The 72089-nt window shown below is 34.5% G+C and overlaps 5 protein-coding genes and 1 non-coding gene across 10 annotated transcripts; 3 read left to right on the top strand and 3 right to left on the bottom strand.

Moving 5' to 3' along the window:
* Nucleotides 1-5059: 5059 nt before the first annotated feature.
* LOC133702676 (phytosulfokine receptor 2) lies at nucleotides 5060-9355 on the top strand. Of its 2 annotated transcripts, none has more exons than XM_062126997.1 (2): nucleotides 5060-5189; nucleotides 5842-9355. In XM_062126997.1, the coding sequence occupies exon 2, from the start codon at nucleotides 5921-5923 to the stop codon at nucleotides 9077-9079; it is 3159 nt and encodes a 1052-aa protein (XP_061982981.1). In that variant the 5' UTR covers nucleotides 5060-5189; nucleotides 5842-5920; the 3' UTR covers nucleotides 9080-9355. The 2 variants fall into 2 exon arrangements, with proteins under 2 accessions (XP_061982981.1, XP_061982982.1); XM_062126998.1 differs by having other exon boundaries at nucleotides 5839-9355.
* Nucleotides 9356-16776: 7421 nt separating this feature from the next.
* Nucleotides 16777-16849, bottom strand: TRNAF-GAA (transfer RNA phenylalanine (anticodon GAA)). The gene has a single exon. It is a non-coding gene; the product is annotated as a tRNA-Phe (tRNA).
* A 31595-nt stretch (nucleotides 16850-48444) lies between these two features.
* Nucleotides 48445-50710, top strand: LOC133702596 (squamosa promoter-binding protein 1-like). Its single transcript, XM_062126902.1, has 2 exons — nucleotides 48445-49123; nucleotides 50203-50710. The coding sequence occupies exons 1-2, from the start codon at nucleotides 48780-48782 to the stop codon at nucleotides 50438-50440; spliced, it is 582 nt and encodes a 193-aa protein (XP_061982886.1). The 5' UTR covers nucleotides 48445-48779; the 3' UTR covers nucleotides 50441-50710.
* A 422-nt stretch (nucleotides 50711-51132) lies between these two features.
* LOC133702595 (probable protein phosphatase 2C 39) lies at nucleotides 51133-53923 on the bottom strand. 2 transcript variants are annotated; one of them, XM_062126900.1, is made up of 5 exons: nucleotides 53688-53922; nucleotides 52896-53141; nucleotides 52335-52611; nucleotides 51644-51798; nucleotides 51133-51512 (listed from the first exon to the last, which is right to left on the bottom strand). In XM_062126900.1, exons 1-5 carry the CDS (start codon nucleotides 53718-53720, stop codon nucleotides 51375-51377), a joined length of 849 nt encoding a protein of 282 aa, XP_061982884.1. In that variant the 5' UTR covers nucleotides 53721-53922; the 3' UTR covers nucleotides 51133-51374. The 2 variants fall into 2 exon arrangements, with proteins under 2 accessions (XP_061982884.1, XP_061982885.1); XM_062126901.1 differs by having other exon boundaries at nucleotides 51285-51512; nucleotides 51626-51798; nucleotides 53688-53923.
* A 9107-nt stretch (nucleotides 53924-63030) lies between these two features.
* LOC133703960 (uncharacterized) lies at nucleotides 63031-64092 on the top strand. Its single transcript, XM_062128709.1, has one exon. It carries the CDS (start codon nucleotides 63213-63215, stop codon nucleotides 63960-63962), a length of 750 nt encoding a protein of 249 aa, XP_061984693.1. The 5' UTR covers nucleotides 63031-63212; the 3' UTR covers nucleotides 63963-64092.
* A 4322-nt stretch (nucleotides 64093-68414) lies between these two features.
* On the bottom strand, nucleotides 68415-71157 carry LOC133703301 (protein RICE SALT SENSITIVE 3). 3 transcript variants are annotated; one of them, XM_062127764.1, is made up of 7 exons: nucleotides 70871-71157; nucleotides 70696-70746; nucleotides 70147-70275; nucleotides 69886-69991; nucleotides 69669-69710; nucleotides 69498-69554; nucleotides 68415-69308 (listed from the first exon to the last, which is right to left on the bottom strand). In XM_062127764.1, the coding sequence occupies exons 1-7, from the start codon at nucleotides 71008-71010 to the stop codon at nucleotides 68574-68576; spliced, it is 1260 nt and encodes a 419-aa protein (XP_061983748.1). In that variant the 5' UTR covers nucleotides 71011-71157; the 3' UTR covers nucleotides 68415-68573. The 3 variants fall into 3 exon arrangements, with proteins under 3 accessions (XP_061983748.1, XP_061983749.1, XP_061983750.1); XM_062127765.1 differs by having other exon boundaries at nucleotides 70880-71156; XM_062127766.1 differs by having other exon boundaries at nucleotides 70829-70913.
* Nucleotides 71158-72089: the final 932 nt, after the last annotated feature.

The following is a 72089-nucleotide window of genomic DNA, read 5'->3' as shown; positions in this document are numbered from 1 at the left end:
AATAACTACTAGTAGGAGGTCAAAGAGACTATTAGAGCTAGCTAGTTTAAAGAAAGATTTTGGCTTGGGAACAAATGGATCAGTGTTGGCAAAGTTAATGGTACAACCAGTTTTGAAGGGCTGAATTCTAGAAGCCTAGAAAATGAATATTAAAATGGAAAAGATAAGGAAGAAAATGAAGACAAAGTTGAATTCCTCTTTTAGCATATTGGAAAATAGGATGTTGATGATGAGAAAAAGAATTTGTCTATTAGTTGATAAGGCTTTAAAAGATGAATTCCTTAATAGGGCACATGAATCAAGAATTATCATTCATCCTGGGAACACCAAGATGTATAAAAATTTGAAGGAATACTATTGATGGCCTAGGATGAAGAGAGAAATAGTGGAATATGTGACAAAATATGCCAACAAGCAAAGGCAGAACATCAGCGACCTGCAGGGCCATTACAACCTCTTCTGATTCCAGAGTGGAAATGGAAACTTATTACTATGGATTTTGTATTCGAGTTACCAAGAAGCAAAAATAATAATAATGCAATCTAGGTGATTATAGATAGATTAACCAAATCTGCTCTATTTCTACTGATAAAAATAATTGATTATATAGATAAATTGGTCACATTACATGTGAATGAGGTGGTTAGACTTCATGGAATTTCAATATCTATAGTTCTTGATAGAGAGTCATGGTTCACTTCAAGATTGTGATATAGTATACAACATGCTTTAAACATAAAATTTAAAGCATTGCTTTTCATCCGCAGACGGATGGTCAGTCTGAAAGGACAATTCAGCCATTGAAGGATTTATTGAGATCTTGTATACTAGAGTTTGAGGGACAATGGAAAGATCAGTTACCACTAATGGAATTTGCTTATAATAATATTTATTAAGCCACCATTGGCATGGCACATTATGAAGCTTTGTATGAGAGAAAGTGTTGCACTCTTATATGTTTGGATAAAGTTGATGAAAGGAAGTTATTGGGGCTAAAGTTAACATAAATAACTATTGATAAAGTGAATCTAATATGTGAAAGGATGAAAGAAGCACAAAACAAACAAAAAGGTTATGTTGATAATCATAGAAGACCATTGAAACTCGTGGTGAGAGACAAGGTTTTTTTAAAGGTTGCACCTTGGAAAAGAATTATCCGATTTGGAATGAAAGGCAAGTTAACACCTAGATGTATTAGGCCTTTTGAAGTTAGTTAAAGAATCAGGCGTGTTGCTTATCGTTTGATGTTTCCTCAACAAATAGCAAGGATCCATAATGTATTTCATGTCTCGCTACTTTGAAAAGCTAAAGTGGATCCTACATAATTTTTGCCACAAGTGCCAATAGAGATCAAGGAAGACTTAACGCTAGAGGTAAAGCCAATAAGTATTTTAGACAGAAACGAGAAGGAATTGCAAAATAAAAGGTCCTTTTAGTGAAAATATTATGGAGAAACTCCCATATTGAAGAAGAAACTTGAGAAAAGGAATCTGAAATGAAGAGAAAATATCCAAAATTGTTTGCTCACAGAGGTATGAATTTAAATTTCAAGGATGAAATTTATAAAGGGGGAGAATGTAAAATCCCGAGTGAAGAAACTTATAAAATTAAAGAAATAATATGTTAAATGACAAGAATGAATAATTACCATCTGGGAACGATTATTGATGAGAGAAATTAAACTAAAATTAGTGTGAAAGAGGTTTTTTTTAAAAAATAAAAGGTCTAGAATGCAAATAAAATCCAAATGAAAATAATTTATTAGGAAAGAAAAACCTACGAATAAAATAACATAGATGATGTAAATGAAGCAAAATATATATTTAAAATAAATAAATGGCCCCAAAAAATTTAGTGAGTGGGTTAATATGATTTATACAAGTTTGGAATAAGAAATTCAGATTGTTGACATGAAATCACTAAGCGATCAATTTTACAATATTAAACTTAACTCTCGAACTGAGCATCGATTGAGGCTAAAACTTTACATGGATTCTCTAGTTATGCTTTTCTACCCAGGGTTAAAACTAAAAAACGAACAAATTTCATGAAGGCCTTGTGCTAAAATTGACTATTGGGATGAAATATATACATGATATAAATCTCAGAACAAAAACCATAGCTTTGGTAAAATAAATATTATATTAGATGGGTGAAAAGAGTATTTGTACTAAGAGGATGTTGTTAGAATTGAAAACTGGACGTAAAAAGGATATTTAGGAATTTTAAAAAATTAGATACGAAAAATACCTGAAAAATAAAAAAGAATAAAATGCAAATAAAAACATGATGAATGAAGGAAAACTAGAAAGAAATGTAGTGGAACATAATTTCATGAAATTCAAATTTGCTCATCTTTGTTTTGATATAAACATACATTGACACCAAAAAATTTACTCGGAAAGTTGAAAGGTCAAAAAAGGAATATAATGGGAATTTTTGGAATTGTTTCCTATAAAAAGGCCTTATGGCCAACCATTACACAAGAAGAAAAGGGGAAGAAGAAGAAATTAGAGAAAGAAAGCTTAGAAAATCATAGAAAACACTAGAAATTTGAAAGGAAATTCTTACAAAGTGTGGAATTAAACACTTAAACACAAAAAATTTGGAAGAAAATCAAGTGAGGGAAAGGGGAAGAGATAGAGAGATAGGACGACAAGAAAGAAAAAAGAAGGAAGAATTGGTGACTTCTTAGTCTAGAAGGATTTCAAGCCTAAATTCTTATTGGGTAAGGTGTTCTAAACCTATTTAAGCAAGTTTTTGTGATAATTATTTGATTTATGTTTGAATTTTCAAGTTGTGGGAGTTAGGGTTCTGGAGCAAATTAGGGAAACCTTAAATTAGTTGGAAATTGTTGTAATAGATTAAGAAATGAGTAGAGAACATAAAAAATTTCATAGAAATTGAAGTGAAAATCTTGGTAAAGTGGATGATGTAGGGCCGACCAAAAAAGGAGGGGAATTGAAAAGTGATCTCATATGTGTAGTTAATGTAAAAACATGTTGAATTATGTGTTTTGACTTGAATGGACATGCATAGAACAAGTATAAGGATTTATTATGAAATTTTGAGAAACTTTACATATAATGGAAATTGTATATTTTTGTGTGTTGGAAATAAATATGGTTGAGGGATACCAATGTTAATGTTGTAGTGATGACGGTGATAAATAACATTAAATAGGAGCTCGCATATTTGGTTTTAATGGAAATTAGAATATGGAAATGATTATGGAGAAACTTGTGTTTATTTGTTTGGGAGCATGGATATGTAAAATTATTATGAAATTGATAGGTGAAATAAATGCTTACCATATATTTGATAAAATGCTAGTTAGTGATCAATGATGAAAAATTAACATTGTTGAATTCTTGACATTGATGGAAAAATAGACATACACAGAATATTAGATATTTATATGCCTTAAATTCATGGTGAAACATATTGATGATTAATAACATGAATGAAATTCTCTTGTCATGGGAGAATGTGAGAAGAAGACCAAATATAGGTAGAGTTACGACATCATATATAATAGGTATGTGTTTTCACCTCATTTGAATTTTAGACTTTATGTTTATAATTGTATTTTCAATTTATTCAATCATTGGATGTATATGTCTTATAAAACAAGAAAAAAGAAATTGAGAGGATAGAAATATTAATGGATTTATGTGTAGCTGTGAGGAATTATCAGATTATTGAAAATTAAATTAATTACTGGATTTATGAGTAACCATGAGAGGTTACTAGATTATTAGCAATCATAGGAATTGCTAGATTTAGTGGTAACCATGAAGGGTTACCAGATAAATAAAAATCAGATAAATTGTTAGATTTATTGATAATTGTGAATGGTTATTGGATTATTGGTAATCATATCGATTGACAAAATTATGGATAACTAAGAGGGGTGACAATGTCAATAACTTGGTATATTGAAATGCAGGGGGGGACTTTGATGGATTTGTTTTATAAAATAAGCATTAGCATTACATAATCTAGGATGGTTGGATCAGAATTAAAATATTACATTGTTAAGTGTAAAATAAATAAATAAAATTCCTTGTCATAATTGCAAGTGAAATATATATTGAATGGCAAAATTATTAGAGGATGTTACATTAGTTCTTTCCTTGAAAACTCACTCATTACAAAAATTAAAAGGAAATGTACAAAGTGGAAAAGTTGGTTTATTAAAAATTCTTTTCGAAGTAAAATTTTAAACGAGTATTTGAGAATATAGTAATAATTATTTTTTAAAATGTTTTTATTTGAAAATTTATTAAAAAAATATTTTTTATTTTAAAAAATTATTTTTGATATCAGCACATCAAAATAATCCAAAAATATAAAAAATTATTTTTAAATAAATATTTTTTTTTAAAAAAACATGATTTTAACTTCATTACCTAACACTCAATAAATTGAAAAATTTTCCAATATGATTGAGACATGGTGGTGTTCGGTTCCAAACGCATATTTCATTGAAGCAGCCAACAGCCAAGCCAACCTCATCAAATCAAAGTATAAAACTTGCCAACCAAAATTATTTCATTTATTTTTCTCAGCATGAGACAAATATTGGGTATGACAAAACTGGCAAGTAAAACAAAACAAAAGCAAAGTCATAAAATAAAAATCATTCATGTTCCAAAGGTCAGCTCTTCTGTCTTCGTTCCAAGTCACATACACACTACTATTTCTCACAAATAAATGTATGTGTGTGTATTTTTTTTTTCCAATAAATAATAGATTCGCTTCTGTTTTTTTTTTTTTTTTTTGTACTTTTAATATCTTTTTCTTTCTCTGGATTCTGCCACTTGTTGCTTTCTCTTATAGTTTGTCTCCGCAGTCCAATAACCGTTTTTTTCTTTAAATGCGATTTTTTTTAACTTAATATTTTTAAATATTTTAATAATATATTGGTATTAAAAATAATTTTTAAAAAATATTATTTTAATATATTTTTTAAGTAAAAATCATTTAAAAATTACGTTACCTAATTCCACTTTAGCTTTAAACAGAGACAACGTGTCAAATTTTGAAATCGGTCTGAAGGCACTTGTGGAAAAGTTGACCACTGTGGGCAACTGGGTTCCAAGAGTGCTTTACTGTACTTGCAAGTGCTGTTTAATGCCTTGCTCACTCAAACCTTTGGGGTGGTTTCTTATCTTAGGTTTGGACTGGTAAAGTTTCTTTCTTTCTTTCTTTCTTACGTCCTTACTAAAACTTCTTCAAAGCTTTGATTTTGGGATCTCATTTAATTGTTAATTGCTGCTTAATTTGCTAAATGTTGCTTTATGTTGGTTTATAGTGCATTGGGATGTGTGTTTGAAGTTGCTTCATTTGAATGACTTTCTTGCTCTCACAATCCCACTAAGGGGTATTGGTTGTTCAACAGTGCAGGGTTTTGGGGATTAGTTGAATTTTTTTTTTGTCAAGGGTTTTGGTTTCAAGTGGGGTCAGAGATCTCATTTTGTTTGACTGGCCTCGCTATCTATGTATATAAACATATTTTTTTTCTTGTTTAATGGCCTGTATTATTGCTTCACTTTCAAGTTGTAACTTGATCCTTACTTTCAAGGTTTATTGCATTGGGAGTTTTTTCAAATGGGGTGATCCTTTTCTTTTCTCTAATAGGCAACACTTAATCAACTAGGGTCTTGGTTTCTTAAAGTTCTAGGGATTTGATTTCAAGTGGGGATTGGTTCTTTCTCTTGATTTTACCTCTTGTTGCTTCATTTGCAATTTGGAAATTGCAATCTACTTTCTTTCTGGAGGCCTTTTGGGATTTGATATGTAAGTTCCTTTATTTGGGTTTCTTCTCTTTAAAAGCAGTTTATGCCAAGAAAATCATCAGCTTCAACGTGGGAGTCTTTGCCTTGATTTGAGCTGGGGCTAAGATTTGATTTTAGTAATGGTGGTGGTGGAGTCTGCTCCAATGATTTTCCTCAGATGTGCGTTCTTCGCTTGCTTTCTTTGTTCATCTTGGGGTCTCAAAACTATAGCTCAATCTTGTGATCCAAATGATTCTCTGGCCCTGAAGGAATTTGCTGGAAACCTCACAAATGGGTCCATCATAACATCATGGTCCAACAAGGCTGACTGCTGTCAATGGGATGGGGTTTTATGTGGGAGCAATATCAATGGCTCAATTCACAGGAGAGTGACCATGCTGATTCTTTCCAGAAAGGGTCTTCAAGGGTTAATTCCACGCTCTATCGGCCATTTAGACCAGCTGAAATCACTTGATCTCTCTTGCAATCATCTTCAAGGTGGATTGCCTTTGGAGCTCTCAAGCTTGAAGCAGATGGAGGTTCTTGATTTGAGCCACAACTTGCTATCAGGGCAAGTTTCAGGGGTGCTTTCTGGTTTAATATCCATTCAGTCACTGAATATTTCTAGCAATCTGTTCAGGGAAGACTTGTTTGAGCTTGGAGGATATCCAAATCTTGTTGTATTCAACATAAGCAACAATTCATTCACTGGTCCAGTCACTTCTCAAATTTGCAGCTCCTCTAAGGGGATTCAGATTCTTGATTTATCGATGAACCATCTTGTGGGCAATCTCGCAGGCTTGTACAATTGCAGCAAATCCCTCCAGCAACTGCATTTGGACTCCAACTCACTTTCAGGCTCTCTCCCAGACTTTATATACTCAACGTTAGCTTTGGAGCACTTCTCAATCTCCAACAACAATTTCTCTGGCCAGTTAAGCAAGGAAGTGAGTAAGCTCTCTAGCCTTAAAACCCTGGTTATTTATGGTAACCGGTTTTCAGGCCATATTCCAAATGCATTTGGCAACCTTACACATCTAGAACATTTTGTTGCACATTCAAATATGTTGTCTGGACCATTGCCTTCAACACTGTCATTCTGCTCAAAACTTCACATTCTTGACCTTAGAAACAATTCTTTAACTGGTCCAGTCGATCTTAATTTCACCGGAATGCCTAGTCTCTGTACGCTTGATCTTGCCGCTAATCACTTTTCTGGGCCGCTTCCAAATTCTTTATCTGATTGCCGTGAATTGGAAATTTTGAGCCTGGCTAAGAATGAATTAACGGGCAAAATCCCTGTGAGTTTTGCTAAGCTCTCATCCCTTTCGTTTCTCTCATTGTCGAACAATAGTTTTGTGGACTTATCTGGGGCACTAACCGTGCTACAGCATTGCCAAAATCTCTCTACTCTTATCCTCACAAAGAACTTCGTTGGTGAGGAAATTCCCAGGAATGTAAGTGGTTTTCAGAATTTAATGGTCTTAGCATTTGGAAATTGTGCTCTCAAAGGCCATATCCCCGTTTGGCTGTTGAGTTGCAGGAAGTTAGAAGTTCTTGATTTGTCGTGGAATCATTTGGATGGAAATATTCCTTCATGGATTGGCCAGATGGAGAATTTGTTTTATCTGGACCTCTCAAATAACTCCCTCACTGGAGAGATCCCGAAAAGTTTGACTGACCTAAAGAGCCTCATCTCGGCAAACAGCAGTTCTCCCCATCTTACTGCTTCTGCTGGCATTCCTCTATATGTAAAGCGAAACCAGAGTGCTAGTGGTTTGCCATACAAGCAGGCGTCAAGCTTCCCACCTTCAATATTGTTGAGCAACAATAGAATAAATGGGACAATTCCACCTGAAGTTGGAAGGTTGAAAGACCTCCATGTCTTAGATTTGAGCAGGAACAACATAACTGGCACTATACCCAACTCCTTTTCACAAATGGAAAACTTGGAAATTTTAGATTTTTCTTCCAACAATCTGCACGGGTCAATCCCCCCATCACTCGAGAAGCTGACATTCTTGTCAAAGTTTAGTGTGGCTAATAATCACTTGAGGGGACAAATTCCCACTGGAGGGCAGTTCTATAGCTTTCCTTGCTCAAGCTTTGAGGGTAATCCAGGACTATATGGGGTAATAATTTCTCCTTGTAATGCCATTAATAATACCTTGAAGCCGGGTATTCCATCTGGTTCACAGAGGAGGTTTGGTCGAAGCAACATTCTCAGTATAACAATCACTATAGGAGTTGGGCTTGCGCTGGTCCTTGCTATTGTTTTGCATAAGATGTCAAGGAGGAACGTGGGGGATCCCATTGGTGATTTGGAGGAGGAAGTCAGTCTGCCACACAGGTTATCTGAAGCTCTCAGGTCCTCCAAGTTGGTGCTTTTTCAGAATTCAGATTGCAAAGACCTCACAGTTGCAGATTTGTTGAAATCAACAAACAACTTCAACCAAGCAAACATCATTGGTTGTGGTGGATTCGGCCTAGTTTACAAAGCCAACTTTCCCAATGATACAAAAGCTGCAATCAAGAGGCTTTCGGGAGATTGTGGCCAGATGGAACGTGAATTTCAAGCTGAAGTGGAAGCTCTGTCGAGGGCTCAACACAAAAACCTTGTTTCTCTTCAAGGTTATTGCAGGCATGGTAATTACAGGTTATTGATTTACTCATACATGGAAAATGGAAGCTTGGATTATTGGCTGCATGAATCTGTTGATGGGACCTCAGTACTTAAATGGGAGGTGAGACTCAAGATAGCTCAAGGAGCAGCTTGTGGGTTAGCATATCTGCACAAAGTTTGCGAACCACATATAGTTCACCGAGATGTGAAATCAAGCAACATACTTCTAGATGGAAATTTTGAAGCTCATTTGGCTGATTTTGGTCTTTCAAGGCTACTTCGACCTTACGACACTCATGTAACGACAGATTTGGTTGGCACATTAGGTTATATACCTCCTGAATATAGCCAAACATTGATGGCAACATGCAGGGGTGATGTTTACAGTTTTGGTGTTGTTCTTCTTGAGCTTCTCACTGGCAGAAGGCCTGTGGAAGTTTGCAAAGGAAAAAACTGCAGGGATTTGGTTTCTTGGGTGTTTCAGATGAAGTCCGAGAAAAGGGAGGCAGAGATTATAGACTCTGCAATTTGGGACAAAGATCATCAGAAACAGCTGTTTGAAATGCTTGAAATTGCATGTAGGTGCTTAGACCCGGATCCAAGGCAGAGACCCCTTATCGAAGAAGTTGTTTCGTGGCTTGTATTGGATTCTAAGGTGCTCAACAATGAGCTATAATACTGTACTTTGTTACGGGGTCTTAGTTTCATAAAATCAGTCCTTAGTACTATGAAAGATGAGCTCTGTATACAAAATACATAAGCTCTTTTGGCAATTATTCAGATAGGAATATGCATACTATAAAATGCCTTGATTTTTGTAGTTATCTTCTTGTTCCACTTGAAGTGGGAGCATTATACTACCATGCGAAGATCAAAGCCTTGACATTGATCTATACATTTCGATGTAAATGAATTTATTGGTTTCTTTTAGAATTTGAATAATTGATTTTCATTTGTACTGGATATACAAGGTCTTGACCCTTGTGCTTGTAAAACTCAGTCAACCAACCCAATTATAGTAATTGAAGGATGAAATGGAAAGATGAGAAAATATTCTGCAGACAATGGAGACTGCCCATCAACTAGCTATTGTTTTGTCTTGTCTGTTCTCATATTGAGCAACCACTATCAACAAATGCAACTCCTTTTCTGAATTTCACATATTTGAACTGCTCATGGTTTATGCATTATTGTAATGTTTAACATCCTTCATTGGCATTCACCATGCCATTCAAAAGGAAGGCAAATCCTGGAAATCTGCAAGAGCAGGGGAAATACTTTTTTGCTGGTACGCAGTCAGAACATGCATTTATGCAAAAAGAAACAGAGATCTTGGTTAACCCCCTCGGGCTAGGTAGCCTCCAAGTTTCTCGAATAGAGAAGCTTCAAGAGGCAAGCTAAATGGTCACTCTTTGTAGCAATTTCTTTTTTGAAAGAAAGGATTGGCTTATCTGTCCCTTCCCATAAAAAAGCATGACTAGAATTTTGCTCGATTGATGTAGAGCCTAATTTTATTTTATTTTATTTAAAAATGCAATCATAAAGATGCTTTTTATGTGTTTTTTCTTGCTTGGGTGTCAAGTAGATATCGATAAGTTGACAGGAGAGGTTGAGAGACAATAACTTGACAAGGTTACCTACCTTTTGTTTTTTGACTTTGTTAGAATAGATTGCTGAAGAAACCCCCCCAAATTGGAAAGCATCATATATTGGTGATGTCAAATACACTAATCAATCTTCAAAATTTAGTTTATCCCTGAAATCTTTGCTTTCTTAGATTGGCAATAATTATATTTTGGACTCCAGAAAATGGCTTTTAATTGTGAACAAACAGTATGAGATTCCTTATGTCATACGGTAGGTCAAGACTGATACAATGAAAAGAGAGGGAGAAAGAACCATCTAGGTGGTGGTCTAGTGATAAGAGTTTGGGATCAAGAGGTTTGTTTTCTTTGTGGTATCAGGTTAAAACCCTGTGGTTGCTCATATGATGGCCACTGAAGGCTTACATGGTCGTTAACTTCAGGACCCGTGGGATTAGTCGAGCTACGCGCAAGCTGACCCGAATACCCACGTTAAACTAAAAAAAAAAAAAGAGGTAGAAAGAGATCAGACAGACTAAAAGTTATTAGGTATCGTGCTGAGTAGTGACAAGCTTGAAATCACAAGAATCATCAGGCGGTGTTGGTAGAACATTATTGATTCCTGCTATATTTCACATGTAAGATCCTTCCAAAGCAACAGTAACAAATGTTTGTAGATTGAGATTGATAATTGAGTGGTGTTCGGTAAACATCCTTTTCTGTCACCTTCTTCCTCGAGCTTTGAAGCTCCGCAAATCTCTCTCCATGCAAATTGCGGTAGCATGTTTCAATTTTCAAATTGAACCTTCCTAGCTAGCTAGCTAGCATCTTCATTTCTATTTGTCATCTTGCACAAAAGGGTTTTTCACATCTCATATCTTTCCTTCCTTCTTTTCCCTCTTCTTTTTCATGTTTCAATCTTAAAATTAATTTCTTTTTAAGATTTTAAGTTGAATTGAACTAAAAATTATTCAAATCAACTAATTTCAATTCAATTTGATTCGGTTTTTTCCGCATTTCATCTCAAAAAGGATATAAACTAACTAAGCTAAACAGTGCATGAATGACAAGCTCCGGTCTTCTCTTATCCACTATAATTTTCATTATTGCACTTAACTTGGCTCCTGTTATAGCTCGTGGTAAACATAGAGGAGTGGTTAATGTCCTTCATTCCAGTGAATGTTTTTACTTTAGAAAGATACCCCCTGAATCCATATATTTTGAGGTCCCGTGGGAAACAGAAAGAAAGATAACAAAAAAAAAAAAAAAGCAAAAGAAAAGGCGTGCATGCCTTTGATTGGGAGGACTGTGAAGCATAGAGCTTAACACTCGTGGAGCATGGATGAGGAGGCAAATCTGACAAGGACGAGAGACATAGAGAGTGGAGGGAAGGGGGAGGCTACTTTTGCCTTAGCCTCTTAGGGAATACGGATTTAGGTTTAGGGTTAGACAAAAACCCCTTAGGTTTAGGGTTAAAATCCATTTCAATTGGATAGAAAAATGAATTTCGGTTTCTGCTGCGCAACTTTTTGCGTGAAAAAGTCATGGTTGATAAGACAACTGATCATGGATCCATCATTCTCAAACACTCCGATTTGGGCACTGGTATTGTGCTCCAGCAAGAGCCCGTGATAGCAAGAGCACTGCTGTAATGGACCTCAAACCTTAAAGTCATATCCAGCGAATATTAAACCTTTCTATTACAGCATGCATGGTTCAACCTCGTTTTGTCTATGACTCAGACCACATCTTTGCTCTCCTTTCCACAACCTTCTCGAAGAGGAACCAACCATCTGGGTCTTTTCCTTTTTAGTCTTTCAATTATAATCAGCTAGCGTGAGTGGTTTTGCTACTTTCATCCCTGTATTTGAAGAATTTGATCCTTTCAAGGTTTTTTTGCTGGCATTTATTTGGTTGCTTTTGATAAAGTTTCTTCTCTGTTCGTTTCGTTGTCCTTGTTTTGCTGGAGTATTTATCTGTTATAATTATGCTTATATATTATGGTAAGTATCATAATTTATATCGATGAAAACAATCTAAATCATAAAACATTATGTTAATTTTGAGACTTTGCTTTGCTTTAAGCTACAAGTTATTCGATATTAACAGTAAGCTCCTTTTGCTTTAATATGTCTCCCTGCATTAATTTGTATAGAGGCTCTTCAATCTTCCTCATTTGTATCTATATTTTTATTGTAGTTCCTTTTTTTAATTTTATGCTGGTAATTATTGAGATGTAATTAGTGTTTTTAATGCACGTGTGGCATGCATTCTATGTCTAAATTATGTATCATTGCTTGACACATTGCTTTGCTTTAGTTTCATTAGACATTCTCCATCATTCCATCATCATTAGTTCTTTACTAAATAGGTGGCACATGTTATACAATAGGTGGACAAATTTTTTTTTCAAGGTAAAACAACACAAAGGTGATTTAAGCGTTTTATTTTTTTAAAAAAATAAGGTTCTGATAATTGATTTAATTGAGTTTAATAAACTTGGCTAATTTAGTAACACAAATAAAAAAAGATACAACGACAATAAATAATCTAAAAAAAATTACAATGAAAAAAAGGTTAGAAAAACCTGACCCGAGTCCAACTAGGTTAGCACACAAACTATGCGACTTGATCACGACACCAGAGTAACCCCGTTGAAGGAAAATTGAATAAAACTATGAAGCTTGATTATCAAACAACCCAATATTGAAAGGCACAGACCATTTTAAGAATCCATGAAAAATCCAAGAGAGAGCATATATAAAAATAACGGAGCCCCCAATCTTTAATTAAATAAATATTAAATGATGAAACTAAAAAACATGAGTTTAAAAAAACAAAAACAAAAACAAAAAATAAATCTGGACGAATCTCCTAAACTTGGGTTAATCTCCAAACTTGTAACTTGTGAAATCCTATACCTAAGCTCAATTCTTAACTAAATTAATGTTGAAGGATAAAACTCGAAAAAAAATAACAATTAAAAAATATTTTCAAAGTAAAAAAATAACAATAAAAAAAATGAAGATCAAATTTGATAGGAAAAAAAATCAAAGGATGAAATCATAAAAAAAAAAGTTCACTATTAAAAATTATCTCAAATAAAATAATAAGAATTGAGAGCAAGTCTAACAGATGAAAAAAATTAAAGAAGGATGAAAATAAAAATAAAAATTAATTTTATAAATTATTTTAAATTAAAAAATAATAATCAAAATAACACAAATCAAATCTTAAAGATAAATATATTGAAGGGTTGCTTTAAAAAATAGTGGCGGGATCTGATATCGAGGAGGAAAAGGAAAAAAAATAGGGAAGAAAAGTCACTAATGTCAAACCCTTTGTCCATTTGACACATACATTGCATAGGAATGGAGGCGCCACCAAGACTATTCAACTGCCACCGTTTGAGAACTAGATGACACCGCTTGTACTACTTGAATGGTGTTGGTGCCTCTTACATGATGGCATGTGCATTACACGCATCAATCATTTTTATTTTTTAAAATAATATTTAATATTTATCAAAATTCCAAATTACCCATTGCTCTACTTGATTATAAATAAAAAAACCAAGTTGAAAATACAAAAACCTCGTATCTCCAAATCAGATTTTTTAAATTTAAAATTCAGTGAAAACTCCAATAAAAAGTAAGTAGAACAAAGAACGGAGTTCAATCTCCAATTAGATAAATGATGAAGGATGAAATTGAAAAAAATATGAGATTGAAAATTAAAAAAAGAAAAATCAAACAAACCTAGACAAATCTCATAAACCTGGGTTAGTTTCCCAACTCGTAATGTAAACCCCCAGCCTAAAATCTATAAACCAATGATAAATAATGTAATCTTGAACATAAAAATATTAAATTAAAAGGAGAAATTATTATAATTATGGGTGAAAGTTCTTAGTAAATTAGCTTAAAAACTCAGACGAAATGACATAATGATGCGGTATGCGAAAAGTATTGATGCCCTGGAGTGATAGGAAATAACATAAAGGACAATTAGGAGTGATATTGTTGTAATTAAAATAAAAATATCCCTCACTTTTCATTGAAAGGTCGTTAACCACGAGAGAGAAGAAAACTTAAAACTATTCTTTCTTTTTTATTATTTTTTTATGTTTCTCTCAAAATTTTAGTTTGGGGGAGTGATTCCATGTATTCTATCGTGCCCTCCTCGCGGGGGCGCGGAGACACTTTCCTGGCGGTGTCCTTGATATGATCTTTGGTTAGATAAGGGAGTCATCATCTAGTATTATAGTTACTAAAAACCCTAACTGATCTTTTAGAGATTCTAGGCAAGGTACTAATTGTGTAAAGAGAATGTATTAGCACCCTTAATATGTCTTACTTCAGGTAAGTTGTATTATTATTATTTTTTATTTGCTATAGTCTAATGATGTTTCTATTTTTATCAATCCACTATAGCGGGTTTATTACGATGAACAAATTAATCATAGTTTTCTAGGTCAAGAACTTGGTCTAAAAAGGTGAAATATTTTTAATTATCATTGATGTTTTTTTTCATGGCTAGTTTTCTAGGTCAAGAACTTGGTCCAAAATGATGAAATGTCTTCAATTATCATTGATGTTTTTTTTCATAGTTAAATTGGATTTTTCTACTACATCATTCCAAATAATATTTCAGATAAAATTTCTTGTGTTTTATTTTTATTTTTATATTATAAGTGAATGAATTGTATTTTTCAATGATATTTTGGATATATTAACCTCATATATTTTTTTATCCTTATATTAAAATAAATAATAATAAAATATTATCCATAATAATATTTTGGATGTTAACCTCTTTGTAGGTTTTTTCATCCTATATTAAAAGTGAATAATATGTTCTTGCCAAAATTAATTTTTTAATGGTCTACATATAAGGATGAAGCTTTGTATAAATGAGAATGGGTCTCAAGGTACTTGAAACGGGAGAAGATTATGAAGGCTAGTTATGATTAATTTTTTTTTCTTTTTATATGGTGGCGAGGTTTAGGTATAATGAGGGTCAGGGTTTAAATCTCTTGATAAAATACTTATTATTATTATATAAATTCTCCATAATTTAAAAAGCACCTTAAATTGATTATTTGTTTCTTTTACCTATTGTTTGAAACCAAATCACATGTTGAACTGAATTTAATTGATAATATATTACAATTATTGTGTTTGAAATAAAATACTAAACCATAAAATTTAATTCAATTATACTACTTGGAATATCTATGGAAATCAATTGAATTACAATCTTGACTATTTTCCCCTTAATTTAGAAATCATTTTTGTTACATAAATTATATTTATTTTGTTACAAGGACCCTTATATTTATTTTAAAATGACTAATATTGTATTTCTTTCAAATTGCCTCATTTTACCTGCAATTCAATATACTTAATTAAAAGTATTAATAGGGCTTGAAGTTCATAAATATGTTAAGGATTATAATTTACACGCAACATACTAGATAATCAAAGGAAACTATGATAGCAATCCAATCCAAGAAATGATTTTAGATGGCAATACCTATTGTTACTCCACCTAAAAAACATGAATTGATAGATGTCATGTCAATTTTGTTCCTATATACTAGCTATAATTTTAAATACTACTTTTTAATCTTGACTTATTTTAAATTTATACTCATTCATGCATCAATCAACCATCATTAATATATATTACCAAAAAAACCCATCATCCACGTATAATTGGTTGAGTAAAACAAAACATAAAAGAAAGAAAATGAAAGGAAAGATTCGAGCAAAAACCAAAAAAAAAAAAAAGGAAGGAAAGAAAAGATTGATAACATACCTTACTAGACACAAAGATATTTTGATGAGGATTGATGCCAAGTAGAAAAAGAAAGGATATTATACTGCCAAGGATTTTGAAAGAAAAGAAAAGGACGTATCAGAAAGACATAACAAAAATAGAGGTTGTGTTAACATGTGAGTATTTTTGGAATATTATTTTTGTATTTTTTTTATAAATCAAACTCAATGTGAAATTTAAATCAATACCCTCAAAAAAAATTTCAAACATGAAAATTCAATTAACTCATTAAATTGAATTAAATTCATAGCGTTCCAAATATATTAGAACTAACTCACTAGATAGAGTTAGTCACTCCAAAATGTACAAGGCTACTCCTCCTCAAATAACCTCCCAACAAATAAACCGAACCTATGAGACGAGCTATGCTAACCAAAATTCTTAATTAAAGTAAATAAGTTTTATTTTTATCAAGCTTATCATGCTAACAAAAAAAATTAAAGAGATGAGCTCCCTAACAAATTGTTTTTTTTTTTTTTTACAATTAAGGTCTAGCTGGTCACTTAAGTTATTATAACATTAAATTTGAATTTTGTAATTATTTTCCTAATTTAATTTTTCCTTTCCTCATTAAAAAATATTTTATTTTGATAATTTTTTGTTTTCTATACCAGCTACTATTTTATGTTGAGGAGGGTGATTTATTGATTTCATTTATCATGTTAACAATTAAAGTAGATTATTTGATTTCATTTATCCCTACTATTTTATTTTTTTTCTTTTCAATTTTTTCTTTAATTGGACGCAAAATAGGAAGTAAAATGAGTTTTTTTATTATTTAATTTTCAAGAAAAAATTGAAAAGAAAAAAGAAATTAAAAAAATATTGCCCCACTAGTTTCTTACAGATAACTAAATATTAATGTCTATGTGTATAATTAGAGAATAAAAGAAAGGACGGATTTTTTTTTTCCATTTCCTAAGAGGAAAACGAAAAGAGGAATATAAAATGCGGTGAGCGTGGATCGAACACGCGACCTTCAGATCTTCAGTCTGACGCTCTCCCAACTGAGCTATCCCCGCTTTTGCCTTTGTTAGGCACTTTAATTAAATAACATTCAAGTAAATAAAGGTGTAGTTGGTCGAAAATTCTGTTCATTCATGCCCTAACTAAAAATAAAGGAGGCGAACTCCATACAGCTCGATTGCCTAACTTGGTTTGAAAATAAACCAACCGACTTTAAAATATTTTTTATTTAAAAATATATTAAAATAATATTTTTTAAATTTTTTAATGAATATAATTTGAATATTATTTTTAAACACACTCTTTAATATGAAGATTAATTTTTTTTCTTTTTTTTTTATTCTTTTTAAACTTACATTACAAAGAAGATTGAAGACTACATCGATTATACAGATCAAGGTTGAAATTTTTTGTTCAACGCAGAAGGTGCGCTAATCTGTCTTGAGCGACTTCGCTTCCGGACTAAACGACTGGGTGCTCTGGTTCTTCATAACTCGTCCCATTACTAATTAATTATTATTAATTACCATATATTAAAACCCTAGGTATTTCACTAAGCAACCAACATTAAAATGCCAAGGTCTTTTACAATTTAGTACTTAATATTTTCTTTTTCAATTTTACTTTTTAATGTTAGATTTAAAAGGTATTGAACTTTATAATTTATTTCGATTTACTTTCTATTAAGTCATCTCACTCTTATAATTCGAGTTTAGCAAATTAACCCGGATTGGCTCTTGTTATTTTTTTAATTAGTTTTTTCTCAATTTTATTATTCAATATTATAATGATTGAGAATTTAGTTTCATATTTTTATGTATTTGCTTTATATAGGGTTGTCAAAGTCTCATGACTCGGGTCGCAAGTTTTGCAGATTAACCGGGTTGGCTTAGGATTTTTTTGGGTCCTTTTTTAATTGAGTATTTCTTTTTCAATTTTATCCTTCAATATTGGGTTGATTAGGAATTTTACTTCATAATATTTTTTTATTTTATTTCTATGGAATTATCTCGATCTCATGATTTAAGTCTGGCAAGTTAACTCAGGTTGACTTGAGATATTGTTTTTGTTTTTTATTTGATTTTATTTCAATTTGGATTGATTGAGAATTGTGCTTCATTTTTTTAATTTGTTTTCTATGGTGTTATCACAATCTTATACCCCGAGGCATGGGTTAGCTCAGTTGCCTCGATGTTTTTTATATTTAATCTTTATCTTAATTTTATCTTTTAATATTAGGTTGATTGAGAATTAGGGTTCATAATTTATTTTGGTTTGTTTTCTATGAGGTTATTCTAGCCTCATGACTCGGGTCACAAGTTTGGTCAGTTAACTCGGGTGGTTTTTTCGTGTCTTTTTTTAATTGATTTTTTTTCAAATTTATCCTTCAATATTAGGTTGTTTGGGAATTAAGCTTCATAATTTGTTTCAATTTTCTTTCTATACGATTATCTTTGTCTCATGATTAAGGCTTAGCAGATTAACACAGGTTGACTTGACTCATTTTTATAATTGAACTTTATTTTCAATTTTATTCTTTAATATTGATTTTATTGATAATTAAGTTTAATATTATTTTTTTTATTTCCTTTCTGCATGGTTATCAAGGTCTCATAACTTGGGTTGGATATTTAGCAAGTTAATCTAAGTTGATTCGAGTAAATCCAAGTAAATCTAATATGTTGTCATCTCAATATTGTTTTTTTAAAAGATACTTTCTTGATTTTTTTAGTCAAACTATATTTTTACCGGTCATTTATATTATTTTTAGACCTGTAAAGTCTACTATGCTATATCAAATTAACCTTCATATAATTTATTTATTTATTTATTATTGCTATAAAACATGTTAATAATACTTGAAATATTTTTTATTTAATAAAAATTTGATCGGACACGCAACGTAATACAAACAATTATATATAAAAAAAAAATCTAAATGAGCACTCAATCACATAATTTCCATTAAAAATATGGCCTGAGCGGAAATAGGCTTATTATGAGGAGTCATTTTCATTTCATGCGACTCTACGATCTTGATGTAAGACACTTTTTGATATTTATTTTTATGTAGTTATATGAAAATTAAAATAGATATTCATAACAAAGGTGATGATTAAAATTCTAGAGAAAAAAATTTAGTCAAAATTATCTTCTCTTATTCATGTATTTTTTTTCTTCTTATAATAACATGTCTTTTTTATTAGTAGCATGACTTATTGAACAAAAACTAATGGCAATAAAAATTATTCTTCAAAATTCCAATGACTTGAATTGAAGAGTAACAAACTAATCCTTTTAATCAAAAACACCATTTCATTGTTTTTTTTTTTTTCTTTTACGTTTTGGATAAAAAAAAATTGTTTTTTTTATCATAAACATTGTTTTTTATAATAAAAAAGTAATGTGCTTGTGAAAGTAAATTCCCATAAAAAATAAAAATCATTAATCAATTATTTTTACAAATATTATATAAAAATATACGAATATTATATAAAAATATACTATAAAAATAGAATAAATATTGTGTTCTTATTGAATATTAATTATTCTATTGTTTAAAAAATTATGGATATCATAATAGTGTGTAATTATTTATAAAATAATTATAAATATTAACATAAAAAGTACTAATATTCCTAAAAGTCTAAATGCATTTGGGTCTCTAAGAAAAAGGGCCTTCATGCATTGCTCTAACTAATAAGTTCAAGTGAGCATGTATTTATAAGACTTGAAATTAAATAAAATAATTATTTTTATTTTATTTTAGAGAAAAAAAATATTACCTTTTTTGGCAAAGGTGGACAAAATCAGTCAAATAAATTAAATAAAAAGATAAATAATTATATAAAAAATTAAAAAGACTTGAAAATAAACTATTTCTAATAATTAATTAATGATAGTAACTACAGTAATCAACTTAATTCAAGTTTTGTGATAAGAAAAAGAACAATGAGTAAAAATAAGATGAAGTTATTTTTATAAATACAATACTTATATTAGAAACTAAATGATTATTTTTATTTTATGTTTTCTTTGATTAGGTTCTTATTATTTGTTTATGTCTACTTTTTCATAGATTTTTATATTGCAATAAAAGTTTTATATTAATGGCTCAACATCTTTTATACATGTTATTTTTGTCTAAAATTCATGTTAAAAAAAAAATATAGGGTGATGACCCAACAATTCCTGGACCCAGCTATGCGTTGAGTTCAAGTACATGTGGATCTAGCAAGTTGTCAGACTTAAAATCCCTTGCCTAAATACTTATAGGTCTAGCAGATTGTCAGGCACGACATCCCTTGTTTCAACATCTCATTGATCCCAAATAGATATAAAACTAATGATCTTTCTAGGCCTCTTATTGCGTCACAAAACTCCATTTGTTTTTTGCTCAGGAACCTTAACATAAATGTTAAGGTCAAAGGTACTTATCTCTCTACACTCTTAGGTATATAAAAATCTTCAAAATGACCTACCATTTATCATTCATTAATGATGTATAAATGATATTTATCCCTCTTTAATGCATGTGTTAAATATATTTTCCCTTGTTAATATCATCGGGGTAAAATGACACTTCAGTCCCTCTTTTCTATAAAATGATAAGATTCATGGACTAAAAAAACTCTATGAATCTTTCAATGAACACAAATTCACAATTTTCTTTCATTATTGTATATTTATTTTCAGAATCTCTCTCTAAAATATCATTGTATTTTCTCTAAAAAATATACTTATATGAGTATCGATGAGCCTCCAAATCCACAAAAGAAAACCTTTTACATGTTCTAGCTATCAATTATGAATTATCATAATGAATGAGAATAAATCAAATTGCTAAAATCAAGAAATTAATCAATTATCTAACAGACAATTCTTGCTTATAAATTACTTAAGTTTTTACAACATCACCATACATATAATTTATCAGTTTTCACACCCCTTTTTCAATAAAAAAGAATATCAAGTTAAAGATAAAGTAATTATAGGTAGATTGCCGGAAAAGGTGTATTAGTTATCTATTCTCTTGTAAAATAGTTTTTATATTTCATATTTAAGTTTTAGATCTTCAATACCTATATAAACAAAAATACTATATGTTTTTTCAACGTTCTTAATATAATATATAAATCTTTTTCATTTTTATATTAAAGATTCTTTTTTTATTCTGGTTGACTTTTCAAATTAGAAAGTTTTTTAGTAAAATAATATTTCTATCTTTGTAAAAAAAAAATGAATTATCATATGAATTCTTTATTAACCATTAATTTAACATTAATTAGAAAAAACATAATTGTTTATTAAAATTTGATAAATATTATTAAATAATCTGTTATCTTAGAATATCATTTATCTAAATTAGAAAAAACAACACTAATTATGTTTGGAGTCTGTATCATAACATGAAGTTAACACAAAAAAAAAAATCGAACTACACATACAAAAAAAAAATTTACTTAATTTGCAATAAATAAATAGAACATCAATAAAATAAAGCCATTAACCAGTCTCAAAAGCGAATGCTTTGAACATGAAAAGAAAACAAAAATTAACACATAATGAATAACCAACCTTTTCAGGTGGAACTGTGGAGGACAAAAACTTGTAATGGAAATGAAATCCAGCCACCACTATATAATTCAACCAATATAGTACCACCACCACCATCATTCACCTTACTTCTAAGGTTGTGATCATGTCCAAATTCAAAGTGATGTGGGGTTTTTTTTTTATTTTTGATATAATTATATTTATTATTTTATTTTCTTTATTATTAAAAATTTTTAAGTTTCGAGGTGTTTGAAAAAATCCAAGATACAACTTTTAGATTTTAAAAAGGTTGATAATAGCTATATACAACACACAATTTACACATTAGTGGCTTCAAATCCATGATTTAACAAGAGATGGATTTAAAAAGAGGACAAGTGATGAGCATCTAAAAACACCAACATGGATCATACTTTTGTTCAAAGGAGCGTGTCAAATTCTCTCAAAACGCGTCCAACTTTACATTGTACCACATTGCACCGCTGGTTCTTTATCAATATATTGTAACTATCAGACCATGTTTATGTTCAAAGAACTTAACATCACATAGAAAAAGATTAAGAGACAAGGAAATTATAACAACAATGTTTTTGGCAATATCAGTCACCATTAATATCTCTAAAGCTCCATCTAAGGATCACCCTCATCATGTTGATTCTGCCAACAGATTCTTCAGGGTTTGCTTCTCCACTACTTTCTGAACATGCTCAAGTATCTCTCAACTATAATTCCGCTCAATTAGTATCTTTTTTATTCATTGATATAACAGTTGTTTTAGAATAGAGAAAAAAAAACAGAGTATTGCTACAAAAAGAAAAATAGAAAATGAGAACAATATATTTTGAAGCTAAAGACTGAATTACATATTAACGTATGAAGCATTACAATTTAAAGCTTGATTAATAACAACCCATTAAAATCATGGTCCTAAGATTACGCCATGATCACAGTCATTGATAACAAAAGAAATAACTAAAAACAAAGAAATAGGAACAGGTTCGAAATATTCAAACCACTAAACAATGTTTATGACTCCAAAGTAGCAGTTCTAAACACATTTTCTAACACTCCTCCTTGCTTTAGTAACTGTAAACTCCAAGTTTTGTCCTCAGAAATTCAAACTTGCTAACCAGTAGTGGCTTGGTGAAAATTTTTGCAGCCTGATCTTCTGTTTTGCATTAAACAAGAACAATAACTCCATCTTTCTGTACTTCCTGTTGTAACCCATTTTTGGGTCCCCCATAAAATATATATATATAAATATATATATATAGCCGAAGGAGGTTAAGAAAAAATAACAGGAGGCAGAAGCGCTCAGAAAATTATCGGAAAATTGTTCAATGAGGTTAAAAATATGAAGATGGAATTTTTGACAGTATATTATTGAAGGAGGAGAGCCCTGTGGAGAAGGAAAATTTGGATTGGAGGAGAAAAGCCCAAATTTGGATGTTTTTTGGATTTAATTGGATTTTTAAATGATTTTATAGGGGATTTGATTGCAAGAAAAAGTGATTTTTAAGTCAATTTGGGCTTTAATTGGAAGAAATTTAAGTTCTGGGGCCAAAATATATTTTTTAGGAATTTATTAAGTCAAATCAGGGGCTTAATTGCATAAATATTGAAGTTTAAGGGCCAATTAGGGACTTAATTGAAGAAATCCGAAACCAGGGACCAAATTGAAGAAGGCGCGTAAGTATAGGGGCTGGAATTAATTGATTCAGGGGCCTAATTGAAGAAATTGGAAGTTATTTGGTCAATTGAGGGCTCAATTGCATAATTCAGAGGCCAAGGACCAAATTGAAAAACACGGCCAAATATAGGGACGGGGTTCGAAATTCGGCAGGGATGCAATTGAAGGGACAAAAGATGATTGAGGGCTGATTTGAACATTGGCGCGTTTTGGCGCCACAGTTAAATGAAACGGCGCGTTTTCTCTAAAACGACGCCGTTTCATATATTTGAAAAAAAAAAAAAAAAAAAAAAAAAAAAAAAAGAAAGACCGAACGGTGCCGTTTTGAACGGCACTGTTCCCCTTTCTTCTTCCCCCCCGAACCTACAGTGGGGAAGAAGGAAAGTAAGTTTTTTTTCGTTTTTTTTGAATTTTGCAGGGCCCTCTCTCTCGCCTGGAGCCCACCGACCGAACACAATGGCCGACCACCCACCGCGCACCACCCGCCGAACCTCGGCAGCCGCGCCCGATGGCCGACCAGCCGGCTGCTCCCCGTGACCCCATGTGAGCTGTAAAAAAAAGTGTCCTTGGCTCTATAAATAGGATCCAAGGACGCAGAGGAGGGGGGAAAAAAAACGAGAGGAGACCCGAAGGAGAAAAAGAGAAAAAAACCAAAAGAGGGAGAAGTGACCCGAAAGAAAAAGAGGAGAGAAAACGGGAGGGAAAGGAAACGGAACAACCTCACTCTCTGCCACTGGAAACAGCCGCAGCACCGCCGCCCGTGAGCCACCGGCCTCCGCCACAGCCTCGCCAAGACGCCGCCACCAGCCCCCGCGCCAGGTAACCCTCCTTCTCCCTCATCCTTGCGTTTTATTTTCTTTCTTTCTCTGCATGCAGAACGAATAGCGTTCTGCATGCAGGGGTGGGGGGAAAATAATTCCCCCCGCCCGTTTTGGTCTGGGCCAGGTGGATCCTGGCCCAGTTTAGTCTTCTGGGCCGGGCCTGGCCCAGACTAAATAATAGTTTTGGGCCGAGATCGGCCCAAACCGATTTTGGGCCGAAATCGGCCCAGCAACAATTGGGGCTGGGACCGGCCCAACCCAGTTGGTTGGGCCGGACCAGCCCAGCCCATTTAATATTATATATATTATATATTATTTTGTTTTAGATTATTTATATATAGATATATATATATAAAAAAAATTTACCAAAATTCTTCAAAAATTATTTCAGAAAATATGTGATTTTTATGTAATTTTATTATTGTATTTTGATCAATTTTGGTTTGTATTTTTATGTTATAGAAATACAAATTCGGTTTTAAAATACCCGGTTTTCATCAAAACATCAAAGATTTTCAAAATGAAAATGTTTTTTTTACTTTCAAAAATTTCCTAAATATTTTTTAAAAATATTGTTGATTTTTCTGCATTTTTTTATCAAAGTGGATTAATATTTGGTTATATTTTTTATACCGTAAGAATACCAACCCAGTATTAAAATACCCGATTTGCGTCAAAACATCAAAAAAAAAAAATATACATAATTAATTTATTTTTTTTTGTTTTAAAATACGGCCTAGTCTCTCCAATATATATATATAAATATTACAACATCATATTTTTTATACAACAAAGAAAATTTCAAAACGATATATGTATTAGCATGCATTCTGGCTTTAATAACCAGTTTATTCAAGCCATGAGAACTAGGCCAATATTTCAAAAATTCTAAAAAATTCTTTTTGTTTTCTTTAGTATTCGGGATTATGAATTTATACACAAAACTTTTTCCTGATATTAAATATGTTTTTTTATCATAGACATTAACATGGTTAGGTTTTACCCGATAAGATAAGGACCTCCTTATTGAGGAGGACTTTTCTTGAACCATAGATGGACCAACAACTAGGAAACACAACGGGACCTTGATTTTATCAGACAAACAAACAAAGCAGCTTACCTTAGGTAGGGCGTATTTGGGGTGCTAAAACCTTCCCTTTACGCAACCAGTCCCCGTGCCCGATCTCTGAGACCAGTTAGGGTTCCTAGTGACCAAAATACTAGGTGGCGACTCCCACACCATTTTTTTATTAAGAGACAAAGAACTCCTTGTCTCTCCATATTTACCAGATAGATATATCCATCCCCCTATACACACCCTGAGGGTGGACGATCGCCGCGACGTCGCGCACCCCGCGACAGAATGGCGACTCCACTGGGGACAAAGTGGACTAAGCTTTGTTTTTTTGTCTGATTTATTTGTGTCTTCATGCGTTATTGTTAATTTACCTTTCCTTTGGTTATTTGCTTATATGCTTTAAATATTTTTACGCAATATTGTTCATACATTTGTATAGAACTGTTTCATGCATTTGTATAGAACTGTCACATGCATCACATATTTTGATTATTGAGAGTACACACAAACTTTAAGTTAAGTGGGGGACTAGCAGCTTACCTTACGACTTTTAGTCAAGGTTTAAGTTTGTGTAAACCCCAACTCTTCGCTGAGTGCTTAGACTGGTAATGGTTGGTACATGTGCCATCTCATTGCCTACAAGCCCCCATATTGCCTCCACGAGGGCAATCACTGGGACAGCAAGAGACCCTTTTTAGAGACTGAATAGCCAACCTACCCTCGTCAAAGCACAAAAAAATTTTAGAACTGACTATAGGGTGTATGCTCCACAAAATGCATTTTGCATAAAACCATCTAAACCATAAAGCATTTGGTTTTCAGGTCTTTTGAAACGAAAAGATGGCCATCATTACCAAATTTTCTACTGTGGAATATGGGCAGAATTCTGAATTGTCACAACTATCAGAAGGAAACTGCTCTAGATATGATGCAAGGAAGCTTCCAGTAGTCAAAGATCTGAATTGCATAGCATATGAGATGAAGAAAATATTAGGCCATAGTCAGAACATTGATGAGGCAGCATTTTTTGGGAAGTATGGGCGATTATTAGAAATTGCAAGGATAGAAGTATTGAACCCAGCAATCAAAGCCTTGATTAATTTTTGGGATCCCGATTACAGATGTTTTTCCTTTGGAAATGTGGATTTATGTCCCACTATAGAGGAGTATGGAATGTTAATGGAGTTTCCCAAACACCTACACCGGGTTTACTTTTCTTTGAGAAATGACAAGGTGATTCCTGAATTGTCGAAATTATTGAAGATTCCACATATGAACAGATTTTTAGAGAAGAATGGCAGCGGTTTAAAGTGGAAATTTTTGGAAGTTGAATTAGAAAGGAAAAAAGAACAATACGACTCAGTGCTGGAAAGAGACAGGTTAATCGCTCTGGGGATCTATGGTCTTGTGTTGTTTCCAAGCTTAAAAGGGGTTATAAGTCTAGAAGCTGCTGCTGCATTCGTGGAATATGAAAATACTCATGTCAACCCTACAACTGCCATATTAGCTGAGACTTTGCTGACCCTCAACCATTTTAGAAAGACAGGGAAAGGCGCAGTAAGATGTTGTACTCAGTTATTATACATCTGGATGGTGAGCCATGTTGAAACCAAGAAGCCGATCTTTAATAATTTTTGGTGGTTTAACCAAAAACCCTTGAAGATAGTGGAGGAAGAAGAATGGGGAATCCTGGGTGATCAAGGTTGGATGGAAAAACTGCAAGAGTTACCTAGTAGCAGCTTTAGTTGGAAGGCCCCTTGGGTTAAATCAGTTGATGTCATAGTAAGTTGTGGACAAAAATGTTGGGTACCTTTAATTGGGATCACAGGTTATGTCAGCTACGCTCCGGCTCTGGTAATAAGACAGTTAGGTGGCATACAACACATCCCAAGAACTGTGGGACTTGCTGAATTTTGTGGGTTTTTCAAGGATCAATCCGCGAGAGAAGTTCTTGAAACCATCAAACAAGATTGGTGCCATTTGACTATGATTCAAAAGGAGTCAGAAAGTTTGAGAGACCCGAGCTCAAGTGAAGGATATGAAAGGTGGAGGAATTTGACCCCGATTGCCGCTCTGAAAAAGCCATGTCCAGAAGATGGGTCTTCACGAATTGAAGAAGGGACATTGAAAAGAAAAAAGGTCAGTAATGAGGAAGACCTTATGGAGCAATTAGAAAGGCTCCAAATAGAATTGGGAAAGAGCAAAGGAGATAAAGCAGCATTAGAAAGGATGATGATGGAAGGAGATAAAAGCAGAGTGTTTCTAAACGAACAGCTCGAATCCAGAGATGCGAAAATAGGGGTGTTGGAGTTGCAATTGAGCAAAAGAAAAGCTGTAATAGAAGAATCTGAGAAAGAAAAAGGAAAACTGATTTTAGATTGGATGCAAAGTAGCTCTGAATTGGAAGCATTGAAAGCCGACTTCAACGGATATCAAGAGAATGTTGAGGACAAATTCTTGCATGTTCAAGCAGAGTTGTTGGACCGAATTGAGAAGTATGATGAGTTAAACAAGAAATACGTGATGAGAGAGAGTCACCTAGCTGAATTACAAGAGTTCGGAAGAAAGGGGAATGAAGAGGAGGTTTTGAAGGAAGATTTGGCAGCTAAGAAAATTGAAATTAGAACGTTGAAGATGAAGTTTGACAAAGAACGAGAAAAGGTGAAACAGTTGACCAAAAAGTTGGAAGTTTCAGAAAAACATAAAGAACAGATCGACACCAACAACCATACCTTGAATCGTAACAACATGTTGCTTATAGAGAAGATGGCCAAAGTAGATGAGCAAATGGATGAAGCTGCCATTCACGCACGGATTATTAGAGCCAATGCTCGAAGGGTAGGAAGGGACATTTTTCGTTATCGACGAAGCTTGGCTGAGACGGACGCCTTCTTAGAGAAAATTGAGAATCGAGGTCTCGCTTTTCTACCAGTGGCTAGAGATATGAATGAAGAGGAAGATTGATGTATTTTTCTTTTTTATTTTTGTACCATCTTTTTAAGAGATGTATTAGCCAATATTAATGAAAAGGGGCTTTGACCCATCTTTTGTAAAAAAATATAAGCCTACCAAAGCAGCAGCTTGAGCAGAAATTACTCCTGATAAGGAATGCGACAAAAAGAGTCCATGCCCATTATACAAGAGGAATGTTGGCCATCAATCGTTTTTTTGAAAAAAAATTCATATGCATTCATACATTGTTTCTTTATCATACATTCATTTACATTTCTCCATACATCCCAGACCGTGAAACATAGGTCCCACATCCAAAATCCACAACACCCGGTCTCGAGCAAGAATGGAGAACGAAGAGAGAGCTCACTTAGAGTCACATTATCAGACCGAGTTGGAGTCCGTAAAGAATGAAGTTTCTCGGCTAACCGACTTACTGGAGCAACTTCTAAGAGCTAAGAATGGGGAGGGAACATCAGCACAACAGCTTGAAGGAGTACCAACAGTTCACATTCCTCAAACATCTCAAAATCAGGGGGCAAACTCGGCCAATGGGCAGCAGTTTGTACCTATTACTCCTATTCTACCAACTCATGCTCCAGTCACTGTTGACTTAACAGCGGAAGGAACCCCAGATAATAGGTCTCCCAGTCTGATGGACCAGAACAAGTTATTTGCTTTGGAAGAAAGATTAAGGGCAGTTGAGGGTAATGATTGGTTTGACCCTATGCGAGCAGCTGAAGTGTGTCTGGTACCAAACATCGTGGTACCAAAAGATTTCAGGATACCAGAGTTCATTAAGTACACTGGTTTGGAATGTCCAAACACCCACCTTCGTTCCTACTGCAATAAAATGGCAGAAGTGATCCGCGATGATAAGCTGCTAATCTATTTCTTTCAGGATAGTCTCTCAGGGTCCGCATTGAGTTGGTACATGAGGTTGGATAGTGTCAAGATCAAAAACTGGAGAGACTTGGTGGAGGCTTTCCTCAAACAGTACAAGTTCAACATGGAAATCGCTCCTGATCGAACAAGTCTCATGGCAATGGAGAAAAGGAGCCAGGAGTCGGTAAGGGCTTATGCGCAAAGATGGAGGGATGAGGCCATGCATGTCCAACCCCCTTTGATAGAAACAGAAATGGTGAGCTTGTTTGCCAATACCTTCAAGGCACCTTATTATGAGCACCTAATGGGTAGCTCCTCTCAACATTTTTATGATGCAGTACGCATAGCTGAGAGGATAGAACAAGGGATTAAAGCTGGGCGAATAGCAATGCCAGTAGAAAAGAAGGGTTTTATTGGAAGAAAGAGGGAAGGTGATATTAACCACTTGGAAGGCGGGTATAGGGGCAAGAAAGTAGATTCCCACAATCCACAAGTACCTACCTCTCAATTCTCACACATGAACTTTAACCAACCTTTTTCCCCCAATCGAACAAATAACCAGTCAAACAACCAAAATCACTACCAAAGACCCTATATAAGATACCCTTCAGAACAGCTACCGCCACTACCCATGCCTTTGAAGGACATGTACGCCAAACTATTGAGCATTGGGCACATCGCTCCTATCCCTACACTACCATTACAACCACCATTCCCAATTTGGTACAAGCCCGAGTTGACTTGTGAGTATCATGCGGGTAATCCCGGGCATGGGATTGAAACATGTTACGCTTTCAAGAAAAGATTGTTGGAGCTTATTAAGATAGGATGGGTATCCTTTGAAGACAAGCCCAATATTAATTCAAACCCGTTGCCTAAACATGCCTCAAGCAGTAGTGGAATAGGCATGATAGAGGTGGGAAATCAATGCAAGATGTTGAAGGTGTCTATGGAAAAGATGTACGACATGTTAGTACGATCAGGATTTCTAGAGGCGAATGTGGGAAGCCATCCGGCGGGAGGTGATTATTGTGAGTTCCATGGAAGAGATGGACACCATATTGAAGATTGCATCGAGTTTCGTGAAAAGATTGCCAAAATGTTAAAAATGGGGCAATTGAGAATTGAACCCATGGAGAGTAGGGGTGAGGTAAGCATGATGGAAGGTCAAGATGAGATGACAAGAGTATGCAGGATCCAACAAACGGCTAGTGGGCCCCCAAGGCTAATCTTGGTTAAACCATCCTACACCAAAGGGAATCACAATGCCATGCCTTATAATTATGGTTATACCTCCAACGTTCGAGCCCCTCTTCCTTTGTTCCAGACTGAGATAAGTGGTTTGACCAGGAGTGGTCGTTGCTTTACGCCCGAAGATTTGAGGAAGGCAAAGGGCAAAGAAGTGGTAGATCTGGACAAGACACTAGAAGTTAATAAGCCGGTAACGGAAGAGGAGTCGAATGAATTCCTGAAGTTGATCAAGCACAGCGAATATTGCATCATAGATCAACTAAAGAAGACTCCAGCTAGGATCTCCCTGATGTCCTTAATACTCAGCTCTGAGCCGCATCGAAACGCCTTGCAAAAGGTATTGAATGAGGCATATGTACCCCAAGACATTGAGCATAAAACCATGGAACATCTAGTAGGGAGGATCCATGCAACTAACTACCTCTACTTCACGGCTGATGAACTTGATGCTGAAGGAACCGGACATAACAAGCCCTTATACATTACGGTTAGGTGCAAGGACTGCCTCATAGGAAAAGTACTCATTGATAATGGCTCGGCCCTTAACGTGTTGCCAAAGCACATTCTGGAAGAAATGCCGATCGATGAATCCCATATAAAGCCAAGTACTATGATGGCTAGAGCGTATGATGGCTCGCCTAGGCCAATAATTGGGACTTTAGAAGTGGAGCTATATGTGGGACCACAATTGTTCCTAGTAACACTTCAGGTTATGGATATCCACCCTTCCTATAGTATGTTGTTAGGAAGACCTTGGATTCACGCAGCAGGGGCAGTAGCTTCGTCATTGCACCAATGCCTGAAGTATACCATGAACGGGATGTTGGTAACTGTCAAGGCCGAGGAGACAGTATCCATGATAAAGAATGTGGCTGTGCCTTTTATCGAAGCAGATGATTGCAAGGATAACAATATCCATGCCTTTGAGATTGTGAACACTGACTGGGTGCCGGAGAACACAGTGCTAAGAAGGCCAAGGATCTCAGAAGCAGCAAGGATGGCAAGTCTATGCTTTTTGGACCGCGGGATCCCATTTCAGTATAACCTCATTATCGGGATACCAGAAGGGGTTAGTCCGACAATGATGAAAAATACTGCTCAAAGATTTGGGTTAGGGTATCAACCCAGCCAAGAGGATTATCGGTGGGCTGCTGGTCGAAGAAGGGCAAGAAGGATGGCTAGAATTAAAGGAAGAGAGCCTGAGGAAGAAAAGCTAGAAATCCCTCCTCTTAGCGTGTCATTCCCAAAAGCTGCATACATAATGCAACATGATAGAGAAGCTGAAAGCCTTGATCAAGAGCTGTCAAACATGAGCATAAATACCTTGGGAGAAAACAAGGTGGAAGGAGATAACAAGAAGGCAGTAGCAAGAAAGGGAGATGAAGCACTCCCACAACTAACGGTCTACACCATAGAAGACGTCTCCGCCAAGACCTTTGTGCGCAAGTTGGCTCCGGACGAGAAGTTTCAAAACTGGGTGATCCAAGAAGCTCCAGTAGTTTTTAAAATGTAAACCCACTTTGGTTGTCTTAACATGCTTTTGTCATTGCTTTGTTTGGTTTTTTTTCTCTAGTCGACAATCAAGGCTCGATTGTCAGCTAGATTTCATGTTTGTCATGGAGCCTACCTTTTCTTCAAATAAATTATGAGATCATGCACTTTTCACAAATTGCCTTCTTTTCTTATGCATTTACACCAAACACTTCCCGCTTTCAGGAATCCTGAAAGCGGATCTCCTACAACATCACATACATTTAGCATCAAGAATAAATGGCCAAACTTGAACGAACATGTGATAGCTATGGAAGAGGAAGAGTTGGATGAAAGCAATATCAGTGAATTCACCAGGCTAGTAGAACAACAGGAACAGACTTGGAAACCTGCTGCAGAGGAACTCGAAACCATCAATGTAGGCAGTGATCAGTTCAAGAAGGAGTTAAAAATAGGTACCCTAATTACTTCTGAACAAAGGATAAAAATGATCGCCCTATTACAAGAATATTCAGATGTCTTTGCTTGGTCCTATGAAGATATGCCTGGTTTGGATACAAATATTGTAGTACACAAGATACCGTTGGAGGAAGGTTGTAAGCCAGTCAAACAGAAGCTGAGGAGGGCCCACCCGGATGTCTGGATGAAGGTCAAGACAGAACTCGAGAAGCAATGGGATGCTGGCTTTCTAGAAGTAGTTAGGTATCCACAATGGGTATCTAACATTGTTGTGGTGCCTAAGAAAGAGGGGAAGATTAGAGTGTGCGTGGATTTTCGGAATTTGAATAAAGCTAGCCCCAAGGATGATTTTCCTCTACCACACATAGATGTTTTAGTGGACAACGCTGCCCGGAGTTCGACATATTCCTTTATGGATGGTTTTTCAGGATACAACCAGATAAAAATGGCTCCAGAGGATAAGGCGAAAACAACTTTTGTCACACCTTGGGGTACATTCTGCTACAAGGTCATGCCATTTGGATTGAAGAATGCAGGAGCAACCTATCAAAGAGCAATGGTGACTTTATTCCACGACATGATGCACAAGGAAATTGAGGTGTATGTAGACGACATGATTGCCAAGTCTAAAAGGGGAGAGGATCATGTTGAAATTTTGAGGAAGTTGTTTGAGAGGTTGAGGAAATATGAACTAAGGCTTAATCCTGCAAAATGTTCATTCGGAGTTAAATCGGGCAAGCTGTTAGGATTTGTGGTAAGTGACAGAGGAATAGAGGTGGATCCAGATAAAGTAAGGGCCATCCAAGCCATGTCATCACCCAAGACGGAGAAAGAAGTAAGAGGATTCTTGGGAAGGTTAAACTACATTGCTCGGTTTATAGCTCAGCTAACAACAACGTGTGAACCTATATTCCGACTACTAAGGAAAAAGAATCCTGGAACCTGGAATGAGGAGTGTGAGGAGGCATTCAATAAAATCAAGCATTATTTACAAAATCCACCTTTACTGGTTCCTCCGGTATCAGGAAAGCCTTTAGTATTATATCTCACAGTAACTGAAGCAGCCATGGGATGTGTATTAGGACAGCATGATGAAACCGGAAGGAAGGAAAGAGCCATTTATTACTTAAGCAAGAAATTCACTGAATGTGAGTCTAGATACACGGAGATAGAAAGGCTTTGTTGTGCATTGGTGTGGGCAGCAAAGAGGTTGCGACATTATATGTTATACTATACCACTTGGTTAATTTCAAAAGTGGATCCTCTGAGGTATATTTGTAACAAGCCCTTTCTCTCAAGTCGAATTGCAAGGTGGCAAGTTTTATTGGCAGAATATGACATAGTATATATGACAAGGAAAGCCGTGAAAGGAAGTGCAATCGCGGACCATCTGGCCGATAATGCTGTTGAAGACTACGAACCTTTGGATTTTGACTTCCCTGATGAAGATATATCGTCAATAGAGAAAGAAGAAGAGAAGACAGATTGGTGGACGATGTTTTTTGACGGTGCAGTGAATGTATATGGTAATGGGGCCGGTGCAGTAATAATCTCTCCCGATAAGAAACAGTATCCAGTTTCGGTTAAACTGCATTTCGAGTGCACCAACAATACAGCTGAGTATGAAGCTTGTATCCTCGGTTTAGAAGCAGCATTAGAGTTGAAGATAAAGAAGATAGATGTATATGGAGATTCAATGTTGATTATTTGTCAGGTTAAAGGGGAATGGCAAACCAAGGAGGAAAAGTTGAGGCCGTACCAGGAATACCTATCCATGTTAGCAAAGGAATTTGAAGAAATTAGATTCACCCATTTGGGAAGGGAAGGGAATCATTTTGCGGATGCTTTGGCCACGTTAGCTGCTATGACTACCATTGATCTCAAATGCAAGGTACAACCGGTACACATTGACATTAGAAACGACCCAGCTCATTGTTGCTTAGTTGAAGGAGAGATGGACGGACAACCTTGGTATTATGATATCAAGAACCTTGTGCAAAATCATGAATATCCGTTGGGAGCTTCCAAAACGGATAAGAAAACCTTGAGAAGGTTGGCTATAGACTTCTATTTAGATGGAGAGATTTTGTACAAAAGATCATTTGATGGAACCCTGTTAAGGTGTTTGAATGAGGAAGATGCTAGAAAGGCATTACGGGAGGTCCATGAGGGGATTTGCTCAACCCATGCTAGCGGACATATGATAGCAAGGAAAATCCAAAGGGCTGGCTATTTCTGGATGACACTAGAGAAAGACTGTATCGACTATGTCAGGAAATGTCATAAATGTCAAGTTTACAGTGACAAGGTCAATATGCCGCCAGCTCCTCTATTTAATCTAATATCCCCTTGGCCATTTGCAATGTGGGGAATCGACGTGATCGGTCCTGTTAACCCAAAAGCTAGCAATGGTCATAGATTCATTCTCGTAGCTATTGACTACTTCACAAAGTGGGTGGAAGCCAATTCATATGCCCACGTAACACAGAACGTAGTGAAAAGGTTTATAGAGAAGGACTTGATTTGTCGATACGGTCCTCCGGAAAAGATAGTGACAGACAATGCACAGAATTTCAATGGCAAAATGATAGCAGAGTTGTGTGCCAAATGGAAAATCAAGCATTCAAATTCTTCACCATACCGACCAAAGATGAATGGAGCAGTAGAAGCCGCCAACAAGAACATCAAGAAGATTATTCAGAAAATGGTAGTCACGTATAGAGATTGGCATGAGATGTTGTCATTTGCTCTTCATGCATACCGCACTACAGTCAGGACCTCGACGGGGACTACCCCATATTCTCTGGTGTACGGTATGGAGGCAGTGATGCCTTTGGAAGTGGAGATCCCATCATTAAGAGTGTTGATAGATTCAGAATTAGAGGAGGCCGAGTGGGCCAAAGTAAGATATGAGCAACTGAACTTGATCAGCGAAAAGAGGATAGCTGCAATATGTCATCACCAACTTTACCAGAAACGAATGGCCAAGGCATATGATAAAAAGGTTAGACCACGGTTGTTTCAAGAAGGGGATCTAGTATTGAAGAAAATATTGTCACTACCTGGAGATGATCAAAGCAAATGGGCACCGAATTATGAGGGTCCTTACGTAGTAAAGAAGGCATTCTCAGGAGGAGCGCTGAAGTTGGCTAGAATGGATGGAGAAGACCTAGCTCGACCTGTGAATTCTGACTCTGTAAAAAGATATTATGCTTGATGTAGGCTCCTAAATCAATAAAGCAAAGTTTGGCCATTGACTTCTTTCTCTTTTGCATTGATCTCACAACAATCATTTTTACATTAATCCCAATAGTGCATGTCTTGTTGTTATCACACCTAAAAAGTTTAGCATCGGCTGAACGAATTTCTTCTCCATACAAAAGCCTAGGCTATAATCACACCCCTGCACTGGGGGCAATAAGAGATGTTTTCATGAAATTTTTTCCGTGTTTAAAATGTACGGAAGCCTATAGATTTGAAAACCAAGCTAAAGCATTTGACAAAAGCATGACAAAGAGGCAATGACAAGTCATACTTTTTAAGAAAAGGACTACTTGAAGAAAGTCAGAGACAACACTAGAGATGAATCCAGCATACGACGTCAAAAGCAAGCAGCCAAGGAGAACAAGAAGAAGAGGATGGGGCCTATGTTTCAAAACCAGGTACGAATGCATGCATGACATCTAATCATAAATCATTGCATATATGCTTTCTGGATCATTACAGGAGGAGTTCTTAATACATTCCAGCAAGATTGGAGACGAAGAAAGAATCATAGTGGGCGATAGCAAAGAATCACGATTTCAAACTATAGTGGATTCTGGGACAACAAGAAGAACAAGACAAAGAGAGGAAATGAAAAGTTTTGAACCCTGCCATCAGGAAGAACGACATCGACATCAGCTTTGGTAATAAGGAATCGCCAGACGGGATTCCAAGTTGTTTGAGATCGCCAGAAGGGATCTCGTATTTCGATATTTGTCAAAGGAGGTCGCCAGAAGAGACCTCGTATGTTAGCTTTGAATAAAAGGAATCGCCAGATGGGATTCCAGGATTGCAGGAGATCGCCAGAAGCGATCTTGTGTTTCGCTATTTGGAGGTCGCCAGATGGGACCTCGAAAAAAGAAAAAAAAAAGAGGGAAAGATAAAAGGAATCGCCAGATGGGATTCCAAGATTGAAGGAGATCGCCAGAAGGGATCTTGTGTTTTGCTATTTGGAGGTCGCCAGATGGGACCTCGTATTTCATTTGAATAAAAGGAATCGCCAGATGGGATTCCAAGTTAAAAGAGATCGCCAGAAGGGATCTCGTGTTTCACTATTTTGAAGGTCGCCAGATGGGACCTCATTTTTGAATAAAAGGAATCGCCAGATGGGATTCCAAGTTAAAGGAGATCGCCAGAAGGGATCTCGTGTTTCGCTATTTGAGGTCGCCAGATGGGACCTCGTATTACATGTTGGATAAAAAGGAATCGCCAGATGGGATTCCAAGTTGAAGGAGATCGCCAGAAGGGATCTCATGTTTCATTTATTTAGAGGTCGCCAGATGGGACCTCGTAAAAAGAAAAAAAGAAAAAAAAAAGAAAAATGAAAAAAGGGAATCGCCAGATGGGATTCCAAGTTGATTAAAAGAGATCGCCAGAAGGGATCTCGTATTTAGATATTCGTCACAGGAGGTCGCCAGATGGGACCTCATATTTCATGTTGGTTACAAGGAATCGCCAGATGGGATTCCAAGTTGGTTAAAGAAGATCGCCAGAAGGGATCTTGTGTTTCACTATTTGGGGGTCGCCAGATGGGACCTCATATTTTCATGTTGGTAAAAAAAAAAAAAAGAAAAAAAAGGGGGAGAAGATAAATAAAGGAATCGCCAGATGAGATTCTAAGTTGAGATTGCTATAAAAGACAAGCATCAGATCAATCAAGCTTCAACCAGATCAGTTCCGGGAGTTCTGTTTTGGGGTTTATCTTTATAAAACTTACTGCGCAAAATCCTTGCTCCGTAAGCATTATAAAGAGGGGGCATCTGTTGTAACCCATTTTTGGGTCCCCCATAAAATATATATATATAAATATATATATATAGCCGAAGGAGGTTAAGAAAAAATAACAGGAGGCAGAAGCGCTCAGAAAATTATCGGAAAATTGTTCAATGAGGTTAAAAATATGAAGATGGAATTTTTGACAGTATATTATTGAAGGAGGAGAGCCCTGTGGAGAAGGAAAATTTGGATTGGAGGAGAAAAGCCCAAATTTGGATGTTTTTTGGATTTAATTGGATTTTTAAATGATTTTATAGGGGATTTGATTGCAAGAAAAAGTGATTTTTAAGTCAATTTGGGCTTTAATTGGAAGAAATTTAAGTTCTGGGGCCAAAATATATTTTTTAGGAATTTATTAAGTCAAATCAGGGGCTTAATTGCATAAATATTGAAGTTTAAGGGCCAATTAGGGACTTAATTGAAGAAATCCGAAACCAGGGACCAAATTGAAGAAGGCGCGTAAGTATAGGGGCTGGAATTAATTGATTCAGGGGCCTAATTGAAGAAATTGGAAGTTATTTGGTCAATTGAGGGCTCAATTGCATAATTCAGAGGCCAAGGACCAAATTGAAAAACACGGCCAAATATAGGGACGGGGTTCGAAATTCGGCAGGGATGCAATTGAAGGGACAAAAGATGATTGAGGGCTGATTTGAACATTGGCGCGTTTTGGCGCCACAGTTAAATGAAACGGCGCGTTTTCTCTAAAACGACGCCGTTTCATATATTTGAAAAAAAAAAAAAAAAAAAAAAAAAAAAAGAAAGACCGAACGGTGCCGTTTTGAACGGCACTGTTCCCCTTTCTTCTTCCCCCCCGAACCTACAGTGGGGAAGAAGGAAAGTAAGTTTTTTTTCGTTTTTTTTGAATTTTGCAGGGCCCTCTCTCTCGCCTGGAGCCCACCGACCGAACACAATGGCCGACCACCCACCGCGCACCACCCGCCGAACCTCGGCAGCCGCGCCCGATGGCCGACCAGCCGGCTGCTCCCCGTGACCCCATGTGAGCTGTAAAAAAAAGTGTCCTTGGCTCTATAAATAGGATCCAAGGACGCAGAGGAGGGGGGAAAAAAAACGAGAGGAGACCCGAAGGAGAAAAAGAGAAAAAAACCAAAAGAGGGAGAAGTGACCCGAAAGAAAAAGAGGAGAGAAAACGGGAGGGAAAGGAAACGGAACAACCTCACTCTCTGCCACTGGAAACAGCCGCAGCACCGCCGCCCGTGAGCCACCGGCCTCCGCCACAGCCTCGCCAAGACGCCGCCACCAGCCCCCGCGCCAGGTAACCCTCCTTCTCCCTCATCCTTGCGTTTTATTTTCTTTCTTTCTCTGCATGCAGAACGAATAGCGTTCTGCATGCAGGGGTGGGGGGAAAATAATTCCCCCCGCCCGTTTTGGTCTGGGCCAGGTGGATCCTGGCCCAGTTTAGTCTTCTGGGCCGGGCCTGGCCCAGACTAAATAATAGTTTTGGGCCGAGATCGGCCCAAACCGATTTTGGGCCGAAATCGGCCCAGCAACAATTGGGGCTGGGACCGGCCCAACCCAGTTGGTTGGGCCGGACCAGCCCAGCCCATTTAATATTATATATATTATATATTATTTTGTTTTAGATTATTTATATATAGATATATATATATAAAAAAAATTTACCAAAATTCTTCAAAAATTATTTCAGAAAATATGTGATTTTTATGTAATTTTATTATTGTATTTTGATCAATTTTGGTTTGTATTTTTATGTTATAGAAATACAAATTCGGTTTTAAAATACCCGGTTTTCATCAAAACATCAAAGATTTTCAAAATGAAAATGTTTTTTTTACTTTCAAAAATTTCCTAAATATTTTTTAAAAATATTGTTGATTTTTCTGCATTTTTTTATCAAAGTGGATTAATATTTGGTTATATTTTTTATACCGTAAGAATACCAACCCAGTATTAAAATACCCGATTTGCGTCAAAACATCAAAAAAAAAAAATATACATAATTAATTTATTTTTTTTTGTTTTAAAATACGGCCTAGTCTCTCCAATATATATATATAAATATTACAACATCATATTTTTTATACAACAAAGAAAATTTCAAAACGATATATGTATTAGCATGCATTCTGGCTTTAATAACCAGTTTATTCAAGCCATGAGAACTAGGCCAATATTTCAAAAATTCTAAAAAATTCTTTTTGTTTTCTTTAGTATTCGGGATTATGAATTTATACACAAAACTTTTTCCTGATATTAAATATGTTTTTTTATCATAGACATTAACATGGTTAGGTTTTACCCGATAAGATAAGGACCTCCTTATTGAGGAGGACTTTTCTTGAACCATAGATGGACCAACAACTAGGAAACACAACGGGACCTTGATTTTATCAGACAAACAAACAAAGCAGCTTACCTTAGGTAGGGCGTATTTGGGGTGCTAAAACCTTCCCTTTACGCAACCAGTCCCCGTGCCCGATCTCTGAGACCAGTTAGGGTTCCTAGTGACCAAAATACTAGGTGGCGACTCCCACACCATTTTTTTATTAAGAGACAAAGAACTCCTTGTCTCTCCATATTTACCAGATAGATATATCCATCCCCCTATACACACCCTGAGGGTGGACGATCGCCGCGACGTCGCGCACCCCGCGACACTTCCCATAAGAAGAACAACTTAATGTTAAAATGCTTAGTTTTGCCATGAAATACAGGATTATGAGAGATAGCAATAACAACTTAGTTGTCAGCAAGAATCTCTGTGCTTTCCTTCTACTCCAAGTTAAGATCAATTAAAATTTTCCTCAACCACAAAGCTTGATTAACAGCAGCTGTTCCAACAACAAACTCTGGTTCAGTAGTGGATTGAGCTCCAGTTTCTTGTTTTTTCAAGCTCCAGTTCTGTAGATGTTCATCAATTCTACTGTACCAAGCTCTTGAAGCTTGCTTCAATTCGTAGAGAGCCTTCTTAAGAAGATAGACTTTATCTTCTTCTCTTTCTTTTACATAGCCTTCTGGTTGCTCTACATAAATCTCCTCTTGCAAAAAACCCTTCAAGAACGTTGACTTGACATTTAACTGGTACACCTTCCAATTCTCTTGTGCTACAATGGCAAGTAAGAGCCTGATAGTATCGAGTCTAGCTACTGGTGCGAAGGTATCTAAGTAATCCATATCGAATATTTAAGCATATCATTTAACCACGAGTCTGGCCTTATGCTTATTGATTGAGCCATCAACATTAAGCTTGGTTTTATACACCCATTTGGCTCCAATTATCTTTCTGTTTTGGGGTCGATCAACTAACTCCCATATTTTATTCCTTTCAATCATGAACAACTCCTTTTTCATTGCAGTAATCCAATTTTGATCCATCTTGGCTTCTTTAAAATCTACAGGTTCACACACAGTAATGTTGCATCTTTTATAAACATCAGAAAATAGTCTTGTGCCTCTGATGGGAGTGTCATCTGTCATGATATTCTGTCAGTCATCTATGTTTTGCTCCTCTATGTCCAAACCAAAAAACTTGATCTTTGGCTCTTTTGAGGTTGAATCCATCTTCTTTGCATCATCCCAGTTCCATTCTTTATCCTTCATAAAGTACACATCCCTGCTTATAACATTTTTTCTAGTTTGTGGCTGGAAAACTTTATAAGCTTTTGCAACCAAGCTGTAGCCAATGAAGATGCCTGGAAGTGCTCTTTTATCTAGTTTATCTCTCTTGATTTGTGGAATAAGAGTGAAGCACAAACATCCAAATATTTTAAGGAAATTCAAAGATGGTTTATAACCATACCATGCCTCAAAGGGTGTTTGATCCTTCACGGCTCTTGTTAGAAGTCAATTTTGTGGAAAAATAGCAGTGTTTGCTGCTTCTGCCTAGAACTTCTCTGGTAGATTCTTCTCATGTAGCATACATCGTGTCATCTCTAAAATGAATTTGTTATGTCTCTCACTAACTCCATTTTGTTACAGAGTGTATGGAGCGGTTAATTGATGTTGAATGCCTGCCTCCTTATAAAAACTGTTGAATGAGTGAGAGGTGTACTCCTTGTTGTTATCTGATCTAAGAGTTTGAATTCTACATCCACTCTTATTCTCAACTCTGGTTTTAAAGTTCTAGAAGACTTGAGTCATCTCTGACTTATGCTTCAAAAAGAATATCCAACACATACGGGAGAAATCATCAAATGAATACAGCATAATAGAGACTGCCATTTAGAGAAGGCATTCTTTGTGGGCCTGCAATGTCCGTATGAATCAATTACAGCTTCTTTGTTGCTCTCCATGTTACTTTAGGAAATGGTTTCCTGCTTTGCAATTGGGAATGTGATCATCAAGTTTTGAAAGATCATTTACCATTATTTTAGATTTCATCTGTAATAGCTCCTTATAATGATAGTGCCCGAGCCTCTTGTGCCAAACTTTTGTGATATTTTCTTTGATTGGGAAAACAGTTTGCTCCTCCTCCAATGGATTTAGAGCAAAGCTTTTCCCTTTCATTTTTACTTTGAAAATATCATAGTCATCTGCATCTTTAATCAAGCAACTTTTATCTTCGAACATAACTTTATAACCTTTTTTAATTAGTTGTCCAACACTAAACAAGTTTTGATCAATTTCAGGAACATACAACACATCAGAAATGAATTTTGTACCTGAATAAGTTGAAATTGCAACTGTTCCCTTTCCTTCCACAGTTATGTACTCGCCATTTCCAATTCGAACTTTCAACATGTTTGTGCTTCTTAGTTCTCTAAATAGATCCTTGTCATGTGTCATGTGGTTAGTACAACCACTGTCAATAAGTCAACTCTCACTTGATTCAATACCAGAGAAATATGTAGCCACGAACAGTTGATCTTCCTCCTCTTGATCAGCAATTTGTGCCTTTTCACCATGTTATTGAATTTTGCTCTTACGGATAACAACTTCATGCCCCATCTGGTTGCATTTGTTGCACTTAGCGTCTGGTCTTCTCTAGCATTTAAAATATGAATGAGATTTTCTATTACAATGCTGGCATGAAGGATAAGATCCCTAATTATTTCCAATGTTGCTCCTGTTATTGTTTGCCTTAAAATCTCCATTTGAACCTTGATGGCTTTCACCCTTTTTTATGTAGTTTCTTGCATTCTATTTATGCTTGACAAATAAGGCTCCCTCAACATCATCTTCCTACCTCATAGCCCTTTTTTGCTCTTATGCTTGTAATTCATTCAACATCTCCGACAAAGTGATTTTTGACATATCCTTAGTGTTTTCTAAAGATGTAATTGTTGCCTTAAATTTTTCAGGAATTGTTACAAGAATGTTTTGGACAATCCTTGATTCTGACAGAGACAAGCCAAGTAGTTTGACTCGGCTAGCAATGTTAAGCAACCTGTTAGAATACTCTTTGATGGATTCAGTCTTTTTCATCTTCTGCAACTCAAAATCACATACCAAGTTCAGCCTTGCATCCCTCGGATCCTTTCATCTCCTTCGTATTCGGTCTTGAGATAATCCCATATCTCCTTTGCTGACTTTAAAGACATGATACGAATAAAGATGATGGATGAGACTGCAGCAAACAAACAGGCTTTTGCCTTTGATTTCTTCATTTTCTTCTCTTTATGTGATTTGATCTGTGCCATGGGATTGTTAGGAAGTCCAAGGATTTCATAGTCTTCTTCCACTGCTTCCCAAATATCCAAAACATCCAAGTATGTCTCCATGCGTACTACCCAAATCTGGTAGTTGTCTCCATCAAACACTGGCGACGCAATTGATAAGAAATTAGTTTTGGCTTCCATGACGTATCAAACTCACACACAGATCCCTTTAAGAAGAGAGCTCTAATACCTATTGTAGTTGTTTTAGAATAGAGAAAGAAGAAACAGAGTATTGCTGCAGAAATAAAAATAGAAAATGAAAGCAATATATTTTGAAGCTAAAGATTGAATTACATATTAACATCCGAAGCATTACAATTTAAAGCTTGATTAATAACAACCCACTAAAATCATAGTCCTAAGATTACGCCATGATCACAATCATGGATAACAAAAGAAATAATTAAAAACAAAGAAATAGGAATAGGTTTGAAATATTCAAACCACTAAACAATGTTTATGACTTTAAAGTAGCAGTTCTAAACACGTTTTCTAACTAATATCTCTCTATGTATCCTAAATATTTATGCACTTAGCATATATATCTTGTCTTCAAACTGAAAATCATGGCTCTAAAATTCCTTACCTTATCTAGCTAGTTTTGAATTACATATATCTCAATGACGAGGGACTAGTTGTCGGTTCATAAGCTAGACCAACAACACTTTATTTTACCTCTTTCTGTCCTAAAATATTTTGTAGGGTAGCAATGTATCAGCAGAGACAAGAAAAGAAGGAAACGACACAGATCATAAGACACCAGTAACTTTTTATGGTGCAATAAATGATCCGACCAGGCAAAGGCAAGTAAGGGTGTTCAAAAAAATAATTCATACATAATATTTGTATTATTTAGGGATGATAGTTGGTCAGAAAAACTAAAAAAATGATATTTAATAGGTTGAGATTTTTAAAACCTGTAAATCAGGTTGATCTTTATACTTTATTTTTTTTGTTTTTATATTTGATAATTTAAAAATTAAGCGTTTATTTTGGATTTCTTTAACCTTTAATGTAAAAAAAAGGACTTGTTTCTTTGTTAGAGTGGAGAGGAGGAAGAGGGAATTAGAATTTAAAGGTGGTGGAGGATATAAAAATTAAACTTAATATTAGAAATGTCATGGTAACTTATATTTGATATCGTAGATGTATTTTAAATATAAACACATGAAAATTAACAATAAAAACGTTGATATTTATAATATCAACCAAAAAAAACTAATCCTACCCAAATATTCTATATATCTGAATGAGCATCCTAAAGTCAAGAAGTACATCTCTCGATAATTATCCAAAAAAAAAAAAAGAGTCAAGAAGTCCAACATGAAGTCAAGCAACAAGCCCTGGACCCGAGTATGGGCAATACAGTTTGTGGCTGACACAGCTAAAGAAAGGGTTAGAAAAGCAACACAATTAGCAGACGCGATTGGGGGACACAGCAAAGAAAAACAATGGACGGTGCATTGGAAGCAACCAAGGAGGCTGACCAAAAGATTAGAAATGCAGTAGTCAGCGGAAAAAACCATAATAAGAGTCATTACAATGACGACGACAACAACAATGTTGTAGAAGATCCCGTGGTTTTTGAGGTTCATAAAATTGATGGACCAGTTGATACAGTCGAGTACAGAAATATTGAGGGAAGTACTGATGATTTGAAGACAATAAACTATAGAGAAGATGGAGAAAGCACTTGGTTTTTTTTAAGCTTTCCTGTATTTTGTACCAGTAACAATGGTCTGTTACAGTGTTTGTATCATGCTAGCTTAGTTGCATGTGGTATGGACTTGGTATTAGGTCATTTACGTTCTTCTTTGTTTTCAGTCGGGTTATTGAAATTGAGCTCAGGAATTTAGCTCTAGCCCTCAATCTTGGGATGTTTCTTGCTCCTCTCTGAAGTACTTCCGAGCTTCAGCTCACCCAAGCAAATACCAGGCACTTGATCAGAACCTTAAAATTAGGCCAGGACTAAGGCTCATAAGGGAAAGCTGGTGGACAATTAACTAGTTAATTTTCAAGTGATCATGATCCTTTGTCAACGACGACTCAAATGAGCATTGTCCATTTCCTTTGTACAAAGTAGTTTTTAGGGTGATTATGCAAAAACTTGAAACTGAGTTTCTGACCATGAATGACATTCTCTACGCCACAGGACACTGTCTTCTGACTGGAATTTTATCTCCTCGACAGAAAGTGCCCAAATCAATAGACTGGGAATCTGATACGTTGTTTACTTTGGCCATAAATCGCCAAAATAAATTCCAAAGTGAAAAGGATTGGTAAAATGTGACAGAGAGCAACTCAAGAACAAAGTCGACAAATGCATTTTCAAGGGCAAGCATAAAGGAGTGCTAGAAAAGGTGACAGGCAATACATATGGCCAGCACTTCACTCACCATTGCCTGTAAATCCATTTTGAAGTTAATCGGAAGGTAATGGAGGTAGGGAATATAGATAACCAATATTTCAATACTTATCATCACCTTGATTATAACACAGTTTAGACTAAAAAAGAATTTCTTGGAAAGATATGATCCAATTGTTTTTTGCGTTCCAGGACTAGGTGACAAAGACTTGAAAGATCTTCATCTTATCAAACAGCTGTTTGGTTCTCTTTGCAGAACTTTGAATTGTTCCTTTCCAAGGAAAAGTCATGATCCATATTTCATCTGTATTCTGTTTTTTCCTTCATCAGCCAACTAAAATCTGTGATCCCCGGCTCCATTTTATATGCACCAATCTGGAAAGAATATAGGACCAAAACTCCAACTCTAATGCTGAGAGTGATGGGCTCTTTATGCTAGTCAAATTCATATGACTAGGCCATTCCCTTTAATGTGTTATCATAAAAGCAAAAGAAAAGAAAAGGAGAGACGCGGAAGAGTGGAGGGGTGAAAGGTAGGTAGATATAGAACCATGGAATCATCCAGCTACACTTGTGGGTGGAAATGGATTGAGATATTTGAGAGTTCATATTTGCTATTACATGATTTCCTTAAACTTTTTGGTTTCTTTGTGCCTGTTCTTGTTGTGGCAATTTTCTGAGTCATAATCATAATCCATCCAACGCACAAGTTTCACTTAATGATGATCGCTCTTAATCGTTCAGCTGCCAGTCTCCAAGATTGCTCAAATTACCTTTTTTTTTTAAGTTGGTGCCTTTAGTTTTATATGATTTTCATTTAGATTTTAGCAAGAAATTGATGTAAATGCCAATGATCGATGTACACCTCCAGACCTATCCTTTCTCTCCCTGAAAGGGAATTATGCTACATCCCATGCTAAATCTTAATATCTATGATAAATTGACACCATAAACCTAATTTTAACTTCACCATCCGCCATTTTCGTTACAGATTAAAGACGATGAAGATGCTCAATAAGTTTGGTTTTAAACATCTGAATGGTATATATAGGATGATTCGACAAACATTCTCTGCTTATTATTAAGCATGCCTTCCGCATATAATATATGAAGCTGTGACCCTTCAACGCAAAATCCAATTGGTGTAATTTTGAGGTTTATCTGGTTAAATTTTAGGTTTGTTTTTTATAATTTATCAATTTAAATTTTATAAATTTTAGAATTATTAAAAATTTATATAATTATTAACTTTAAGATATATAAAATTATATTAATCTAAAAAAATCCAACTGGAATCCTTATGGGACAGAGAACAGGGAATAACATATAAGATATGTGCGGGAATAGGAACGATGCTTATAAGCAGTGGTCCTTTCCAGTTTCCACTGTTACAAAACTATAATCTGTACCTCCAAATTACTTCAGCTCGATCTTAGCCATATACTATTAGATGTACAAACAGAAGCTTTACTCAAATTCTAACGAGCTGTAACACCCTCTATGATTTTAGCTGTATATCTGTTTCATAGACATGCTAAAGTTTTCCATTTTGTACTGGTACAAGAGCCATGTGAAAACCTGTGTCGGGTCATGTCATTACTGAGGTTTTGCCTTCCCAGCTACTGTAATATGTACATGGTGTCAAGGCCACTCAGCCATGTCCCAAACTTCAGAGCACAAAAGTCCTAGACTTGTACTAGAAACCAACCCCGGTAATAAAGACATGGACATGATTTCTAAGAAAACCAGCATTCGATTGAAAAGCAACTATCTAAATATTTGAATTTATCGATTTGCACATGGACCTGTAAGCCTTACATAAAATAAAAAAACACCAGGAGAAAAAGAAAAAGGAGGAATAAAGCTTTGCGTGAATAAAAGACTAAAAATTTATTAGTCCACTTCGACAGAAAAGATGCATAGGGTACTCTGCTAGAGTACACTGTCTGTCCAACCCAAAGACGCAGAATCTTGTGTAAGCATTGGCGCTGTACCAATCCATTAAAGGATGCACTAAAATTTGACATGTCCTTTTCAAGGCTATGACATAGACGTAATCCCCTCTAATGTTTCTTACTTTGAGCTCAATTCAGTCTCTCTCTCTCTCTCTCTCTCTCTCTCGCTCTCGCTCACCTAAGCACTGAAAATTTGGTTTTTTTCCATACCATTAATGTCAAAATAATGCGTCAAGAAAACGTTCTGAAGACTGGTGATAGAAAACAGTAAATAATGGTTGATGAGGGGTCTTTTGTTGAAGACGATGCAATCCATCTGTATGCGGTTTTGCTTTTTTTCTTTAGGGAAATCAAGTAATCAAATCTATGCTACAGACTAGCATTATCTTTGAAAACTATATTGACGCATGCACGGAAATAACATGAAAAAGATAGTAAATATAAGGGTGTTTATGTTTTTGATTTTTTATTTGTGTTTATTGTGGGGCACAACTCTTCATAATAAAAAATATAAAAGTCAAAGTTCGATTAATGTGATTATTCATACGATGATCATTAAAAACTTATATAATTGTTAACTTTAGAGCCTATGAGATTAGTCAAGGTGCACGCAAACTGATCCAGACACCCACATTAAACTAAAAAATATATAAAAATAAAAATAAAATATTTATATTTATAATGTTATATTTTTTTGTTTTTAGTAATGATCTCAACACTAAAAGTAAATAGTTGTGAAAACAAATATACCCTAATTAATTTTACTAGGAAGTGTCTCCATCACAAAATCTTGATTCCATGTTTTATTACTAAGTATTAATAAATCTAAATACTAGATATAAAACTCGAAAAGCAAAAAAAAATCAGAAAATCAAGAAGAAAATTTAACGAAAGTAGCCGGAATAACACATTTTTCTTACGTAATTTGAAGGTTTTACGTACCTCGACCAATTACAAAAACATGCAGAATCTTCTATAATTCGAGCATGACTCAATGATTATATCGAAAGATGTGAATCTTTTCGATCACTTTACACTGCATAAACCTTTTTTTATTGGGAATAACCCTGTCCTATCATCCATATAACTTATGACTAATCACAGTCATCTGTCTCGCATGTTCCTAGCTTGGGCCAAATTTAATGAATCAGCAATGTTTAAAATGCGAAGCTGGTGGTCGATTTGACGCAAAACCACCCATCTTTTTTTCTTCCATCTTTCATTGACAAAACCATCAAATCCTAATTGCGATCCGACTCCTTCCTTCATGCCTAGAAACCAAACTTAGAAGCCTGGTTCGATTGGCATAAAATCCACCAGTTTTGTTACAGAAACTCCATAATCAAACCAATTTGCTTACTAGCTCAGCTGACTTGGTCTCCAAAAGTCCTTTACAGAAAATGATTGAATAGTTTGCTAGTATCGTTAAATCCCATGTATATATATAGAGGACCACCTGTAGGGCAGCAATAATTGAGCGTGATCCTCACATCTCCGATGTCAAATGAAGGTATGGTATCACTTTAAGCACCGATGATAGCAATTAGGCAGAAAATCTATCCGTCATGGCAAATTAATCATAGCAAACAAATTTTACGCTCCCTCCTTAAGATTTCTAATCAATCATTCACAACTTGACACCACACAAGAATATGTGGCTTGTGGTCCTCCCAACTTTTTTCACCTTTTCCTCAACACACTCTTCTACAGACCTTCATCTTAGCACTTCAAGTATCCCGGCCTCCTCACCTTGCTAGATATCACGCAATACCCCAATTGTGTGATATCCTCCCTGAAAGAATTATGGATGCTAAGACTCTTGAAGGGAAGCGTAACTATTTGAAAGAGAAAATGATCAACAAGGATGATTTCCCGATCGAGGATGATTTGGAAGATGACATGGAAGAAGATGAGGGTGGGGGGGGCTGTTTTGGTTTTACCGATGATGAGAAGAAGAAAGGAGTTGGGAAGAGAGGGACTGGTGGCGGCGGAGCTTCTCCGCCGTCTTGCCAAGTAGAGAAGTGTGGAGCTAACTTGACTGATGCTAAAAGGTACCACAGGAGACACAAGGTTTGCGAGGTTCATGCGAAGTCACCAGCTGTGGTTGTTGCTGGCCTCAGGCAGCGGTTCTGTCAGCAATGCAGCAGGTATAGGTGTTTCATGCGTATTCATTTAGCTATCTTTCTATCGGTAGAACGTATTTTCTTTTACCAGCATGAATACATGGAATGTAAGTTGAAAATTAAAGGGACATGAGAAGAAATGTGCTATATCCACACAAATTAACCAAATTCGTTTTCCCTTGGGCAGAGACTTCTTCATAAAACACAGTGCTTTCTTTTTTTCTTTTTCACTTGTAACATTACTAACCCTAAAGAAACTTGTTTTGAGTTCAAAGTCAAGCTTAGTTAACTGAATTAGCCAATGTAAGCTCATTGTGAAGAAGTATACTAACCCATGTGGTTAACTGAAGCTAAAAGCAACTAAAATGTTAGGAAGAAGTATACTAACCCATGTGGTTAACTGAAGCTAAAAGCAACTAAAATGTTAGAATTACAGGTTTTGAATACTTGGAGACCCAAACACGTACAATTTTCTGCTGGTAGAAAGTTGTGCTCAAAAACCCGAGGAAGAATGAGATTTCTTAAATATTGTTTAAACGTTAAATTTTCTGCAATCTGCTTTGGTTGGATGAAAAATGATAGATTTTCATCTTGATTCTCCTAAGGAAGGTGAGACAGAACTAGCGGTGTGTTATGACTATATGTTATGACTATAATGGTGCATGTGTTATCATAGGATTTACTTCCATGGTATGGTGCTAATTAGACTTCAAAGTTTATAACTTGAGACAGGTTTCTGCTAATCCTGGACTCTTGATTAATCTGCTCAACATTTATGGTCCAAATATTTTGGAATGTTAGTAAATTATTGGAGAGTTGGTTTTCGATGATGGTTGATCAATATGAGTTGCAAAATCGATTCTCTTTCCACTTAAAAGATTACTTGAGAAATATGAGTTTTCGTGATTTCCCTTTCCCTGCATTTCCATTTAGTGAACCTTCGACAAGAGAAGCTCTCAAGAAAATTTACTAGAATCTCAAATTCAGATCATTGTGGGACTTCTCTCCTTGCAGATCTCTCAGTGACCTGCTATGTGTATGGTTCGGGTTAAGTTGCTTCCACCATTCTATATATTATACGTACCAATGATGAGTCTTTGCAGGTTCCATGAGCTACTGGAGTTTGATGAAACAAAGAGGAGTTGCCGTAGGCGTTTGGCAGGACACAATGAGCGGCGCCGGAAGAACACGGCTGAATCTTATGGAGAAGGTTCGAGCCGCAAAGGGGTTGGTACTCAACTGAAAGAAAGCCCGTGCAGGCAAGCTGATGAAAGAGGAAGATATCAGATGAGCATCCCATCCCAAGGAAGTTCCTCTTACAAGCGATCCCAGATCAGATAAGACCATACCAGCGGCATGCTCCCTCTCTTCTGTCAACTTATAGCTTCTTCTACCCATGTTTGGGACCGTATAAAATGTGAACACTTTAGTGGGATCGTATGTTCTAGGAGTGCTTTAGCTTCTACTAGTAGTGATGCTGTTTGATAGAGGCTGTATTATGCGGATTAGGCCTCGAAAAGTTTGTGTAATATGGTGTTTTAAGGTTCTACCAGAACTGGATGGACTCATAAAGCTATTATTAAGAGGAATAACATCGACTATGTTTCTGCTTCTTGCTTTACTGCAAATTAAAGAACTTCGTTGGATTCAGCTTATTAAGAAAACGACGTCAGGCTTGGTCACTTCCAATGCACTAAATATTTCTCCTTGCAAACTCCAATCTCGATAACTTCCTATATATTTTTCCGTTCTGGGTAGGAAAACTACAACATTGCTTGATCCTGCTTGGGATGGGCAGTAAGAAATAGATTCCTGGGTCTGTAAATAAATTAGCATCATACCTAACACAACTTCTGGAACCTAGATTACTAGCTGACGATACAATTTCAAAACTCTCACCCAAAAGCATGATTATACAAGCATCTTTAAAGCATAGTTTACCATGAGATATCCTTGGTGTCCATTGCACCTTGATCGATCGAGTTCATGACCAGTTCAAGACAGTTTTTGCATCAATTTGAAGCCAGAAAGAGTATTGGAATGGATTGTTATTATGTTTTATATTGGTAGCAAGGTACCACTGGATACACTAGTTAATTGGGTCAACCCATCCTTTCGCAGGAAATCATTGTTACAGGCACAGGGCCACCAAGAAGGTCTGCTTCATTCTTCTTGCAAAAGAAAATATGACAACCAGCAACTGAAGTGGGCAGAAAGCGTGCATCAAGTTCATTAATGCACCAGGGGTAATTATACCCCTCTCACAAGGATAGGGTCACTGAAATTTTACAACTACGCAGGAAATGTCATCTGAACTCCTCCTATTAAGTGCTTCTTCAGTAAGCCGTTTTGCTGCGGACCGAGCATCCTTTATGTTCTTGATAGTATCCACAGCTTCTTGGTTGGACATCACCTGGCATCATATTGAGGAACAGATCTTAGCCCATGTAAAGGCAAAGAAATAATTTATCCTTCCAAAAAAAAGATGTGTTTGAAAGATATATTAGAGATAGAGTGTTCAAGTACTGTTCAAGTAGAGCAGACCTTCCACAACCCATCGCTCGCCAAGATAATACAATCTGTATCATCATCGATCATCTCCATTGCAACATCTGGTTCTGAACTCAGATGTTCCTTCAAGTTCTTGTCACCAAATGCCCTTGCCACTGCCAACTGTCCATCAACACGTGGGACATCCCCTAAATTCATAAAGGTGGAATGTTAATACAGTCAGTGAATTGAAACATCTCTATAAGAAGGAGACAGTCTGAAGGTATTGATATAGTTGGAACAAAGAAGAACCACAGTGCTGATCATACTGCAACGGATTTCATACTCGGAATGGATGGTCCAAAAACAGAAGAATATGAGGAAGACGCGCAAGATTAGTTAGTATTTGCTCGTGGAACAGTGCAATTCCATCATTTTAAAAAGATAGCCCTTGTCTATTTCATCAACAGGTTACTGGACACCAAATCAGTGCAGTAACTCGGTGCAAATTATATCATTTAAAGTATCCACTTGCCCTATGAAAGAGAGCATCAAATGCAACCCATTTTCAAAATTTCAACATGCACTTCAAGCCTCAAAGACTTGGCCATTAAAAGCAATACTGTCCTAACAATCTAATTTCCAGTGCTTCAATTCTTAAAACACAATCATTATCATGGTTTTGTAGAGTCCAAACACCTGTAGAACAACATCTATAGCTCTTCAATCTTAGCAAAACTCTTACCTGGAAAGGTTGATACAAAGCCACCTCTGTTCTCAATATCCTCCCTTTCAGTACTTGGCTCGTGATCAACTGATAGTTGTTTGGCCACACCATTCTTGCACATAACAACTCGAGAATCACCAACATTTGCTACTACCAGCTTCTGACAATTAATCAGTATTGCTGTGACAGCCGTTGAACCTCCTCTACCCAAATCACCTGCTTTCTCCAAAATTTTAGTATCGGTTATACGATATGCTCTCCTCATAGCATTCTCTGGCTCTGTCCAGAAGTTTGGCTGCTTGTACGGAATATTCAAACACGAAAAAGACATTTATTTTCATCGAATCCAGCTAGTAAAGCAAAACTACAAACAGAATTAGGACTAGCTAAGGAGGGGAATTGGTAACCGTTCATCGTAAAAGTTGAAATATCAATTTGCAGCTCCATTTAAAAATGAGTGGCCATATAGTAACTAACCATGAACGCAATCCCCTAACCATAGTGAAAACTTTAAACCTACAAGTAGTTCAACAAATGCTGGTTCAATAATGAAGTACAATATGCAGAGTGCATGCTTACCTCCTTTAAGATAGTGTCAAACAAATGAGACCGCAAATAATCAGGGATAAAATGGCTCAGATGACCATCAAATATAGCAAATAAACCAAGCTCATTGTCATCGACTTCCTTAAATTGAGCAACAACATAATCTTCCATGTCATGATGTGATTTCGCCTTTACCAAGTGAAAGCCGTGTGTTATGTTCCTGGACATCTTACTCTTGCCCTTTCCAGAATCTGCAGATGAACTTAATCCAACTTTTTCCTGCAATATGTGCATTCAAACTGGTAGTTAACTCTCACGGCTAGTACTCCATTGAAAAATGCATGTGGCCATGTGTGATCAGTGCCAAACAGCTGAACAAACCACAAATTAAAGCCCTAATAACAGCTGAACTAGATTCCAGAGTTGTGACAATTATAATTGTTTGAAATTCCTTTATCTCTGAATTCAAATTACGAAAATATGATCATGGAAGTCATCTCAATACATCAGGCAATGAAAACAAATTAACACTACATGGTAACAACCAGAAACTGGTTTTTCTAACGAAAAGAAAATACATTTCAAATACCAAAATGCATCTCAAAGGGTTCCTATGAACACATGAACCGCCAAAATTTAATCACAAGGGCCGTGACTAAAACAAATATTATCTCTAACCCCATCATCTCAAACAAATACTACTTTAGAATAAATCTAAAAATTCATGTCCTTAATCTCACGAGTGTTGTAACCAAAGCAAGAAAAATCGATCAAGGGCTCAAGAGCAAAACCATAGAGTACAGTACATTATACATGTATACATACCTTCATCTTGTGTAGGATTTCTCTGCCAGTCATGGTTAGCTACTAATGACTGTTGTGATGTGATGTGAGAATATATATATGGGAATTGGATGGATAATTGTCGTTTATAAAACCAAGAAAGAAAATCACAGTGGCCAATAAAAGAGAGAAGAAAAAACAAGAAAGCAAAGAACATGAGAAAGACAAGTGTCCATGAGGATCCAGCAGCTGTTGACAACACACTTGCTTCCCAGTTTTATCATCCGCCTTTCTTGCATTTACTTATGACGTGGTCTTCGCTCCATTTTCACTTTTGTCTCTCTCTCCGTGTTTTTTTTTCCCCGCTATTATATTAAAATTAAAAAGAAAAAAAAAAAAATATATATATATATATAAAGAGAGAAAATAGTAGGACAATTGTTTAGGGGTAGTTATTTTCAGTTTGATTTGATTTTTATTAAAAAAAAAGTAACAAAACTGAAATTAAAAAAAAAAACCAGTTCAAACCGACCGGTTACGATTTGATTCGATTTAGGACAAAAACTGGTTCAAACCAGTTTGACTCGGTTTGGCGAGGTTTTTTCCGGTTTTTTTCGGTTTGGGTTCGGTTTTTTCGGTTTCATGCTTATAAAATCGAAACAGTCGGTTTTTTTAAAATTTTAATCGGTTTAATTAGTTTTTTTCACAGTTCAATTTTTTCAGTTATTTTTTTCTGATTTTTTTAGTTTAATCGGTTTTTCGATTTTTTTCTCACCCTTACAATTGTGTTAAGATGATTCTACATTTGCATCTTTTTTTTTTTGTAATAAAAAGCATTTTCTAGTCTGATTATATATTAATCGAGATAAAACAGTTTTTTATATAATAATTTTAAAGGGTATTCTCACATTATTGATCTTAAAATTGAAAGTCAAGAAACTAAAACATGCCTTTTTAACTAACTATCATGTTAACCTCTTACAATTATTTACATCTAGCTGTTAATTAATACAAAATTAAACCTTAAACATCTATTTAACACACACAATGCAAATACATTAGTAAGATTTTAGGGAACAAATATTAAAAGAAAAATTATTGGAATCGATAGCGAGTGATGATCTGAATATAATTAAAAAGGATGGGCTTAAAGCTCAATTAATTATTCATCATTTTCTTGAATTTAATATTCGTATTTTAAAAACGAGGATTAAACTCTGTTCCTGAACTTAGATTTCAAATCACTATTTTAGATCTAGTGGTTTTTTATCTTTCATAATATATATATATATATATATATATATATCATTTTAGATGAATACTATGCTTATAATTACAATATATATCTTTCAGATGGCCACAGCCACAATTGAAACCTCCGGCATTGAGGGTGAGGTTGAATGGTACGGGGTAACAAAACAATTATTATGTTTTCCGTGCAAGGGTTTTGGCCATTTTACTAAACAGAAATGAGGTTTGGAAAAGGAGAAAAGAAATGGAAGGATATGATGTTATGTGATGTGATGTTTTCTCACAGGGGGAATTCTTTAAAGTTCACCTGAAACTAGTTTTTTTTTTTGTTTTTTTGTTACTTGTTATTTCATCATGGGTGGGATTACTTTTTAAAAATATATATATAAAAATATGGTGGGGCATCAAAAATTTGATGTATAAACCCTTTTAAAATATTTAAATTATAATATATTTTAAAAAACAAAAAAGATATTGAAATTAAGGCATAATGGATTTACTCATATTAATAATGATTAACCTATGAAACTTGCAATACAGGTTATGAGATTGTGATAAAATCATGGAATTCATGATGAAACAAATTAAAAAGCCCAGTAATAGTGAATCAAATAACAAACACCAAAAGCAAAAAAAAAATCAATTTAAAAAAGAGACTCAAATTAAGTGACTCAAGTAAACCTATATCAGTGTTCAGCTCAACGTTACAGGCTAGGATAAATTTTTCAGATTAAAAATAATAAAGTTAAGGTGACCTTGGGGTTTCTAAAGAAGTAAAAGAAATTTGAGACCCGGATCATTGAGTTGACTAAGTTTAGTAAGTTTGGTTAATTTAATAATATAAAAAAAGGAAACCATAATTTAATAACAAGAAAAAATAAACAAACTCGAGTTAATCTTTCAAAATCATAACCCATGAAATCTCAAACTTGGGCTCAATCAAGAAACTTGATTTTCAACCAATTTAATGTTAAGGAATAAAATAAAAAAAAATCACTTTAAATAACTTGTCAAAGTAGAAAAATAAAAATAAAAAGAATAATAATCAAACCTGATAGAAAAAATAAAGAATGAAATTGTAAAAAAAATCAATTTTATAAATCATCTCAAATAAAAAAAATAAAAACCAAATCTGAGATATGAAAAAATTAGATGTTAAAATTTATAATAATTTCTAATTTGAAAAAATTTTATCAAAAAAAATATTTTAATCAAAAGAACTGGGAGTAAATCTAAAGGAAAAAAAATAAAGTTCAACTGTGAATTTTTTTAGGGGCAACGCGCAAATTGAGGTGGAGGGAGGAGAGAGAAATGAAGGGGAAGAAATTGAATCGGCACCAAACCAAATAGAATCACCATGTACATGTTGTCTACGGAGGATGAAGACGTCGAGATAAATCGAGTGATGTGGTGGAACAATGGTTTTGATACTATAGTCAGCCGCATGCGCCATCTAAAGGAGGCAAAGCGGCTGATGTTCCAACGCATGCAAAACACATGTTAACAACTGTTTTTTATCAAATTACTACATTACCCTCGAGACCAAATAATATTTATGAAAAAATCTTTTTGAAATTATAGAAAAGCCCTTATAGCCCTGCTTTGAAAGATTTGACCCAAATCTTAAGATTATGTAAAATGATAAGTTATGTGTGTTATTTTATCCCCCAAGTTATTTGAAGACAAACTATTAAACGAATGTTAGGTAAACGAGTATAATCTCGAATTTTTCTTTGATAAAATTAGGTATCTACAGTAACAGAAAACAAATCGTGTAACTTCTAACCTATTTGATTGATAAAAAAAAAGTAGTTTGTGTCATTTCTACTAAAAACAAAAGGCCATATAATTGAAGTAGAGGCTGGAAAATCCAAAATGCTACAAACTGAAATACTATTTTCTACTTAATTAGAGACTTGAGACTCTAAAAGAATAAAGTTTACGAAACTTAGATCTGACCTCTAATAAGTAGAACCGATAACTAAAATTTTAGTAGTTGTAGCAGGTCATCTCTAGTCTTTGATCGACTCCTCTATCCAAAACATAATCATCTAATTTTTTTCCCTAACAATATAAACCAAGCCAAAATAACAAATTAACTCTAAGGATATTTGTTCCTACCAAAATCCCTTTCCAATTGAAAGGTTTTGCAGCATACAACAAAAGGTACAAGACATGATAAAAAAAAAAAAAAACAGGGGGGAGGGGACAAAAAGCAAAAAAAATAAGAGTAAGAGAGGGGGAAATAGTTTTTTATGGGTGAACGTGAGAAAATAAAAGGAAGAGAGAAGAAGAGAAAGAGGCTTGGTGTGTTTTATCTTTCATATGAATGGCAAAGAGATTGTGTGTCTTGGTGCTTGGCTTGAAGATATCTCAAGGTGATTGAATTTTTATGGAGAGGAAATGAAAACGAATAAGTGAGACTGGATGTTTTTGGAGAGGGAAAAAAAAGAGAGAAAAACAGGTGAATAAAAAAACCTAAAACTTAGCAAAATTACAAAAACTATAATTTTACAATAAAAAATTAAAAACAATTTGGTCTTAGAAAGAAGAAGAAAAAGAAGAGTACTTGAAATATGTGCTTTTAAGTGCAATAAGTAAAAACAAAAATATATGATACCTAGGTAGCCACATAACTAATGTCCTGTATTTTTAGAGAACGAATGAAATGCTAGAATACAATTGCATTTATAATGCAATTGCAATTTGTAATGTAAAAGGTTTCTTTAAAAGGTGCTTGATATAAGATTCTTTTTATTTTAATCTAAGTAAAACCCAAGACAAATCACACTCGTCAAATAATACCATTGACTTTAGAATATATGATTTTCTCTTAGACAGTTCTAGGGAAAGAAGGGAAAAATCTTCACAATGTCATTTCAACAATAAATAAGTTAAGTGTAAAGTCAAAAATATTATTTTAAGATAAGTATTAATTGTCTGTGTTGGAGATAAAAACAAAAAGAATAATGATAAATGGGTTAAGTGTAAATATAAAATAAAATAAAAATAAAAAATAAAAAAACATGTAAAACAATGAATGAATAAATGAAGATAAGAACAAAAAGAATAGTGATAAATAACACACACACACACACACACATATGATGATAAATAGACAATGAGACCAAGTGTAAAGTGATTAATAGGCTAAATGTGAAGGGAAAAAAAGAAATATATATATATATATAAAGAAAAAAAGTTGCAAAAAATTATAGATTTATCATTGCTACAATGAAAAAAATTGATGAAAAACACAAAATTATCATTTCTACAGTGAAAAAACATTTTCTTTTAGTTTTTTGTATTACTTGTATGCCTAAGCGTTGTTGCAGGTCGATAATGAGAATATAAATAAATAAAAAAAGAGAAAGGCGCTAAAAGGTTGAATACCTTTATGAAATATCAATAAAAATATTTATTCATTTTCTTCTTAATCCACATCCCAGTACCAACTTAAGAAAAGAAGACGAACTAATCTATGAATAAAAACACAACCTTAAGCTTAAGATCTAAAATATGAAAAATCAATGTTTTTTTTAATTGAACACAAACCAAAAAAGGCAAAAAAAAATCAAAGAGAAAAAAAAAAGGTATACCAAAAGGGAAAAGATTATGATAAATTGAAATGCAAATCAAAGATGTAAACAAGGAAAAACATTCAAAAGATTATGGACTATAACATTGCACAAATTTAATTTTAACAATCCAAATAAAAGCAAATATACCTAATCTATCTGCAAGTTAAAGAGCACTCAAAAAACAATAAAAGAGGGAGAAGCACCTACAAACCAAACCAATAAATAAAGGTAATTGTTATTAATAATGCAAAAAAAATAAGCAATAATCAAGAAGTCCACTATTCAAGGTAATTTCACAACAAGCATGTCAAGTTATGCTATGAAATTGAAGAAAATGACACCTTTTATTTTTAAAATAGTAGGACATCAATAATAAAAAGTATTTATGGTTGAAAAGAAAAGATTTTGGCAAAAAAATAATAATAGAAAAAAAAAACATTTGATAGTAGACTTACCTAGTTCATTAAGGACAAACTAAAGGAATTTAATGTTACCCTAAAATTCTAAGAAGAGCTGGAAGTGCAAGCCCTATCCAATTCTAAGTCTCTTGTCATAAATTCGTAAAATCCAATTCATGGCAAGCGTATCTTGAAGACGGTTAGCGTGATTTGAAGATTGTAGGAGACATGACATGTATTGATCATAAGAAGAGAAAACCTACAAAACCACAAAGAAATTGACAGGAATTCAAGAAACACTTGAAGAGTTACCTTTTTACAAAGAAGACAGTTACAATAATTATGGAGTAACGGAGCACATAGATCTCACATTAGACCTTCTTATTGGAAAACTAACATGTTAATATTTTTTTAAAATTTTCAGTTCCCATCAACTAAACCCCACCTCTCTCAAAATCATCCATCAAAATTCAAAAATCAATTCAATACTCAAAGGAGATAAAGATAAGAGGAATTCTTTCACTTTCTAGAACTTTTTGTTTGATCTAGCTAAGTATGAAAGAAGGTTTTTTTTTTATCTAACTTAGTTCTCACCAATCCCCTCCACAATATTAATGGTTTGATTTGGAATTTTTTGGGCACCTTGAAAGATGAAAAAGATTGTTTGAAAGGGTTGTTGAGAAACAAATTAGATAGATGAAAGAATAGGTTATGAAAGAGAAGAACTGATTTCTTTGAACTTTTTCCAAAGGTTACCATGAGGGTGTTAGAAAAAGATTAGATGTACAAAAGAAATATTGAAAATCTCAACATTAACATTTCTACAATAAATAGAACTGCTTCTTGAAAGGATTCACAAACCCCAAAATCCTATAAAATTTAAACAATATCATTTTCAAAGTATAAAGGCGAGAATTGCATAAAACCCAAACATCGACAAAATTTCAAGAGTGTCATTTCTATAATGAAGAAATCAATAAAGTGAAAGACTATTTCCTTTTAGTTTCTTTGATGATGATGATGTTAAAAAGGTCATCCTCTTTTAATTTAGTTTCTTTTATAATATAAGAATAAAGACAGAAATAATGTATTTGACTTTAGGCCGAGTCGCTTCTCTTTGAAGGTGGTAGAGAAATAAAAATTAAAAAAAAAGATCTCCACATGTTATTTTAAAAATAAATGAAGATAAGAACAAAAAAAATGGTGATAAACAAGCCAAGTGTAAAAACAAATTTAAAAAAAATTGTTTGCAAATGCAAAAAATAAAATTGAAAACAATGAATGAGTAAAGATAAGAATAAAAAGAATGATAATAAATAGAACAAGTGTAAAGTGACATATAGGTCAAATGTAAAGAAAAAAAATTTCAAAAAAAAAAGTTGCACAAAACTATAGATTTACCATTATTATAATTAATGACCACTACAATAAAGAAACTGGAAGAGGAATTACATATTTTCTATTTCTATAATTGATGGTATTGATAAATTATTATAGTTATAGTAAATGATATGATAATGGTAATTACATTAATATGATAGTTATTAAAGGTGAGAATTGCATAAAACCCAAACATCCACAAAATTTCAAGAGTGTCATTTTCTATAATGAAGAAATCAATAAAGTTAAAGACTATTTCCTTTTAGTTTCTTAGATGATGATGATGTAAAAAGAGTCATCCTCTTTTAGTTTAGTTTCTTTTATAATATAAGAATAAAAAGAGAAATAATGTATTTGATTTTAGGTTGAGTCGCTTCTCTTTGAAGGTGGTAGAGAAATAAAAATTAAAAAAGAAGATCTCCACAATGTTATTTTAAAAATAAATGAAGATAAGAACAAAAACAAATGGTGATAAATAGGCCAAGTGTAAAAAACAATTATTTGAAAATACAAAAAATAAAATAAAATTAAAATTCAAAACAATGAATTAGTAAAGATAAGAATAAAAAGAATGATGATAAATAGACCAAGTATAAAATAATATATAGGCTAAGTGTAAAGAAAAAAAATTTCAAAAAAAAAAGTTGCATAAAATTATAGATTTGTCATTGCTATAATGACCGTTAAAATGAAGAAACTAGAAAAGAACTTACATATTTTCTATTTCTATAATTGATGGTATTGATAAATTATTATGGTTATAGTAAATGATATGATAGTGATAATTACATTAATATGATAGTTACAAAGGTAGTCATAATGTGAGCATTATGAAAATAACGGTGATAATATTGTAAAGTTTGTGATAATAGTGGTAACGTTAAAAAACAATAATGATATTAAAAAAATAACAAAAATTATAATTCATTATAACTATGATGATTGTCATAATCAGTATGATGATAGTTACAGTGGTGTGTGATATTGATGGTATAGTATTGGTTACGATGGATGAGATAGCATGGTGGTGTAATATAAATAACATAACATTAAAAAAAACAAAAAACAAAAAAATTGTTTTAATTTTTAAAATTATTCATAAAAAAAAAAATTAATAGTTTAACCAAATATGTTTTTTTATTAGAAAAAAATGAAACATTTAGCATTTGTTTTATTCAACAACTAAAATACCTTAGATGATACTATAATAGATAACACTTCGTATAGTGATAGCTACACCAAATTCAAGTAATGAATATCTTATTTTTTATAACAAAAAATTAAATAAAGTGTTTCTATTCACACAATTCAGTTATATAATATAAAATATTAAAGAACCATCTCAACTTAAAAACTTAAACTTTTACGTAATGTTCCAAGATATGATTTGTATTATTCTTTAACACTCTCTCAAGTGAAAGCTCTTTGAACTTGAAACTTGCACAGGTCCACGTTACCTTGTGCTTAATTTTTATAAAATAAATAAGGATGGTAAGATTCAAACTCGTGATCGCTTGGTCATCAAGGCTCCAATATCATGTCAAAAAATCATCTCAACTCAAAAATTTAAACTTTTAAATAAGATCTCATGGTTTGTAGAGAATCCTGTGAGTACTGCTATGAACTTTCTCTGTTACTTGAGAAGGGTTAATTCAGTTAAGGACTGCCTAAACTCAGTTTAGACCTCAAGTGAAGCCAAATGAAATATCGTCAGATTTAGATCAAAAACACTTCAAGCCCGTTTGGTATTATGTAACAGTTATTTTTTAATTGTTTTTTACTTGAAAATACATTGAAATAATATTTTTTTATTTTTTAAAATTTATTTTTGACACTAATGTATAAAAACAAAAAAAAACCAGCTCTTAACATAATTATAGTGTTAGCAAAAGAGCTTGCCTGGTGGGGAGGGAAATCTGTTGGTCCCTAGGGCATGATGAGCTGCCATGGACCCAAAAGGTTTCCATGGAAACTCAAATGGGAGACAAATGAATTTTCCGAGAGCTGCTTTGTCCTCATTTCGAGGAGGGCGATCCATCAAAGCAGTGAAATACTAGTTAATACGCTTGAAGATTTATTCCTTCAAAGATTGGTCAACAGAAAGCCTCTGCTTCCACCAACACTAAGACAACCTTTGTTGATCCCATCATAGCATGGCCCAGTTAAAGACCAGACATAACAATTATGTTATTGGTGCTTGTGTTGCTTGACCAGCCACTCTTTTTCTACATCTCTTTGCTTTATATATGCAAGAGTATATTTGGGAAGCCGTGCTCCTTGAAGAAAAACTAATCTAGGTTTTTCTCTTTAGTTTATTTAGAATATAATATAAATTATATCTTGAATCTCATCTAATAATTTAAATTATTAGATTAAAATAATTTTTTGACATGGTATCAGAGTTTTAATGATCAAGCAATCACGAGTAAATTAAGCATAAAATAATGTAAATCTGTACAAGTTTTAAGTTCAAAATACTTTCGTTTGAGGAGGTGTGTTAGAGAATAATATAAATCATATCTTGAAACTGCATCTAAAAATTTAAACTTTTGGATTAAAATAATTATTTGATATTTATTATATACAAGTATCAAATGCTCTAATATTTAATTTTTAATCATTTGGATTAGTGGTGATTGTTATGAAAAAACCATCATTGATGTGAATTTGGTGAGTGTTATATAGAAAGTAGCCTCTAAATTTTATATATCCCAATCATTTAACACACATGTCTAAGGAACACCCCACACTAAACAAAATTATGAGGACACCACTGTATATAAGCTAGTTTAAAGTTGGGTACATTGGCAAGTGATCAACTCATGATTTACTCCACCAACCTATAATTAATTATCATAATCTTCTCTTGTTTGATGCATATCACATGCCCATCTCTTTCTCATTATTTGTAATACGATATACAACTCCACATTATATTATATATTCAGTGCCTTGGGATGGATGTAAGCACAGCCTCAGCCAAAACTCCCACAAGAAATAATCCCATGGAAGAAAACCACCACAAAAAAACCAGCTCTAGAGATGACATCTTCTCCTTTCCTAGCACTCCAAGTACTCTAGATCAAGATTCTGATTTCGAGTTCGATTGTCTAACGCCGGATTCTCCCTCTAGAGATCCAAACAAGAGTTCACCAGCTGATCATCTTTTCTTCAATGGCCGCCTGTTGCCACATTCTTTTCCTGTACTTCAACAACAACCAGCAACTATGCTATTTATTGATAACATTTATCGGGCACCTAGCAGAGCAAGCAGTGTCAGCAGCAAGGATTCCCTCATGTCATCAAGAAGTAATAGCACTAATAGTAGTAGAAGCAGTGTTAGCAGTGCGAGAACAAGCTCAAGTGACAATTCAGAGAGGAGAAGATTGTATAATATTACTAGCAGCCAAACACCGTTGGCTAGTAAAGCTGTTATAGCACAATTATATGGATCTTCTCAAAGGTGGCAACATATCATGCCTGTACCAGCTGCAGCTTTGAAACGCGCGGATTCACGAAGAAAAAGTGGCCGGATTTTGGTGAAAGAAGGGTTGAGCAACAACAAGAAACAAATAAAGAAAGGGAAACGAGACAGGTCTGGGTTTTGGAGGAGATTTTTCAGGTCATTTTTGGTAGCCTGTAGAGAATGTCATGCCATGGAACCATCCACAAAGGATGACATATTGGACGGAAATATCAAGTTATGATTTATAATATATATTTAATACGAATGTGGTTCCCCCCCCCCCCCCCTAGGGGTATTGATTTAGCATAAGATTTGCTTGTAATTTTATTTTGTGTGATAATTAATGATATTCTATAATTTATTTTTCTAAACTTTTTTTAAAAAAAAATAAGTACCACTGAACCCATTTTCTAAACCCATTTTCTATAATTAATGATATTTAAAAAAAAAAAAAGAGGATAGAGAAGATTAATTAATATAGTATCACTAAACCGTCTCAATTTTGTGGAAAAGAGAATGATAGGTGTGTTATTTGTATAATCAAAATGATGATATGGACACTTCAATCAATCATTGCAAGTATCTTAAAGCATGTGGTTAAGTTTTGTATATGTCTTCTGCAAGTTTATGCAGTTGTCGGAACTGTGAAAGGCAAATTTTAATGGTTAGTTTGGAGAGTAATCTCCGGTGGTACTATTTGGAATATTTAATTGTTGAAAATAATATTGTTTCTAAGAAATAATTATGAGTTTATTTGATTATTTTTTATGGGATTATATATTCTGAATTTAAATTTTATTTATTTAGAAAATAATCTCTTAAGATTTTTTATTGACGTCAAATTATAGTGTAATTATTTTTCTTTTTGTTATAATAGATTAATTTTTTTATTTTTTTCTCTAAATCTATTTTTCTTTTTTATTTTTTTTGTTATGTTTCTATATTTTATTTTGACTATTAACTTCGTATTTTTAATATACCCTGATGATTATGGGAAAAAAAAAAAAAAACAGAGAGAGAGAGTTTTGTGTACGCTACACATATGAGATGCACCCATCATGTTCTATGTCCACATGTTCCTCTTACAGGCAAAATAAATTAAAATAAAAAAATGGGTATTAAATTCTTTTTTCTCATATACTCCAACAAATTAGAGAAAATCAGTGTGTGCGCACTCAATTGCTTGAATAATTTTATTGTGTGCTTTCTTGAGCGGTTTAGCCAACACTAATATTTCCTCGCGCTAGGGATGTTTAAAAAAATTAAAAAACTAATTAAATAGAAAAAATTAGAAAATAAAATAATTAAAAAAACTGAACCGTGAAAAAAAATTATTAAACCGATTAAAATTATAAAAAAACTGACAGGTTCGGTTCGGTTTCGGTTTTTTAAGCCTGAAACCAAAAAAACCGAACCGAACCCAAACCGAAAAAAACCAGAAAAAACCGAGCCAAACCAAAAAAACTGAGCCAAACTGAAAAACCGAGTCAAACCGTGAAAAACCGAGTCAAACCGGTTTTTGTTCTAAAAAACCAAACCGAAACCGGTCCGTTTGAACCGGTTTCGGTTTTTTAAAAAAAAATCGGTTTGGTTACGCTTTTTTATAAGAACCGAACCAAAAATAAACACCCCTAAAAAAATAATGTTTGAATTTATTTTTTAAAAACATCGTATTAAACCAATCATAATAGGTAAAACCTGAAACCTTTCGATAATATTTTTTACCTAACTCAGGCATCAAATTAAATTATATATAAATTATCATAGCATAACTCGGTTAACTTAGCAAGTTAAAAAAAACTTAAATGACAGATAAAAAAATGATTTTGCTTTAAAAAAAATTTAGATGACATTTAAAAAAAATAATTTTAAGATGACAAATATTAGATTAACCAAGATTAAAATATTATTTATAACTCCAAAACTAATAATATTTTAAAGATTAATACTATTAATTATACTAAAAAAATATATTAAGAAAAAATATAATAATTCTTTTAATATTAATTATACTAAAAAAATAATATCAACAAAATAAACAATAATATTTTTACTAGCAATACTCTAAAAATTAATTATATCAAAAAAAAATTAAAAAAACTAATAATAATATTTTTAATACTGATACTTGTAATTATATTAAAAGTATATACAGCTTAAACACCACGTGACGCTTGACGCTTGGACATCACCAAAAAAAATTAGGTCAAGTGCTAGATAGTGCTAAGCTGCTAACCTAGAATGGTGCCAGCACCCAATGCTATTTTAAATCCCGTCCTGCCAGGCCCAAAACTAGCCTTAGGCCATGCTTGGCAGTGCCCAAGCCAAAACATCATTTGGCACTTACACTGCAGCATAGAGAAAGTAGGCAGAGGGCCACGTGGTGCTTGGGTTGTACGTTCTCAGGAGGAAACCCAAATGTCATGTGTCTCAATGAAGTTTTTTTATAATAATAATAGTTTTTTTAAAATTTATTAATAATGATAATAAAACTTTTTTAATAATAACATGCTATATTTACAAGACTTGAACTCAAGATATTACTTTGAAAAAAAAAAAAACGAACCACTAAAACCAATTATTGTTATGTTTTTTTCCTTTTTGACACAGAAGATATCTAACCAACAGAAACTCTACTGCTCTGGGAAACATCGTTGCGAAGAATATCAGTTAAGCCCTGAGGGCAAGCTTGCAAAACATAGAAGGAAACCTCACCAAAAGATCCCAATCTGGGCAAGAAGCCAGCTCCACGATTGCCCTCACGCAAGGTGTGCTGGAAAGAAACATACCACTGGATATCAGAGACAATACTGTAAGAGAGATGAGCCTGCATTGCACCAGAAGAGATAGCACGCACTGCCTCAAGAGAATCCGGCTCCGTTATAACTTGCCGAAAACCTGATTCCCAAGCAATTACAAGCCTAAGTCCAAGTAACCCTAACAATTTCATTACGAAGGATACCACCAATACCAGTGCGAGTAGAGCGATGAAGAAAGCTGCCATGCGTGTTGAGTTTGGAGGAGCAACTGAGGACACCTAACGATCCATACGAGGAGAAGTGTTTTCATCTTGACTGCTAATATACAATCTTCGACAAGAGAGTTAAATTTGACGAAGCTGCTAACACGACGATCAGGTGGACCCTTGCATAACTTCTTGATTTCTCGCAGACCCTACAGCCTAGCATGCCATTATAAATGAACGACGCTTCTCCTTAATTAGCACATGCAACTCTATTCCTGCTGATGGGTCACCAAATCCAAGACGCTGTCTACTCCTACAAATTTTTCAAAAAAAAATATAATTCAAATTTTTCAAAAACATGCTTGTAACCTCAAAAATATAACTAAGAGAGTGACTGATTTATGACACTACGAAATTTTAGGATTCCGTTGAAAAAGAAGCATAAATGCAACGAAGACAGATTAGAGTTGGCCTAAAGCTTAGTGATGCACAATAACAATCATGATATGAAACTCCACTCGGACTGCTATTTATCCTTCTTTCTTTCTTTTTATTATCTTTATTTTGTTGCATTGCATCAAAGATAGACTGAAGTTCATGTCCCTAACTTGGCCGATGGCCTTCAACTCTGCTTGCCTTCTGCTACTACTGTGAATTACACGTTCAATTAATCCTAAAGCTTTCACACAAGGCAACCTCCTAAAGTCTCAAGGACCCAAACCCAACAAAAATATTGGCTCTCCTCTCCCCAGAAAGTTGGATAACTAAGCTAGCTGATCAGTCCAAACCTGCCCGACGATTTAGTTAAGAGGATTTATGACACTACGAAATTTTAGGATTCCGTTGAAAAAGAAGCATAAATGCAACGAAGACAGATTAGAGTTGGCCTAAAGCTTAGTGATGCACAATAACAATCATGATATGAAACTCCACTCGGACTGCTATTTATCCTTCTTTCTTTCTTTTTATTATCTTTATTTTGTTGCATTGCATCAAAGATAGACTGAAGTTCATGTCCCTAACTTGGCCGATGGCCTTCAACTCTGCTTGCCTTCTGCTACTACTGTGAATTACACGTTCAATTAATCCTAAAGCTTTCACACAAGGCAACCTCCTAAAGTCTCAAGGACCCAAACCCAACAAAAATATTGGCTCTCCTCTCCCCAGAAAGTTGGATAACTAAGCTAGCTGATCAGTCCAAACCTGCCCGACGATTTAGTTAAGAGGATTTATGACACTACGAAATTTTAGGATTCCGTTGAAAAAGAAGCATAAATGCAACGAAGACAGATTAGAGTTGGCCTAAAGCTTAGTGATGCACAATAACAATCATGATATGAAACTCCACTCGGACTGCTATTTATCCTTCTTTCTTTCTTTTTATTATCTTTATTTTGTTGCATTGCATCAAAGATAGACTGAAGTTCATGTCCCTAACTTGGCCGATGGCCTTCAACTCTGCTTGCCTTCTGCTACTACTGTGAATTACACGTTCAATTAATCCTAAAGCTTTCACACAAGGCAACCTCCTAAAGTCTCAAGGACCCAAACCCAACAAAAATATTGGCTCTCCTCTCCCCAGAAAGTTGGATAACTAAGCTAGCTGATCAGTCCAAACCTGCCCGACGATTTAGTTAAGAGGATGGAGACGCTCGTTCAACACTTTGCTTTAGGCCTTGACATAACATGGCAAGCCGAATGATTACTTGTGTTACGATTAACTACAAATGATTGGGAAGTTCTGAGAATTAAATAGCAGAAACAGAGAGTATAAGGGCATAATAAAACAAACTCTAAAATCCCAGTACTAAAGGAGCATGAAGGCCCTTTTGTTTTCCTAGATACAAGTTCTCATCCTTTATCCTTCTAATACAAGTCTTGTCGATTTCACTCCAAGAAAGTCTCCATGATGTCTGAATACACCCCAGCTTCAGGGTTCCGGTAATCCACAGATTGGTGCTGATGATGATCAATAGATGTCGAAGAAGATGACGAAGTCATTCTTGCAGGAAAAGTGAAGCTCCTTTTGTACTTGTTTTCCATTTTCCTTGCACTATCTGGATGGCTATCCAAACTCAAGAACTCATTGGGGTTCATGACATCAGAATTATTCATATTTGAAGCATTTGAATTTGGATATGGACTCTTCCCTTCAAGGATACGAGGTCGGTGATTCTGGTCTCCTTTGTTTCCTAAGCTCTCAGGGCTAAACAAAAGCTTGGCATTGTCTGCCCTTCCAGTGAGAGCATTGAAGAAAGACAGCCCATTAGGCCATTTGATGTCATTTTCATGCTCTCCCATAATCTCTTCCACTCGGGTTTCGGATGAATGGGGAAGGGTAAACATATGGGGTTCATCTTTGGCTTGTGGAAATCCAAGTCTAGCTGCATGGTTTTGAAAATTCGGTGAAGACAGCAAAGAAGCAGCAGATGGAAGTGGCCTTTGACTCCAGTTGAAAAGTGGCGGTGGTGGGTGGGATGGAATTGCAGATTGCTTAGTAGGTAATGAAGAAGAAGAGGAAATGTTTCTGGTTGATGAAAAGAGCTGGTAAGAACCAGATTGGTAGCCCAGAGATTCAAATGCATGCCTCATTCTTAGTACAAAATGAAGGTCTTCAGGTATCTGAACATATGAATGACGATGCCCTCATGAGATCAAACTTTTCCATTAAGTAAATAATAGCTACTGTGCAAATGTGAAAAGGGTAATCAAGAAAGATTTTTAAGAAAAATTAGTTTTCGAAATTAATTGTTAAAAAGAAAAAAGAAATTAGATGACAAGTATTAATAATAGAAAAATATTAGAACTCACAATCTTGCTGGAGCCCAGTTGCAGAAGGCCATGGCCAGCTTGTATGACAGCAATGGTCTGGTCAACATACATGTGGAACAAAATCTAAGTACTGGACATGGGAAAAATTAATTGGAAAAAAAAAACTATATGAGCCTAATAACTGTACAATGAAACTCTTCTGGTGCTGACCTGAATACCAGACTCAAATTGATCTGTCCATTCCGGAGGAAGCTGCAATTGAAACATTCAAGAGGGAAGGTTACTATCAATCTTAAATAAGGTGTCATCTAACTAGATAATAATGGGAGGCATTAAATTCCCAACACCACTTTTAGTCCAAACTTCTTAGTGGTACTAATTAAGGAAAAAAGGAAGGAAAAAACAGATTTATGGTATTGTTGCATACAGCATCAAAAGAACTCTGCCAGTAGTTGGAAATATTTGGTTCACATTCAGTAGGTTCTTTGAAGACCCATTTGTGACACTTATCTGAAGCAACCTTTCCCATTAACCTGCTCCAACGAAATAAAAATCAATCAAAACGCATGAACAACATATGTTTTTCATCTCCTAGTTTCTGCACTCTAACCATGTTATGATGATTTTCATTCAGAGAGAGGGAGAGTGAGAATTTAAACCAAAATAATTGCACCTACCCAGTACCCACCCTTCTCCATAATTATATAGCTGAATGGACATTTTGCTGAATGCTTTCCTGACAGGATCCTCTCCATCAATTTCTTCCAAACAGTCTCCAACTCTTCCCCGGCAAAACCCATCTTCCCACATTAACATCCTTCACAAATCCCACAAGTCGATTAGTCAAGAATTAAAATCATATTGAAGGACCAAGAATTAACTTACAGGTTGATTAAATATGTATTTATTATATGTCAGTAATTGCCTAAAACCCGTTTGTAATTACCATTTACAAGCCAACTAAACATATTTAAATACACAAGTCAACAATCAAGTGCTGCGTGTTTCTTTAACTCTGTTTCAAGAAGCAAATGAGTAATGGTCTGTTTGGTTACGAAGAAAAAACCTTGGGAAAAAAAAATAAGAAATGAAGTAACAAAACTATAACTTGAGAGAACTTTGTCATGGACTTGAAAAAATACAAAAGAATCACGACTCATTAGAGTAACAGTCCACTGTCCTCCCCATTTTCTTTGTTGTTTTAGTATCAAAAAGAAGGAAAGAAGGAAAAACTCACAAGCTTCCATTGTCATCTCCGACCTTGCAACCATTACCACTTCTAACTCTTCTGCAAATAAGAAAGACTACCCATTTAAGGAAACAGTTGAAAGGCAAAGAATTTATAGAGAGAGAAACAGAATGAACAGTACTATAGAGATAGAAAGTTTGAAACTTTAGCGCAGAAAAAGTACGATACACACGGGCGAGGACGAATCGTCCAGAAGACAGAGTAAGTCCAGTCTGAGTTGAGACAGACGCTTCTAAGGGCCTCATGAAGGGCCATCATCCCAACAGCTTCTTTGCTCCTATCTGCTCCTCCTGAGCCCACCATCTCTCTCTCGCTCCCTCTCTGAAAGTCTCTCTCTATATCTCTATATAGACGTGTAATGTCTTTACTTTTTGTTCTTTATTTTTAGCTCTTTCACTTCACAGTTGGCCTTCCGAGCAGAACCTGTTTTTGTTTCTGTCTATCTTCGCTTGAAACGTGAAACTTCTGGCACCACTTTTTTAGAATGTAGTATTTTTTTTAAGTATTTTATATATATATATATATATATATATATATTAAAACAATATTTTTAAAAAAATAAAATTTTATTTTTAATATTAATATATCAAAATAATCTAAATTAAAAAAAATTATTTAAAAAAAAAAAAAGCAAAAACAAACTTCTTAAGAAAACTTGTTTGCAATTTGCATGCTTATTTGTATATTGTTTTTTCTTCTTTGTCTTACACTCTCCCTTTAGTAAATTCTCTTCAATAAAAGCTTTTGTACCACAAAGGTGAACGGACCCCTTTTGTTTGTCTTGACGTATTACTCTCTCGATATGTGTGTCCACTTCTTTTTGTTTGTCCCCATAGCAGCAGTAACTAGCTAGGTGCTCTGCTGCATATTGGGTAAAAACATTTTTTAGAAAAAAAATGTTCAGAAACAGAGAAAATTAATGTCAAATAAAAAGAAATAAAGAAAAACTAAGTCCCAAAATTTTTTTGATCCCAACTCTTGTCCCAAGCTATTTGATCAGAAGTATCAAGTATGAAAAAAACATGAAAAACAATTCTTAAAAAATCAAATATTAAAGAATAATTTTTAAAAAAAAAAATCAATCACATAAAAACTCCAAAAGAAAAAACAATAATTAAAAGAAAAAAAATACGAGTCTGTCTGAGTTAACCAACCAAATACACGGGTTAGATCATGAAATCATGATAACACTATAAAAGTAAAACAAAGAGAACCAGGAGTCCTAGTATTTGAAAAAATCAACATCGAGTAATGAAATCAAAAAAGAAAATAAAAAAAATGATGTGAAACCATATTAGCTTATAAAACTTGTGACTCGAGCCATTTGGTTGAAAGCATCAAACCTAAAAAAACTATGAAGATCAAATTTCAATAAATCAAAT

Source organism: Populus nigra, chromosome 9, assembly GCF_951802175.1.
Source record: "Populus nigra chromosome 9, ddPopNigr1.1, whole genome shotgun sequence".
Classification (NCBI taxonomy): domain Eukaryota; kingdom Viridiplantae; phylum Streptophyta; class Magnoliopsida; order Malpighiales; family Salicaceae; genus Populus; species Populus nigra.
The sequence above is the reverse complement of the archived record's forward strand: the minus strand, read 5'-3'. Positions and strand labels throughout refer to the sequence as shown.

Coding starts and splice junctions, on each gene's coding strand:
- LOC133702676 (XM_062126997.1), top strand. CDS start 5,921: ATGGTGGTGGTGGAGTCTGCTCCAATGATTTTCCTCAGATGTGCGTTC.
- LOC133702596 (XM_062126902.1), top strand. CDS start 48,780: ATGGATGCTAAGACTCTTGAAGGGAAGCGTAACTATTTGAAAGAGAAA. Junction 49,124..50,202: donor TTCTGTCAGCAATGCAGCAG/GTATAGGTGTTT, acceptor GAGTCTTTGCAG/GTTCCATGAGCTACTGGAGT.
- LOC133702595 (XM_062126900.1), bottom strand. CDS start 53,720: ATGACTGGCAGAGAAATCCTACACAAGATGAAG. Junction 52,612..52,895: donor TTGACACTATCTTAAAGGAG/GTAAGCATGCAC, acceptor CCGTACAAGCAG/CCAAACTTCTGGACAGAGCC. Junction 51,513..51,643: donor CGAGCGATGGGTTGTGGAAG/GTCTGCTCTACT, acceptor ATATGATGCCAG/GTGATGTCCAACCAAGAAGC.
- LOC133703960 (XM_062128709.1), top strand. CDS start 63,213: ATGGATGTAAGCACAGCCTCAGCCAAAACTCCCACAAGAAATAATCCC.
- LOC133703301 (XM_062127764.1), bottom strand. CDS start 71,010: ATGGTGGGCTCAGGAGGAGCAGATAGGAGCAAAGAAGCTGTTGGGATG. Junction 70,276..70,695: donor GGAGATGACAATGGAAGCTT/GTGAGTTTTTCC, acceptor GGATTTGTGAAG/GATGTTAATGTGGGAAGATG. Junction 69,992..70,146: donor CTATATAATTATGGAGAAGG/GTGGGTACTGGG, acceptor TCGTTGGAGCAG/GTTAATGGGAAAGGTTGCTT.